Source organism: Felis catus, chromosome B2, assembly GCF_018350175.1.
Source record: "Felis catus isolate Fca126 chromosome B2, F.catus_Fca126_mat1.0, whole genome shotgun sequence".
Classification (NCBI taxonomy): Eukaryota; Metazoa; Chordata; class Mammalia; order Carnivora; family Felidae; genus Felis; species Felis catus.
In genome coordinates this window covers 14,743,343-14,814,438 of record NC_058372.1, presented here as the reverse complement: position 1 = coordinate 14,814,438, position 71,096 = coordinate 14,743,343, and the positions used below count along the sequence as shown (strand labels likewise).

The window sequence follows — 71,096 nt, the reverse complement described above, 5'->3', positions numbered from 1 at the left end:
GCTCAGCCTTCGAATGAAAGCATTGCCACGATTTTAACCTTTCAAACAATTTGCAGAAGACGTTAGGCGTGCTCCGAGGCCTCCGTCCCTCAGATTTGTAGTAGCCCTTTCAAAACCATTGGCATTTTCCCTGACCACAACCCAACTTCCGGTCTTATTTCCTGACAATCATTCACAGGGCCACTCGCTTGGGCCCACTTCCGGTACCTGTCCCCCCCCCCCCCCCCCCCCCCCCCCCCCCCCCCCCCCCCCCCCCCCCCCCCCCCCCCCCCCCCTTAACAGACTGGAAAAGGAAACTCAGAATATCTGGGTCTTGAGCGTACGAGCCACGTGACTCTAAGCTTCTCTGCACGTTGATAGTCTCATCCGTGGGTTTAATTCTCGTTCGCGGGACTACTGCCTATTACGGGCTGGATTGCGTCTTTCCCGCAAATACCTGTATTGAAGTTCTAACCTCGCGGTGTCTCAGGAAGCAAGTGTGTGCGGAGGCAAGGTCTTTAAAGGGGTAATGAAGTTAAAAGGAAGTTTTTAAGAGGGGCTCTAATCCAACGTACCTGGAATCCTTCTAAGAAGAGGCAACGTGGTTACAGATACGCAGGGAGGCAAGACCGTGTGAGGACCCCGGGAGAAGAAGACCATCTATACGCCAAGGAGAGAGAGGCCTCAGAGAAAACCACTCCTGCTGGCGCCTTGACCTTGGACCTCGAGCCTCCAGAGCTGGGCGGAAATATATTTCCATTATTTGAGCCACGAAGTCTGTGGTATTCTGTTACGGCAGCCCTGGTGATTTAATATGGATTTTGGTATTGGGGGCTGGGTACCTCTATGAAAAATGCCCCCCAGAATGTGGAAGTGGCTTTGGAACTGGCTAATGAGTAGAGGCTTGGGAGAGTTTTGAAGCACATGCTAGAAAAACCTAGATTGCCTCGAAGAGACTGTTGGTAGAAATACGGATGTTCAAGGTGATTCTGTTGAGGGCTCAGATGGAAATGAGGAATATGTTATTGGACACTGGGAAGGCCATCTTTGCCATAAAATGAACTTGGCTCACTTGGGTTCTGGGGTTTGGGGGAAGGTAGCAATTGTGTATAATACATTTGTATATTTAAGATGAGGAGATCTCTTTCTTTCTTTCTTCCTTTCTTTTTTATGTTTATTTATTTATTTTGGGAGGCATGGAAAGAGAGGGAGAAAGAATCCCAAGCAGGTTTCGCACCATCAGCTGACACGGGGCTGGAACTCACACCTTTGAGACCATGACTTGAGCCAAAACCAAGAGTCAGGGGCGTTACTGACTAAGCCACACCGATGCCCCCTGGCTGGGGAGATTTCTAAACAGGGTGTGGAGGGTGGGGCCTCAGTTCTCTTGACTGCTTATAGTAAAATGTGAGAAGAGAGGGAAATTAAAAAAATTTTTTTTGTAATGTTTATTTATTTATTTATTTATTTAATGTTACTTTTTAAATTTTTTTTTTCAATGTTTATTTATTTTTGGGACAGAGAGAGACAGAGCATGAACGGGGGAGGGGCAGAGAGAGAGGGAGACACAGAATCGGAAACAGGCTCCAGGCTCCGAGCCATCAGCCCAGAGCCTGACGCGGGGCTCGAACTCACGGAGCGCGAGATCGTGACCTGGCTGAAGTCGGACGCCTAACCGACTGCGCCACCCAGGCGCCCCGTGTAATGTTTATTTTTGAGAGACAGAGACAGAGCACAGGTGGGGGTGGGGGTGGGGTAGAGAGAGAGGAAGACACAGAATCCAAAGCAGGTCCCAGGCTCTGAGTTGTCTGCACAGAGCCCGACGCAGGGCTCAAACCCACTAACCGTGAGATCATGACCTGAGCCAAAGTCAGACGCTTAACCGACTAAGCCACGCAGGTGCCCCAAGAGAGGGAAATTTAAAAAGGAATTATATAGCAAAGAGGAACCGGGACTTGAAGATTTGGAAGGTTCTCATGCATTGCCTTCTACCCTATAGGTTGGCTATGGGGACGAATGTAGTAAGTACATTATAAATTGTAAACTATTATACAAAGACCGGATGCTATGATTTTATTATTATTATTATTATTGCCTTATGTATTTTTATAGCTTCCTCACAAGGTAGAGGGGGAGGAAAATGTCAGCACTGTTATTATTATTATTATTATTATTATTTTCATTTGGGATATTTGAAGTCTGGAGAGATAAAGTGATTTATACAATAATGTCATCAGGTCACAGAACCTGGATTAGGCTTGAATCTTCAAAGGCTCTGTCCAGCACTCTTTCTAATATCACCAAAGACTCGCGGACTTCCTGCAAATCAGATCAACAAGCGTTTAATGACATTCTGACCAGCCCACAGCTAGAACCCGTGAGGAATACAAAATAAGTAGGAGGTTTGTCTCCACATCACCCAGAAAGCAAAAAATAAATCTATATCTCAGCTAACAGACGACATAGGAATCTTAGCGTGATAAATTCCCAGCTTTCCACACTGGCTAATTGGTTAACCTATAGAGGCAGGTTGGCTATCTCCACAACATTTTTTGGAAAACTAATAAACACACGTTAGATTTAGAATTATAAAAGCTTTTATTGTTTTTTGTTAGTTTGCCAAAGATGCAATTTTTTCCCTTGTACCTTCTCCAATTGCCTTGGAATAGAGGTGTTAAAATGTTTTATTTTTAGTTTTTTATTATTTTTTTCAAAGAAATTAAATCCAAGCTAGTTAACATATAGTGTAATAGTGATTTCAGGAGTAGAATTTAGTGATTCATCACTTACACCCAAGTGAGCACTTGGGACACCCAGTGCTCATCCCAACAAGTGGCCGCCCGTCACCCATCTCGCCCATCCCCCACCCACCCTCCCTCCAGCAACCCTCAGTTTGTTCTTTGTATTTAAGAGTCTCTTATGGTTTGCCTTCCCCTCTGTTTTAGCTTATTTTTCCTTCCCTTCCCCTATGTTCATCTGTTTTGTTTCTTGAATTCCACATATGAGTGTAATCATATGATATTTGTCTTTCTCTGACGGATTTATTTCGCTTAGCATAATACACTCTAGTTCCACCCACGCCATTGCAAATGGCAAGATTTCACTCTTTTTTAAAAATGTTTATTTTTGAGAGAGAGAGTGAGAGAGAGAGAGAGACAGAGCATGAGTGGGGGACAGGCAGAGAGAGAGGGAGATACAGAATCTGAAGCAAGCTCCAGGCTCCGAGCTGTCAGCACAGAGCTCGATGTGGAGCTCGAACTCATGGACCATGAGATCATGACCTGAGCCGAAGCCGGACGCTTAACCAACTGAGACACCCAGGTATCCCTAGATTTCATTCTTTTTGGTTGCTGAGTAATATTCCATTGTGTGTGTGTGTGTGTGTGTGTGTATCACATCTTTATCCATTCATCAGTTGATGGACATTTGGGCTCTTGCCATACTTTGGCTGTTGTCGATAGTGCTGCTATAAACATTGGGTGCATGTGCCCCTTAGAATCAGCATTCCTATCCATTGGATAAATACCTAGTAGGGCAATTTCTGGGTCGTAGGGTAGTTCTATTTTGAGTTTTTGAGGAACTTCCATACTGTTTTCCAGTGGCTGCACCAGTTTGCTTTCCCATCAGCAGTGCAAAGGGTTTTAGAGGCATTAAAATTCTGCCTTCTACTTCTACACAGAGGTAAAAGCTTTTGCAAGATAATATCAATGATAATAATAATAATAATAGTAATAATAACAATAATTAGGAAGGGAAGACAAAGGAGGGGAGACTTGAAGGACACCCAGCAACCCTTCTCATCCTGTTGACAATTCACCGGCTGCACAAACACTTCCGTGACGATATCTGTGTGGCTTATGCCAACCAACTAATCTGAATGGAAACTAATGCTTTTTATAAACCCTTTTGCTTTATAATAAATCTGCTTTCAAGCAGGAGGTCCTCAGATCTGCTGACCCCCTAATACAGTTCTGAGAGGTGGTATGGAGATAGAATCCGAATCCTATCAGTGACTTAAAGCAGACCCATGGTGAATTATTTTGGGAAGTGCAGAATCTTTTTTTTTTTTGAAGACTCTCCCACTCACTTTTGACTTTTTTTTTTTTAACGTTTATTTATTTTTGAGACAGAGAGAGACAGAGCATGAACGGCAGAGGGGCAGAGAGAGAGGGAGACACAGAATTGGAAGCAGGCCCCAGGCTTTGAGCCATGAGCCCAGAGCCCGACGCGGGGCTCGAACTCCCGGACCGCAAGATCATGACCTGAGCTGAAGTCAGACGCTTAACCGACTGAGCCACCCAGGCGCCCCAACTTTTGACTTTTAAGTTTGGATTTCCATCTATTTGCCCCAAAGTAAGACACCTAAATCAACATGACCTCGAAGCCATATGTGAGCACTGGATGAGTCTCCCCCAGAGAGCAAATCTGTTGTGATCACACGGCCCATCTCCATTCATGATGCTCCCGCGGTCCGGGACAGGGGCGCGCACGTGTACATGTGTGCCTTTGAATGTGATGTGTGTGTGTTTCTCTGTTATCCGTTTCCCGTTCCTCCCCTAGGCGGCCATGCTGAGATCTCCTCCCTACTCCTACGGATAAAAAGCAAAGCCCTCGGCTAATACTAAAGGTGGTAGTAATGTTTACATGGAGCTCAGTGTGCGTCAGGCCACTCATTCTCTTTCTGGATTTTAACTCATTGAATCACCACCATAACCCTACCAAGTTGGAACTATTGGCCCCATTTTATATAGAAGGACACCGATACAGAAACTCTCGTAAGTAAATCCAAGGAAGTAAAAGAAGGTGTCCCGCAAATGCACACTCTCTTTAGGCTTACATGTTTCTCTGTGTGTCAGATGTGCATGTGACGTGCACGTGTGGGTAATGTGTGTGTGCTCTGTGTGTGTGTGTGTGTGTGTGTGTGTGTCTGATGTGTGTGTATGTGTTGGACCCTTCCAATGTCTTCAGGAGCCCGTGGTTTCCCTTGGTTCCCTCCTCCCACCCAGGCGGCCAGAAGAGACGAGCAAGCACAGGACGGCTCTGGCACCCAGTTATCACCTCTCAGTTTCCCTTCCCCTTTCTTCAGACTCAAGACTGGAGACACCGGGCAGGCGGTTGCCGAGCGAACCCCGGGTCTCCATGGTACGCGACCGCCACCTACAGCTCATAGGCTGAAACAGACCCTGGACGCGGCAAAACCGAGAACAAAGAAAGCCAAAAAGTAACCCCCAGCCCTGTCCTAAAGCAAGATGATTTGATCTGACGGGTTTTTTTTTTTTTTTCCGACAGTTTAATGCGCTTTCACATTAGATCCCCTTCCTCAAGATGCCACACTTCTGAATGCGCCATCGTCCAATAAAATTATTAAAGTGGAAAAACTCAAGTTTGGCAGTTCTCAAAATAAGAAAGAAGGGGAGACAGAGAGAGACAGAGACAGAGAGAGATACAGACACACACACACACCCACAGAGGGAGATGACAAGCTTCGAAAACTAAGCCTCTATGTTTGTATCCATCATCATCGTCGGACAGACAGGAAATTGAAGCTCCGAGAGGTAGTGGGTTTCTCATGGTTCCAGAGCTAGTCAGCGATGCTGGCAGGATTGGAATGCAGGGTTTGTCTGGGTTTTTTGGTTCCAAGATGAACTAGTCACATCAAATCAACGCAAAACTTAAGATTTCTTCTCAGTAAAGGGTGGGTGGCCTTTCAACGGCTACCCCCTCCCCCACGACCCCCACAGTCCCAGGAGGGAGATGCCAATGTGTTGTTCTGCTCAAAGACCACCGGTGTGGGGGACCTGGGTGGCTCAGTCAGTCAAGCATCTGACTTCGGCTCAGGTCATGATCACGTGGTTCATGCGTTCGAGCCCCGTGTCGGGCTCTCTGTGCTGACCGCTCGGAGCCTGGAGCCTCTTTCGGATTCCGTGTCTCCCTCTCTTCCTGCCCTTCTCCCGCTCGGGCTCTGTGTCTCTCTGTCTCCCAAAAATAAACGTATGACCACAAAAGAGGCCCCACTAACACCATGTTCTCACGTATCACTTCTCAAACTGGCGGGCAGGAGGGACCTGTCCTTCAGAAGCAGAAATGCGACCCAGTTGGAGCAGGGCCGACAGAAAGGGGGGGTGGAGTCTCCTCGGGCAGGGGGTCTGTGATGTGTCTTGTGCCATGGGCCCCTCTGGTGATGCATGTGGACCCATTCTTAGAATAACACTTTCAACTACATAAAAAAGAAATCCACCGGCTTATAAAGGAAACCAATTATGAGGAAATAAGTTATTAAATTCTTTCAACGTGTGGGAGAGCCTATTGTATGTGCGTCCTGGTCTGCTAGGGCCTCCAGGACAAAAGACCACAGGCTGACTTAACAAACAGACATTTACTTCTCAAAGTCTGGAGGCTCGAAGTCCAGGAGCAAGGCGACAGAAGATTCCGTTCTTGGCCAGGGCCTGCCTCCAGGCTGCAGATGGCTGCCTTTGCTATATCCTCGCATGGTGGAGAGAGAGCTTGGGTGTCTCTTCCTCTTCTCTTTTTCTTTTTTTAAGATGTTTATTTATCTATTTTGAGAAAGAGAGAGAGAATGAGTGGGGGAGAGGGGCAGAGAGAGAGAGAGAGAGAATCCCAAGCAGGCTCCGCCCTGTCAGCACAGAGCCCAGGGTGAGACTCGATCCCACCAACCGTGAGATCATGACCTGAGCTGAAATCAAGAGTCAGATGTTTAACCAAATGAACCACCCATGGCGCCCTGTCTCTTCCTCTTCTTATACGCACTGGTCTTATCGTGGAGCTCCAACCTTAGGACCTCACCTAAACCTAACTCCGTCCCCAAGGCCCCACCTTCTAATACCATCACGTTAGGGGTTAGAGCTTCAACATAGAAATGGGGGAGGGACAGAAACTGTCCATAACAGTGTGCTTCTTTATCGAGGCATTACACAGCCAGCTCCAGTGGCTGTCCTAATCACCACCACACTCGTCAAGAGGTAATGAACATAATCGCTACTTTGTCATGTGGTAGGAACATGTCGGTGCTCTCCATTGGTGACGGAGTCACAGGCACTTAGTAAAGATAACTATGCATTTTTTCCCCCATCCGTGGTCAAAGGCCCTTCAATGTCATCCACGGACCTCAGTTTCTACGCATCTACCTTCGCGTATCTCAGCAAATTCACGGGCTCGTATTCGCTGGATTGTGAGGGGTTGAGGAACACCCTGTAACTCACTGCATTAAATAGCCCTTTACAAGCGTGCCTGGTTGGGCAATTGTGATGGTGTAGACAGGGAGAATGCCTGAGCCACCACGAGACACTGCTGCCCTGAATATTCATCTTTCCCCGGCCCCATTATTCTTCTGAAATGGAGGACCTGGGGCTGTTGTAGAGTCTGACCTAAGTCCAGGGATCTTTTCTCACTGTCTGGTCTTGGGTGACCTGGGGAAAGAGAATATTAACAGGTCGAGTTGACCTTCTGGCTCCGCATCGCTGACCCTGGTAGGGAGTTCTTCTTTCTTTCATTTCCTTCCTGGAAATATTAGGGTATCCACCGATTGGTGTTCCTTGGGGGAAATGGCTTGTGTTTCTAGTGGTTAAGTCCCAAAGAACCCTTTTGTAAGTAAAGTAAAAATTAAAATGAAAAAGGAGGGAGAGGTGGAGTCAGTCAGAAGGTTGTCAGATCTCAATAGAAATATCTTAGGAAGCTAGAGGCAAATTTTAGTCAATATCTAAAAGAATTAAAGATGGACCAAAAGATCCTTTCTCCCCCTCAGGGAAAACTATTGGTCAGTTCTGAAGTCAATATCTGAAAGCCATTCCTTTTGTGTCTATCGTGTAATCACAACACCCAGGGAGATGGTTTAGTTGCACTTTCTAATCATAAAGAAAAATACTCCATGTTGCTTCTTCTTCCTCCCAGTGAATGGCATTATTGGTACTTGTTCAACACAGAGGAGTGTAGGCTCATGTAAGGCCTCCAGTCCGTGCAGATTTGAGGGCTCTGTGCTCAGATGTCCACACTGTGGCTTTTCTGCAACAGGTCGGGGGAGGACTCCGCCGGGGGGGGGTTGGTTGCAGGCCAACTCAGAAAGCTGGGTTCCCCCTGGTCAACACTCCAAAGCCAAGCCTGGTGGCCGTGGGGTGGGAAGGACCAGGCAGAACACGGAGCAAGCAGATGGTGGAAGGAAGAAGGAAGGGAGGGGTGGCTTATGGAATTCATTTGGAATTTAGTAAAAACAGTCATCCTGATGATTCTTTATGAAAAGGGAAATTCTCACTATGACCCAGACGCACCCACTCATCTCCCTAATTACATCTTTGTTACCAAAAAAAGCCAACAGGAGTTTTAAGAACAAATGGGCCACGGGCAGTGAACACCCTGGACGTGGGCTCAACTCTTTCCAGCATTAGACTCCTGTCACTAGACAGACTCTGAAATTCCCCGAGGGAAATAAGAGCACTGCCTGATGCCAAGACCCCCAGACCCCTTGCTTTTTAAGCGTCTTTATTTTTATTTAAAAAAAATTTTTTTTGAATGTCTATTTATTTTTGAGAGAGAGAGAGAGACGGAGACAGAGCATGAGCAGGGGTAGGGGAAGAGAGAGAGGGAGACACAGAATCCGAAGCAGGCTCCAGGCTCTGAGCCATCAGCACAGAGACCGACGCGGGGCTCGAACTCATGAGCCGTGAGATCACGACCTGAGCCGAAGCCGGAGGTTCATCGACTGAGCCACCCAGGTGCCCCTAAGTGCCTTTATTTTTAGATGGTGGACACAAAAGCAGTTTGAACCGAGTACATGAAGAGTAGATCCGAGGCTATAAAACTTTTTATAATTTCAACATTTAATTTTGACAAATACCCTTTTTGTGTGTGGACACAGGTATTTTTATGCTCATCTAAACATAGCACCTCTTATTATGTAATTCATATTGTTTCAGCATTACATTATGTGCATTGTCTCATGATGGCCTGCTGTCTTTGTAAGTCTCCATTCGTTGTGTATGGACATACTATACCATTTAAAAAAAATTTTTTTTAATGTTTATTTTTATTTTTGAGACAGAGAGAGACAGAGCATGAACGGGGGAGGGGCAGAGAGAGAGGGAGACACAGAATCGGAAGCAGGCTCCAGGCTCTGAGCCGTCAGCCCAGAGCCCGATGCAGGGCTCGAACTCATGGACTGCGAGATCGTGACCTGAGCCGAAGTCGGACGCTTAACTGACCGAGCCACCCAGGCGCCCCAGTATACCATTATTTTTTAATCATGCTATTATTTGCATATGTATCTCTTTTCCATTTTTTTTTTTGTGTTATTTTGAAATGTTTCCTTCGTAGGGTTTTATTTCTTCATTTGAATTAAGGATGAAGTTTTGGGATAAATCCTTAAGAATTGCACAACCAGATCATGGAATTTGAATATTTCGCCTAAAATCAACGTGTATTACCATTTTGCTTTGCGAAAGAGTTGTACAATTTGATGATGTCGCCAGCAATGAAAGATGTTCTAACTTGGTCACAAATTCACCAGCACAATGTTCTAACAAAGAAAGAAAGAAAGAAAGAAAGAAAGAAAGAAAGAAAGAAAGAAAAAGACAAAAGAAACACAAAACCAAAACAATAATTCTTTGCTATTTCAGAGGGTATGAAATAGCTCTTTTTTTAATTTACATCTGCGTCCGGATGAGATTGGACATTTTCTCAAATATCTGTTTCTTATTTGTGTTTTCTCTTTTGGGGAATTATCTGCCCCTACCTCCCCATTTTTTCTAGTGGGTACTTCATCTTTTCCCACTACATTGGAAGGACTTCTTTTTTATTTTATTTAGTTATTATGTATTTTTTTTAGGGGGGAACGGTGAGGCAGAGGGAGGGAAAGAAAGAGAATCTTAGGCAGGCTCCATGCTGAGCCAGCATGGGGCTTAGTCCCATGACCCTGGGATCATGACCTGAGCCGAAATCAAGCGTCAGATGCTCAACCGACTGAGCCACTCAGGTGCCCCTGGAAAGACTTAAGATATTAAGTCACTGCCTGTGACTCCTGTCGTGTGATTCCGTTTGGGTGACATTTCCAGGCTGGGCCAGGCCCGGACACACAGAAAGCAGGCCGATTTCGGGGTTGTGACGAGGGGGCACGGGGCGGGACTGCTCCTGGGCGCAGGTGTCTCTTTGGGGTGATAAGTGTCCTGGACACAGAAGGTGGTGACTATTGCACAGCTCTGTGAATACACTAAAAACGCCTGAACTGTATACTTTCAAAGGGTGGATTTTATGGTGTGTGAATTATATTTAAAAAAAAAAAAAAAGAATGGTGTCTTTTGAAAAAAAATTTTTTTTTTGGGACAGAGAGAGACAGAGCATGAACGGGGGAGGGGCAGAGAGAGAGGGAGACACAGAATCAGAAGCAGGCTCCAGGCTCTGAGCCGTCAGCCCAGAGCCCGACGCGAGGCTCGAACTCACGGACCTCAAGATCGTGACCTGGCTGAAGTCGGACGCTTAACCGACTGCGCCACCCAGGCGCCCCAAGAATGGTGTCTTTTGAAATGCATTTCCTAACCCTGACCCCGCCAAAGGAATAAGTCTGTCCAGCCCACGTTAGAAGGGACCTATGTTTTTGCTCCTTCTCTCTCTAGCCTCACTAGGCAGGGACCTGATGATGCCCGTTAATGTCCAGCCGCAGAAGGTGCAGACTGAATTTGACTCTTGAATCTTGGCTCTCTCTTTCTCTCTCTCAGTTGCCAAACGGATGGCCTTGGGCCAAGTGACCTAAGCCCCGCTGAGCCTCCGTTTCCTCATTTGTCAAGGAAGGATGACAAGCATATTTATGTCATATGTTAGTAAGAGGATTAAAATATGCTCGGAGTAGAGCCTGGCATGGGATCGATGCCATATAGGTGTGAGCAACTGTTCTCATTCACTCATTTGACACCAAAAACGCTTTGTCTGTTCCTGTGCCCCCTTGTCTGTAGGGATGGAAAGGTAAGGAGGACTCCGTCCCTGCCCTTGAGGTACCTGCTGTGGCACTGGGGCAAAACAGATCTTCCTTGCTCCCGAGGGCGGCCCGGAGACCGGACTTGAGGCCTCCTTTACCCGGAGGACTTGGGATGGGCTCACGTGGGTCATCTGGGTATTCAGTGGTATGTCGTGTGCATGAGGGGTAACCCTCTCCTTGGTAAAAGGGAGGCATTTCAATAGGATTCTGTGGCCTCTAGCCTACCAACCCCACAAACAACGATTTTGCAGATGAGAGGCCAAGGAAGAACAACTAAGGACTCTGCTTTTATTTCCTGGGGAGATTGCCAGGTCTGAAGGCCCTGAAGGGGCAACAGCCTGAATCCAAGGTTCCAGCATCACGGGGAGTCTCTGTGTCCCCAGAAGCCTCGAGAAGCAAGGAACCCAAGTGAGCAACCCTGTGGGAGCCCTCCTGGCTCGGTCCCGGGTCCCACTGACCACTGGCTTTGCATAGTAACATAAAATTTGCTGGAGTGATTTCCTCGAGGGGACGCAGCCTGCAGCAGACTACCAGAGTCCTGATGCGGGTTCTAGTAGGTTCTAGTCAGTTCTAGTGGGGTTCTAGAGGGACCAGAACCCTGCTTTCTGGTCCTCACCGCATCACTCAGGAATTCAGAATGGTGACTCACCCTGGGACTTTCTTAGGCCCTGAGACCGTCCCTTTCTTCCCTGAAGAAAACAAGTTTGCATAGGCTCAAGGCTCTGCAAATTGGTCTTTTCACAAACCCTGGGGGGCCAGGCAAGAAAGGCATAAGTCAACAAGCCACTTAACTTTACGAGGGCTTGTGTGGAAGCTTCCTTTCTTTTTTTGAGAGAGAGAGAGAGAGAAAGCTCAACCCACTGAGCCACCCAGGTGCCCTGGAAGCTTCCTTTTGAAGAAAGGAGTCCAGGCCTTAAAAGCAGGAGAAGCCACAGGAGTAGACCTCTCTGAGGTTCCAACCTGTGACTGTGAGAAAAGGGAAGGTGGCACAGTGCTTTTCATTCTGAGGGGTGTGTGTAGACAAGAGACTTGTCGCTCACTGTGTGTCCCCAGGACTCCCAGGTGCTCTGACCATTCCTACCAGTGCCTTTCCCCAGTGGCCCTTCAGAGAGCCTGGCCTGAGTCCAGCTGTGGGAGGTGCTGGGCCTGACGGGGAAGCCCAGCCCTGGCCCGCGGCCCCGGGGCCCTCCCGGAGGCCACAGGGGAGCTGGTGACCCTGTCAGTGGCAAGTGGGGATTTTCTGAGGTGGTGCTGCTTTTAGAACATTGGCATTTTAAAACCAGGAAGGCTGCTTCTAGCTCATGGGAGTGGCTTTCTTGGCACTGTTTCCTGCGGAGTCCTCTTTAAAGGACTGAAATCTGCAAACCCCTACAGGCTGGAATTTGCCAGATCGATTACCATTGTCTGAAGCCCCTGAGTTTGTGGGGGTTACAACAAAATGGAAAGTTCGTCTTTTTAGTGGACTTTTTGTCACCTCTATCTTCCCCTGCAATTTTATTTTTTTACGTAAAAATTTTTTTGATGTTTATTTCTGAGAGAGAGACAGAGACAGAGCATGAGCAAGGGAGAGGCAGAGAGAGGGGGAGATACAGAATCCGAAGCAGGCTCCAGACTCCAAGCTGTCAGCCCAGAGCCTGATGTGGGATTCGAACCTACGAACCGTGAGATCATGACCTGAGTAGAAGTCAGACACTTAACTGATTGAGGCACCCAGGTGCCTCTTTCCCTATAATTTTATTTTATTTTATTTATTTATTTATTTTTTTTTCCAACGTTTATTTATTTTTGGGACAGAGAGAGACAGAGCATGAACGGGGGAGGGGCAGAGAGAGAGGGAGCCACAGAATCGGAAACAGGCTCCAGGCTCCGAGCCATACAGCCCAGAGCCTGACGCGGGGCTCGAACTCACGGACCGCGAGATCATGACCTGGCTGAAGTCGGACGCTTAACCAACTGCGCCACCCAGGCGCCCCGATTCCCTATAATTTTAAACAAGCTGGCCAACTACATCAGTTCTTAATTCTGCTTACAGTTGCAACGCCCCCGGAACAGAGGCTAGAAAAATGCTGATGCCCAAGTGCCACCCCAGGGAGTCTGATTTTATTGGTCCAGCTTTTAGGGTCCTTCACTCCTGGCATTCTGCCATCCAGATGGGTTTGAGAACCAACAGACTAAAGGAAATATACTGAGAAAATGAGTGGGAAAGACACACACACACACACACACACACACACACACATCAGACTTAATGTCTTGAAATGCATCTGCTCAAAACTACCATTCGATAATTTCATCTCTCACTGTATAAAAGGTCAGGGGCAGAATATTTGCTTCAAAGGAAAATGACTTATCATGAGAATGATCAATTTAAAGGGATTAATTAGCTAAAAAGTCACCATCTAATTTGTAAGTGAGGTTTGTACTTCCACTCCCCCCCCCCGCCCCCCCATCCAGTTCCATCTTGCCCTTAAAATCACATAATAGATTGTCACAAATGCAATATTTTCTTCCAGGGACCCTGCTCTCATTGTCGATTGACTTTTTTTTTTATCATGGAAATTTGGAGTATTTGTGAGTTTTGCATGTATGTTTACACCGTCATTTTTTTTTAAGAAGAGAAAGAGTGCAAGAGTGGAGGTGAAGGGCACAGGGAGGGAGGGAGAGAATCTTAAGCAGGCTCCACACTAAGCACAGAGCCCAACGTGGGGCTTGATCCCATGACCCTGGGATCATGACCTGAGCCGAAAATCAAGAATGAGATGCTTAACCGATTGAACCACCCAGGTGCCCCTATACTATTCATTTTTTAAAAATTGAAGTATAGTCCACATATAATACTGTACTAGTTTCAAGTGTATAACATAGTAATTCAACGATTATATGTATGTTACAAAATGCTCACCACAGTAAGTGTAGTCACTGTGTGGATACACACACACACACACACACACACACTACATCTTCTTTGTCCATTGACCCTCGATGGACACGCAAAGGATACTTGGGTTGCTTCCGTATCTTGACTATTGGTTGACTCTTGATTAAGGATTAAGCAGCATATAAATTAATCTGAGACACAAGTAGTTGTCTATCAGAAAAGCAGGTGTTCATTAGCTAAATATCCTTACTTTATATAGTAAACTACCATTCAAGTCCAGTACACGGACAGAATGTGTTGTACACACAGAGTATATGAGAGGTACCCGAACATCCACTGAATGAAGAGTTGGGATATAAAAATACAACCCCACTGTGTTATAAATTTAACCTGAGGCTAAATAATGCCAACTATGAAAATTCCCTCAAAAGATGATTCCGAAAATCGAGGTGGGGTAATGTTTGTAAAAGAGCTCATTGGAAATAACCATTATAACCACTACATTCCACATGTTGACTAGCTGCCAGACCCGAGAATGTGCACCAAACAGATCCCATCTGTTCACGAGGCAGTGGCTCATCCCTCCTTCACGTCCACACTGCCAGGAAGCGGTGACACCAGGAACGTACCCAGGTTCGCCTCACCCACGCTTCCTTCCCAGAAACTCTGCTGTGCCCGAGTGCGCTCCAACTGGATGGTATTGTTATAAGACTGATAATGTCCTTCTAGAATTTAGAAAGTTACTCTCAGGCTTATTTGGGAGACCTCGATAACTTTAAGAAGTTGCCCAAGGAAGTATGCGCTGGTAGTTTCTTTCTCACTTATGAAAATCTTTGGACATCAATAGGGACATTCCATCTTTCTGTTAACCTTGGAGCTATTGTGATAAGAAAATGTTTTTGTGTTTCAGGATGAAGGTCATTAAAAGCAAGAGCTCAGTTTTCAACTCTTTCTACAGAGTGATCTCTAGGATATGTTAAGTAAAAAAAACACAAGGTTTTAGAGAAGATAGAATGCTAAACAATATGTGAGAAAGAAAGGGAACGCACGCACACACACACACACACACACACAGTCCTATTTGCTTAATTTTTTATATGGTAGGATAAAGCCAAAACTAATAAAAATGGTTTCTTGTTGGAAGGAGGGGCAGGTTGGAGAGGTAGGGACAGAAGCCAGGCTCTCTGAATTTACCTGGTTTTGATGATTGGACTTTGGACCTATGTAAATGTTTTATATAATTACAAAATACAATTAAATAAAATAGACAGGGGCGCCTGGGTGGCTCAGTCGGTTGAGCGTCAGGCTTTGGCTCGGGTCATGATCTCGCAGTCTGTGAGTTCGAGCCCTGCGTCGGGCTCTGTGCTGATGGCTCAGAGCCTGGAGCCCGCTTCGGATTCTGTGTCTCCCTCTCTCTCTGACCCTCCCCCGTTCATGCTCTGTCTCTCTCTGTCTCAGAAATAAACATTAAAAAATTTTTGAAAAAAAAAATAAAATAGACAGCAACTCTTAAAAACGAAAGCAAAGTGAAGCAAGTTAACAGGACTATGTATTGAGTAGCTGGCTTATCCACACCACGGGGACCTATTTCATGTGACTCTAAAGCACAGTGACTTAATTGTCACCCCTAGTGGGTTATATCTTAAGGTACTAGACAACTGCAAATATATTTCACATTGTATTAGTAATAACAGTTACTAATCATAAACTTATTTGGTAATAAATTGGTAATGTTTACCTGAAACACGTGTGTGTATGTATGTATGTGTGTGTGTGCACATATATGAAGATGGCTAATTAACAATAAAATCATTAGGAACAAAGCCTTTCAGTATAAAAAAGATGCAAATCTAAAATAAAAAAATAAGTACAAACCCTTGGCTTCTAAATTTTAGTTGAAAATACAGATATGAACTCCTATATACTTCCTCCTAAAAAAGAATTTCCTGGGGCTCCTGGGTGGCTCAGTCGGTTGAGCCTCTGGCTTCAGCTCAGGTCATGATCTCGAGGTCTGTGAGTTCGAGCCCCGCATTGGGCTCTGGGCTGACAGCTCAGAGCCTGGAGCCCGCTTCGGATTCTGTGTCTCCCTCTCTCTCTGCCCCTCCCCCACTCATGCTCTGTCTCTCTCTGTCTCAGAAATAAATAAACATTAAAAAAAATTTTTTTTTAAAGTATTTCCTACCACTGCCCACAGAAAAGTCTAGAAATAATCTAGAAGTGAGCATCCCTAGCACTCAAATATTTGTGTCTAAGTACCAATTTCCGATAAAAGGAATGAGTGTTCCTTGGAGAAAGGGCTGATTATAAGTTTGGGACAAGAATGTACAAGATGAACCTAGAACACATTGATGAACCAGAAAGCAAGGAGATCATAAAAACTTTTGGAGTTATGCCAAAAGAATTCAGAGCCAACTTGAAGGGGCTCTCACTGTGCAAAAATGGTACATTTTGAGCTCAAAAAGAAAATGAACGACAATGACATTAAAATGATGTTACATATATGTTAAGCTCTATGAGTTAACTATAATAGTAAAATAATAATCCTTATGGGTAGTTTTTGTTGTTTTTGAGGTTGCTCAGGAGCCAACTCATTATTTTGAAAGCCAATTAATAAAGGACATGAATAAAACATTGATTCCATCTTGCTTGAATGAACTGTACTTCAGGATAAGTAGCTGATGTCAGAAAGTTCTTTATATTGATAATTTATAATGATAACTTTTATCATTCCAGATATTAAATGCAGAAAAATGAAGAGAATTCAAGATTACATTTCTCGACCCCGAACAGAATAACGTCTCTAAACAATGGTCATCGATGTCTATTAAATCCATTGAATGAAAGGCCGGTAGATACCTTTCCACGGATGGATCAGGCTGCTATCCTTGAGCCTGTGGTCAGTCATAACATTACAAAAGAGAGACATGGCCATCAAGGGCCACCAGGTGTGTTCTCGCTAAAATAACTGTACTTGAATCTGGTCGTGGATTTAGGTCTGTCTCCCAGTTTACAGGAAGTAGGGCGGGATAGAGAAACATGTAGAGGATCATGAAGAAGAAATCAGCAAAATACAGAAGCAGCTGAACGATGTCCGGGCTTGTTCAACAAATAAATCACAAGGGAAAAAAAAGACATAAGGAAATTATTATTGGCTGAATTATGCCCCAACCCCTCTTCCCATCCATGTGTTGAAATCCTAACTCCTTTTACTTCAGAAAATGACCTTATTTGGAGACAGGGTCTTTATAATAAAGTTAAAATGAAGCCATTAGGGTCGGGTCCTATTTCCACTATGACCAGTGTCCTTATAAAAGGGGGGAAATTTGGATCCAGACATGCGCAAGAGAGAATGCATTGGGAAGATAAAGGTAGAGGTCAGGGACTGAGCGGGGGATGCTTCTACATGCCAAAGAACACAAAAGATTGCCACAAAGCAGCAGAAGCTAAGGGAGAGGCATGGGACACATTCTTCGTCACGGCTCTCCCAAGCAACCAACTCTGCCTGCAGACAAACACCTTTATCTCAGACTTGCAGCCTCCAGGACTGTGAGACAATGAATTTCTGTTGTTGAAGCCACTTACATTGTGGTACCTTCTCGCCGCAGCTGTCGCAAACTAAAATAGAAACCAATTGATTCAAAGAGACTCAAGACACATGTTAACAAAAACGACTGTGTGACTCCTGCCTGGATCCTGCTTCAAGCCAACCAACTGCATAAAAATATTCAGTTGGAAACTTGATGACGCTGAGATAGCATAGGGTCTTTGGGGGTATGGTAATGCTATTTTGGCGATATTTTAAAAGAGTCTTTATTATTTAGAAATATATATCAAAGTACCTGTATATGGAAACAGTAAGACGTCTGGGATTTGCATCAAGAGGAGCCATTAGGGATGCGAGAATGAGTAGAAGTGTAGATAAAGCCAGATTAACCAGTCGATGGTCAGTCTTGAAGCAGGGCAGGAGGGACAGGCAAGGATGTGTTAGCAAAGTGGCTGGGGAAGCAGGAAACCCTGATTCGAAGCATTTGCCAGTTTCTGGGATATTCCCATCATGGTGGATTCCAAGCTACCGATGGTTTCGCGGACAACTCGCAAAATTTCCGAACAACACTCAGACCGTGGGAGCTGGTCGTAGGAACCGGCTCCAGCCTATCACTGCACCACGGCTGTATTTTATTTATTTAATGTGAAATTTCCCATCATTTTTTTCTTGAAACAGGACCACAACCTGGCTAACATTTCTACTCTTCATTTCATCCTGGAGTTTGGTGTTAGAAAACAGGATCTGGTCTTGGAAGTCCCCAAACGAGTCTCAACTCTACAGCTTACTAGCTGTGTGACATCGGGTTGGTCGCTTGACTTCTCTGGGCCTGGTTCCTCAGAGAAAAATACTCTCTCATAAAGTTATTGTGAGGACTACCCGAAGTAGGACAAACGGCTTTTGGAAATGTCAAGTATTGGGGCACCCGGGGAGGGGGGCTCAATCGGTTAAGCGTCCGACTCTTGATTTCGGCTCAGGTCGCAATCTCACGGTTCGTGGGATCGAGCCCCGCGTTGGACCCTGCGCTGACAGGGTGAAGCCTGCTTGGGATTCTCTTTCTCCCTCTCTCTCTCTGCCCCACTTCGCTTGTGCTCTCTGTCTCTCTGGAAATAAATAAATAAATAAATAAACAAACAAACGTGTTTTTAATGTCAAGTATCGTTATTATGGTAATTATTGCTGTTGATTATCAGACACAGACTAAAAGGAAGTAAATGAGATGAAGCCTTGAGAGTAGACAGCAATTAGAATCTTCTACAATCCCTTGAAAGTCATAAAACCATTACGGAGTCATTAGCAAGAACTTTCTAAAGGGATCTTCCGACCCTCTTTCTGAATCCCTGATGACGGCTTTGGCTGTGTGGCAAGGACGTTTGGGACTGCGGGGCACATGGCGGTGACAGCAGGGAGCCTTGAGTAAGTGGAGCGTGAAAGGCCAAAAGATGGGGGCAACCTGGATGGAAAAGTACCGTCCGGGACCACAGAGTGGGGCAGGCAAAGAGGGCAGTATGGACGACTCCCGTCTACAACGCAACAGACCGAACACACACTCCAGTGCCTTTGAGTGCAATCAGGTTAGAATAAGAAGCGTGAGCATCCCTGCTGGGCAAAGGAGTCACTCTGAAGTCAGGTTGGGGGTGGGGGGTGGGGGTGGAGGATGGATGGGGAATGGAAGGAGGGGACCGCAAGCCAGGCATGTTGCCTGGGTGCTGCATGTCTAAGAAAGTTCTTTTCTCAGGGCGCCTGGGTGGCTCGGTTGGTTGAGTGACTGCTGATCTCAGCTCAGGTCATGAGCCCAGCCAGGGTGGTGGGATCGAGCCCCGTGTCAGGCTCCACACTGCGCACGGAGTCTGCTTAAGATTCTCTCTCTCTCTGCCCCTCTCCCCGCTCACGCTCTCTCTCTGTCTCTCAAAAAAAATGATAAAAGAGAAGAAGAAAGTCCTTTCTTCCTTTCCTCAGCTTGAAATCCCATCCTGTTCCCCGAGGAGAACCCCCATTCCGTGGCCCTGGAGATAGCCCTGACGAACCCTCCCCATCCGCACGGGTCTGCAGAGGGGTCATTGGGTGTGAAGCAGAGGGTGTGCGTGTGGATGGACACCACGGGGAACAGTCTGGAATTGGCATTCCTCCTCTCAAGACCCCTACCCAAAGGAAGGACCCTGTGAGTGGAAAGACGGCTCCCAGACCCCCAAAGTGGATGCTAGACAACTTTCTAGGGTGAGGAGCCACGAACCCCCGAAGCCCGGCCTCTCTCCTACCATGCACCTTCCCTGCAGAGAGCGGCGCCGGAAGGACCTCTGTGCGAGGCGCCACCTGCCACCACCACAGGGGGCGCTGTTTGCCGCGTGACTTCTAGCCCAAGGCGGGCGGATGGGAGTGAACGAATCAATCCCCAGCCTTGGGTGGCACCTAAGCCCTCCCCTCCCCTTAATAAGCGGCTTCTAAAGAAGGAAAAGGCTTCCGGGACAAACAAAAAACCCCAAACACCCACCTATAATGGCACAGCGCCAGGAGAGGGGCCTGATGGTTTGGGGCCCAGGCCCCTTTGCCGCCCCTTTCAGATCGCAACTTTGGGTAAGGCTGGCGAAGGGCCACCCGGAGGCTGTGGATGCCTTAGCAAAGGAGGCTCCGTTCATTCATTTGTTCATTCATTCATCCATTCATTCAATCAAAGAAAGACTTCATACACACCCGAGCTCACGAACACTGACACAGACACCAGCGATTCCGGGACACAGACCACGGCGCCCAACTGTAAGGGGCAGCATAGCATAGTGTCTAGAACCAGGCCGCTGTGCGGCCTTGGGCGTGTGAGTTGATGTCTCTGTGCATTGGTGGTTTTTTTTTGTTTGTTTTTGTTTTTGTTTTTTTCCCGATGAAATGAGGAATTTAATAGAATCTCCCTCCTGGAGATGGGAGGGCCAAATGAATAAATACATGAAAAAAAAAAAGCCACTTAAAACAGTATCAGCGGTACGCGTGGGTGGCTCAGTCGGTTAAGCGTCCACTTTCAGCTCAGGTCACGATCTAACGGGTCTGTGAGTTCGAGCCCGGCGTCAGGCTCTGGGCTGATGGCTCAGAGCCTGGAGCCTGCTTCGGATTCTGTGTCTCCCTCTCTCTCTGCTCCTCCCCTGTTCATGCTCTGTCTCCCTCTGTGTCTCAAAAATAAATAAACGTTAAAAAAAATTAAAAACAAAACAAAACAAAACAAAACAGTATCAGGCACTTAACATGCTCTCAGTAAATGTTCACGCTGTTATTATGATTGACACCTTAACAACAATTCTTTCGGATTCCCGGGGATCAGAGTAAAGTTTCAAAAGTACTCCCATCTGTAGGGGCACCTGGGTGGCTCAGTCGGTTAAGTGTCTGACTCGATTTCAGCTCAGGTCATGATATCACCGTTCGTGAGTTCGAGCCCTGGGTCCGGCTCTGGGCTGACATTGCCTGGAATTCTCCCTAGAGCTCGCTGCCCCTCCCCCGCTCACGCTCAAAATAAATAAACTTAAAAAAATACTCCATCGATATCAGTGGGGTTCTTTTGTTTGTGTGTTTTTCCCCCCAAAATCCACATACCGTCCCCTTGCAGAGGCGGGCATGGGGCCCCAGAGGTGACATCAGGACGGCCCCCCGCTGTAGCTGGGAGAGAACCAGGTTTCAGGTTGGGCATTTTCCATTCAAACAGCTCACTTTCCCAGCTTGCACTCACATGCCTGACACTTCTGTGGACACACAGAGCGGCCGCAGTGAGACAATGCTAGCCACGCTGCTCCGTCCATTTTTCAGGCTTGGCTTGTCCAGCACAGCCCCGCTTATCTCTGCGCTCAGCCCGGGACAGGTGTGTGTCCTCACTCATCGGGCACCCGTGCCCTTGTCCCGGTTTCCCGACAAAGAGACAGAGTGGCTCGGCCCGTCTTATCTTCTGCTCACAGTAGCCACGATTTTCCGCGCATCTGTCTTCCTAAAATCTCCGAAGCTCCCAACCGTGAGGATTTCAGCCGAGAAGGGGAGAGACCTCACTCCGTAACTGTGCCTCGTTCCAAGCTCTGTAGCAGAGGTGTGTGCAGAGTTTGAATGAGGAGAACCTCACGGACTGGGGGAGCAGGTAAGTGTCGCTGCGCTGGAAGCCTCTGGATTTCGCCAGATGCATGGGACGGGGGAGGTGTGAAGGGCTGGGCTGTCCAGAATGAAATGATATCTTCTCTTTAACCTCTGTTCCTCCCTTTGTGGCGAAATCACCGTCTAAGTTTGCTTCAGGAAGACCCAAACCCATTGTCTTTGGTTGGAAGCTCTTCGTAAACTAGCCCCTTCCTTCCTGCCTTGGCTCCCGTTCTCTCTCCGTTTGCCCATTTTATCTGATTTAATGGGAGATTTTACTTGTTTTAATCACCTCCTCTTTACTCCACTGGTGGAAGAGGGATTCCCACCCTCCGGTTACAGTGAGGGCAAAACATACACCACCAGACACGGGGTACGTGAGATACATAGCAGTTTATAAATCGCCTATACTCACAGCCTGGGTGAGGACATGGCACTCCACGCGGGATCACTGGTGGTTGCCCTTGGGAAGAGAATGAACAGCCAGGGGCTCTGGGGACAGGCTTTTTTTTTTTTTTTTAATATTTATTTCTTTACTTTGGAGAGAGAGTGTGCAAGCACACGCATATGTGTGTGCACATGCACACACACACACACACACACACACACACACATGCAAGTGGGGGAGGGGCAGAGAGCGAGGGAGAGAGACCCCCAAGCAGGCTCCGGGCTGTCAGTTCAGAGCCCGATGTGGGGCTCGAACCCACCACGGTGAAATCATGACCTGAGCCGAGATCAAGAGTCCGACACTTAAACTGAGTGAGCCACCCAGGCGCCCCCTACAGACTTTATAGTGGCGACAGGACAGAGTGCCCCCTGGTTGCCATGGGGGAATGTGATTGGCTTGTTCGCATAATTCCACAGGCTGGCAGTGCACTGAGGACCCCTACTCAAAGAACTGCACTGTTCCCCTTGAAAAGGAGGTTGTTGAGCTTGGGGAACTTCTACCCAGGAGCAGAGCAGAGAAGGAAACTTGCACCTAGAGCATTCGAGGTCCTCCCAAATTTTACGAGATGTCAAGGCAGCCCATAATAATTTTAGGCCTTACACCTGTTAAAAGCAAGACAACAGGCCCCAATGGGGTCACTTATGCTCAGCCCCGCATCAGCAAACTGAGACTTAGTCATAGTTCTGGCTTTCCCAGAAATAGAGTCTTAAACCGGTCAATCAGGAGTCACCTGATCAGCACGGCTTCGGTCACCTGCCTGGTAGACCCCTGCCGTCCCCTAAAGAAAGGTAATCTTGCAATAACCAGCCGTTTTTTTTTTTTTGCATGGTATAACTCCTTTCTGCCTATGAAAGTCATTTCTTCGTACGGCTTCTCAGAGCTCCCTTCTACCTGCTCGATGGGGTGCTGCTCCGTTCGTGAATCGCTGAACAAAGCCAGTGAGGTGTCCAGTCAGTTGAAGCTTGTTTTTTTTTTTTTTTAATTTTTTTTTTCAACGTTTATTTATTTTTGGGACAGAGAGAGACAGAGCACGAACAGGGGAGGGGCAGAGAGAGAGGGAGACACAGAATCGGAAACAGGCTCCAGGCTCTGAGCCATCAGCCCAGAGCCCGACGCGGGGCTCGAACTCACGGACCGCGAGATCGTGACCTGGCTGAAGCCGGACGCTTAACCGACTGCGCCACCTAGGCGCCCCAAAGCTTGTTTTTATAACCCACCGTACACACCGTCACCCGCTCAGTTGCACAACCCGGGGAGTGGGTCTCGTACTTGATCCCTCCTCTTTCTCCCGCACGCAATCAACCATTAAATCCTGTTACTTCTAGCTTTCCTGTATGGAAGCCACCACTTGTCACCGTCCCCACAGCCACCATGTGGCTTTCAGGCTCTTCTGTCATCCGTCATATGCCTTTCTTTACCCGTGCTTTCTTCTAGGACTTCACGCAATTTCTTTTTGCATCTAGATCTCGCGTTCATGTGTACCTTTCCTTGTGTATGGTGCAAGAAATAGGTCTGCGTTCACTCTGAGGCTTCCTCCCTGTGAGAGCGGCTGACTCCCAGGGACTTCTTCCTCGCCTGGCACCCAGCCTGCTGAGCACCACTGACTGTCCTGGCTTCCACCTCACTGTGGCACACCTTGCACAATCTGACAGCCCCTGGTCTTATTCTAATCCCGACTCCCCTCTCCAGCTGGAGAGCTTTGGAGGAAGGAAATAGGACAAAATCAGTGCTTATTTGCTTCGCGAAAATCCAGAGCCAGTGTCTTGGGTTTAAATTGGTCCCTTCCTTCCTGCTTTGGCTCCCATTCTCTCTCCTATTGTGCATTGTATCTGAGTCAACACTATAAGGTATTTCCGGTTCCTAGACGGGCGCCTCCCACCGCCGGGTCTTTGCACGTGCTGGCCCCTTTGCCAGGCTACTGTTCTCCTAACACGAACTCATCTTCCAGGTCTCGAGGGAGACCTCACTTCTTCCACCCATGCCCTTGGTCCTGGCCAAGCTTGGTTTGGCCACCTGCCATGCCCCCTTGGGTTAATCCTGTGGTAGGACTTCTGTGCCTTAGGATGTGCTGCTCTCCCCACTAGTCTGTCAGATACTCGAGGACAGGGGCTGGATCTTGTCCCCACCTTGGTCCCATCATCTCGTACAGTGCAAGGCACACGGGCAGCAGTCAGTAAATGTCTCTGTTGGCTAAGCGAGGGGCGTGGCCCTTAGGAATCAGTTGCTATCGCCCATTGGGGGTGTATCATGAACTGCTTTTGTGTTTCCTTGAAACAACTCTGTGAGATGATTACTATTATCATCCTCATTTTGGAGCTGATGGTAAGATGACAGAGCCAGTTCTTAAATCCAGGATATCCTGGTTTCAGACCCTTGCTCATAACCGCAACCCAGTCCTGCTTCTATGCAAACCCAGAGCTGAATTTAGAAAGGACGGGGGCACAGAAAGCGGCGTCTCAGTGACCACTCGTGTACTTCCTGCCTAAGGTGTATGCAGGAAGGGAGGGGCTGGGCTGTGGAAAAGGCAGCCTGAAGGGAGGTCCGGCCAACTGGCAACCATGGGTGACAATGAGGAAAGTAACTAAGCTGTCACCTGTGCCCTTAGAAAGATGGACGCAGAGAAGGGCCCAGTCCAGGGCTGCCTCTGGAGGAAGAGTAAGACGAAGCTGTAATGGAGAGAGTCCTGCTTGAGGTGGACCTCGTGCCAGAGGACATTCCAGAAGTTTCTCGAGGAGACTTTTGGATTTACACCTTAGCGAGCTTCAGGCTTTAATTGTGAAGTTTTGAAGCACGGCCCAAGAAAAAAGCTATTACTCGAAGCCCATGTTTTATGAAACACAGATGTAGTACTGATGCTTGGAGCCACTTAAGGAGTAATTTTGCGCAGGTTTCCCGAGCGATTTATTGGACGGGTCTGGAGAGTTGCAAAATGGATTTTATTCTGTTCATATTTTGGTTCTTAATCCCCTCTTATGCCAAATACCTCACATTTCAATTTGGAATTTCAGAACCTATTTAAATAAATCACGAGAGCTTAATGGAAAATCAAAAGCAAATTAAATGAACGGGTTAACTGTTCAGCTGCTAGGTTTTACTTCAGCCATTACAGGGTTCGGAAAAACCACAGCGCAATTTATAGCCAACTCGTCTGCTCAGGGAGAGACCTCTCTATCACCATACCCTCCTGGGCGTACTTAACCCATCTCAAATGACACATGGAGAAAACATCTGTTCTTTGACAAATACCTACACAGGAACAATTCAAATCACAAGCCCAAATCAATACCAAACGTACATCCTGCTGCATTTTAAATAGAAATAGGGGATCTAGCGATGTCGCATTCATTGCAACTCATTAAAGTTTATTTACCGAGCGTAAAGCTCAGAAGGGAGTTCAAATTCCCTGAAATGGAGAGGATGGTTTGTAATGCTGAGCAGAAAAGGAGGAGAGGCCTGAGAGGAAAGAAATGTATTTCCCTGAACGCATCCTTCCCCTTGGGGTCTCCAAGGCTCTCACACGTCTTCAGGACCTTTCATTCCCTCTCCCTCCCCACACCCCTCCGCTTTACCAGCCACACTGTGATCCACCCCATACAAAAATTTCTGGACAAGGTTCCTGAAAAGGCAAGGTGCCGCCCTTGTTTTCACTTATTCATCATCCTTGCCTTTGCTTCCATACGGTAGTCTCAGTCGGTAGGGTATTAGAGTTTTCTGCAGTAACAAACAACCCCAGCTTTTAATGGCGTATGAAAACAAACGTTAACTTCTCATCGCGGGATGGTGGTTCAGCTGAGGCTCAGCGTGTCTCGCTTGAACTTGGCTGGGCTCCACTGGGCTTCACTGGCAGGGAAAGAAGACAGACCGAAATACACCTAGTCAATAGGAATCATGGTAATGCTTAGAATTTACCGTGCAACCACGACGTGTGTGGGTACTTTATGTATATTCACGTAGTGAGCACTCATGTCAGGCTTGGCGAACAATGCAACGATGTTTATGTCTGTACTTAATTTCTATTTCAGGATCCGGTTCAGCGCTCCCATTCCAAAGAGTTGCAGAAACCTAATCTCCGTCACTTTGGGGGTGACGCAGGTGACGTGGGGGGGGGTGGGTTATCACCTATCGGCACTGGCACGCTCTCGAGGGTCTTCATTCCTACGTGGCCTCCAGTCAGTGACATGCATGGCATTATCACTTCATCAGTCTTACTCCGTGAGGCCTTTTACGGTGTGGCTCCCCTGCAGCCACTCCTCTGCCTTTTGGGGGAACATGGAAAAGAGTCCCTTGGTTCCTTGATAGCCACCTACCAATCTTGGCTTTCCTACTTCCCATTATGCTGAGCTCAGAGGACTTTGAGGTCTCATGGACCTCAAATTGTTTACACATGTTCTTGGGTCTTTGAGGCTATTGGGGTTTCCTTCGGTCATCCTCCTTCCCTGGGCATGGCCTGGGATGAGGTTGGGGTCAAGCAGGAGGAGGCAGGACTCCTTCTGGAACCATATCGCAATGTCCAACTCCCTGGGCTTCTACCAGTTTCTTTCTTCTCACAACCTGCAGGCTTTTGTCTAGGTCCAGTTGGGCTGACCCAACTTTAGAGAGTCTTCCCAAATGTAGCGTGTAGGGCATCATTTTATGCTCTGATTCCCTCACCTTTGTCGCAGGTAGAGAAATTGATTTTGAGGAAAATGAGGTCGCTTCCCAAAGTTAGCTAAGGAGGGTCCATGGGATTCAAAGGCTGCCACGCCTTCCCCCAGGCTAAACTGGTTCTACAAAGACACTTTTTAAGAAAAAAAAAAAAAAGAGCAAAATGGGGACCTTTTGGCATCTCAGTTCCAGTATAAAGATTGCAATGACATGGGCAGGACCAAATCAAACAGCATTTCTAACTCAGGATCTTCTATTGGGTGGCGGGAGATGCCTCAGGTGTTGGGGTAAAGTTCCAAAGTTTCAAAATGGCGCCGTTTCAGGGTCTGTTTCTAAGTCTACAGAACTCAGTCCAGAAGGAGAGAGTAAGAGGTAAAGATCACCTCTGCCTAGAAGTGATACTCAAGTGTCCAGGATAGTGGAGGGCCACGCTAAGTCAAAAACTGCTCGGGTTTGCGGTTTGGAAAACAGGCTTTTGAGAGACCACTGCTTACGCATGCACGATTTCCTCCCACTTTTGGAAAGGACCCGGTGAATGTAAACAGTCATTCCACCTTCTCTGATCTCTGCTACAAGTGCTGCTTTCTCCATTACAAGAGATTTTATTCCATTTCTGGGCACCAGAAAATAAATTTTTGTGACTTGTAATGAAAGCCATGTACACACACACACACACACACACACACACACATTATCTACACAATTGACTGACTTGGGCAAGACACCCCATTCTCTTTATTCTCTGTTAAAACCACATAATTTCCTTCTCTTTCACTCCTGGTTTCTCTCTTAGCTGTCATGCATTGTGGTGGTATACCCAAATAATATTCTTTTTTTAAAGTTTATTTATTTATTTTTGAGAGAGAGAGAGAGAGAGAGAGAGAGAGAGAGAGAATCCCAAGCAAGTCCCGCGCTCTCAGTACAGAGATGGATGTGGAGCTTGAACTCATGAACCATAAGATCATGACCTGTGCCCCAAGCTGAAATCAAGAGTCGGGATGCTTAACTGACTGAGCTACCCAGGTGCCCCTACCCAAATAATATTTTTGCAAGAAAACGTCACCAAGGAAAGAGAAAAATCAGACCAACATTCTAGTGGTATAACTGTTCAACTTTTTGAATATCTACCCATTTTGAAAGATGTTGGAAGTTAGGACACCCCTGTTTGCTTGTTACTTAGCTTTTCTGAACCTCATCAAATGGGAATAATAGGAACATTGACTGGAGATAAAAGGGGGGGATCCAAGCTGCCTATATGGCATACCCCGTGTGTGTTAAAATATATACATAAACAACTTACTTGAAAAAAAAATCCACCAACGTGTTGATGGTGGTTCTCTCTGGGTTGTGAGACTATGGGCACATTTGAATTTCTCCATTCCAACACTCAGCTTAATCTCATCTCTTTTTCACTAAACTTGCTTTGAAAGGCTTTTTCTGATTCCAAAATCACATGCATTCTCAAGGGACAGAGACTGCCTCCTTTAACAATGTATTTGGTAATGGAATTGTAGTTGATATACCAATTCTTAAAGGGTGCAGTAGACTGAAAGAAATCACAAAAAAGTTTATGGCTCACTTAAATTTTTTTTTTATTTTTTTATTTAAAAAATTTTTTTTGACGTTTTATTTATTTTTGAGACAGGGAGAGACACAGCATGAACAGGGGAGGGTCAGAGAGAGGGAGACACAGAATATGAAGCAGGCTCCAGGCTCTGAGCTGTCAGCACAGAGCCCGACGTGGGGCTGGAACTCACACACCGCGAGATCATGACCTGAGCCGAAGTCGGCCGCCTAACCGACTGAGCCACCCAGGCGCCCCTCACTTAAAAATTTTGAAAAATATTTTATTGATTTTGGAGAGAGCACAAGTGGGAGAGGGGCAGAGAAAGGGGGACAGAGGATCCAAAGTGGGCTCTGTGCTGACAGGCTGACAGCAGTGAGCCCGATGTGGGGCTCGGACTCACAAACCGAGAGATCATGACCTGAGCCAGAGTCGACCCTCATCGACTGAGCCACCCAGTCGTCCCTTCAGCACCCTTTTGGGCCCTGGAAATTCTTTGGAATAAGTGGATAAGGTGACCGATTTGAAGGAACAGCGTTCATTTTGTAGCGTAATTTCTGGAACATAGCAAAGTAAGCCACCGTACTTTGGCAGTTGTCCACAGATTGGAGGAAAACCTAGCTGATACCGTTGTTAAATTTTTTTCTTTTTTTTAACTCCAGATTAATGTACTAGGTGAATGTAACAATTTGACCAGTCACCTGGAAAGTTCCCGCACATGAAAAGTAAATACGTGTCTTAAAAGAAAAAAAAAAAACCAACCCCCGCCCCCGCCGGTTCATTGAATGCTTTATTATAAAACAACTCTTTCTGCTTACGTTAATAAAAAGAGGAACTAGATCGGATGTGAAAGTAAACCGTGGAAAAAAAATGTGATTCTGAAGAATTTTCTCTGCTCTCAAATATAGAATATGAAAATCAAAGATTATTGGTTTTCATACACAGAAGCTCATTTTTATTAACAAAACTAATAAATAATAGATATAAATCTAATATTAATAAATGAATAAAACTAATACATAATGTGAAAAATTATTAATAAAACTAATAAATAATATTAATTAATTGTAAATAAATAAATTATTAAGAAATTAATAAAACTAATACAATTCATCAATACAGAGCTGTCAAACTGGGAGTGAAGATCTGCTCTTCAGAGGGTTTTACTTCATACGGTGGGCCAAAGTTAAAGAACTTGACCCGTGTGAAGGACCTTCCCTGCTGGGGAGCTACAACACCGGCAGAAACTCCTGGACGAGGTGGAGTATCCGATGTTGGCCCTTCAGGGAGGGAGAGGGGGCCGCGTCTCGTCCTGCTGACGCGCCTGGACACGCTGACCCTTTCAAGTCTTTTTTCCAGTTCTGTGTTTCTGTGATGTCAGTGCTGCTTCCTCTCCCAAAACCCCCCGGCCGTGGCCGAATGTCAGAAGCCACAGCTCACAAAACCCGTGACGGTCTTGGCGTCGTGGCGAGTTCTTCTTTTGGTTTCCCTGCCTGGAGGCTGAAGGAGGAGGAGGAGCAGCTAGAGGCGTGCTTTGGGGCTGTGGTCGGGGGGGGGGGGGCTGGCGAATTGGTACCGAGATGGCACCCCTGGGTGCCAGCCTCTGGAGGCCTCCCTGTGCTGAAGAGGGTTGTGCCCGGGGAAGGACAGACGCCTGATCTGTGCGGGCGGGACTTCATCAAAGACCAGGTTCCACGTCCAAAGCTTTCCCACGGATCACAGGGCCCTCAGGTCCAAGTGGAACGCAAGTGTTATTGAAGCCTGCTTTGCATCAGCATTCCCAGTGTGCCCCAGGGGGCGGCACCAGCCCCTCACAGCCTTTTGCAGGTGAACCAAGAAAATATGTGTGAAGGTCCCAGCATAGTGTCCAGCACAGCGAAAATATCTATTGATGATAGCTCTTTTTTTTTAAATATGAAATTTATTGTCCAATTGGTTTCCATACAACACCCAGCGCTCATCCCAGCAGGTGCCCTCCTCCATGCCCATCACCCCCTTTCCCCTCCCTCCCACCCTCCATCCACCCTCAGTTTGTTCTCAGTTTTTAAGTGTCTCTTATGGTTTGCCTCCCTCCCTCTCTAACTTTTTTTTCCCCTTCCCCTCCCCCCTGGTCTTCTGTTAAGTTTCTCAGGATCCACCTAAGAGTGAAAACCTATGGTATCTGTCTTTCTCTGGTTGCCTTATTTCGCTTAGCATAACCCTCTCCAGTTCCATCCACGTTGCTTCCAAAGGCCAGATTTACCAAGGGATACAGGAGTGCTGATGCATAAGGGCACCTGTACCCCAATGTTTATAGCAGCACTCTCAACAATAGCCAACTTATGGAAAGAGCTTTTTTGTTTGTTTGTTTGTTTAAAGACAACACCAAGAGAATCCCATTATTCGAAAGCAGTTGGATGATTTTTTTTTTTTTTTTCTCTTTGAAACTCAGTTTGGTGTTTATACAGACACTGCTGGCCTTGGGCAATACCACCAGCTACAAGTTGAGGTCCTGGTTAAAAAAAAAAAAAAAAAAATCCTCAGATGCCCCCAGGGAGGGAAGTCTGGTTAAAAAAAAAAAAAAAAGTCCCTTACCAAGAATTGTTTATCAATAGGCAACATTATCTGGCCTTGGGCCACACTGCAGAAGTGTGGTAGGTGATTTGGGTGGGTCTCCCCTCCCCCCCCCCCCAGCGGTTTTCTGCCCCAGGCACACACTTGACCCCACGGGCTTGTAACCTGCTCCAGGGTGAAGGTGATGTCTTATCCGTTGTTGGGGGCTCCATAGGGGTAGGCGTCACGGAGTGTAAACTCCATGTACTCAGTTAATGAACGTTTGCTGAGTGAGTACATCCAGAGCCAACCGACATTCTCACATCAGCTGGGGCTTCACCGATTTTCAAATCATGGGCTAAAACTTAATCCAGTATACGATCACACCTTATGGTATAGGGGATGTTCTATCTCATGAGACTGTCCCAATGACCAAGTTGGAGAACCAAGACTTCGTGTTGAATGAGCTGCACAGTGAACGTTGGCCAGCTCATCGGCCATGGGCCTCTGGGTGAAATTTCATTAAGCTTTGATAGACCTCTCATGAAATTTACTGAGAACTTCTATTTCCTCTGTCAAAGCATAAAACTACATTCAGGGGAACTTCCTCATCAGTGTGTTAAGACTAAACCCAGACTCTTGTGGGTTCCACATGGGAACCCATGAGAATGTCACCCAGCCTTTTTTAAGTTTCTACCGGGTTTCCTGTCCCCCAGCCAGCTGTACCTGTTCCCACTACCAGGAGACCAGGCTTGATCTAGACAGCCACCAGTGTCACTGGTTCCCCTGCAGGTACCCGGAGGCTGGATTTCTTCTTAGCTCTGCACTTGCTTTTCTCTCTGTCCTTGACCCTGTTACTACACTGACATACCAAGTTCACCAATCCACCTGCCAATCACTCGCCGATCACCCTCTGGGTTCAGAGCCTAGATTTTCTATCACAACGAACAGAACTTGAACTTGGGTCCTTGGGGTGCCTGAGTGGCTCAGGAGATTAAGTGTCTGACTCGATTTCGGCTCAGGTTGTGATCTCATGGTTTGTGAGTTCCAGCCTTGCGTCAGGCTCTGCACTGAATGCTCAGAGCCTGCTTGGGATTCTCTGTCTCTCTCTTTCTCTGCCCCTCCCCCACTGACCCCCCCCCCCCCGTTTCTCTTAAAAATAAATAAACGTAAAAAAAGAACTTGAACTTGGGTCCTAATTCTCCTTTCCTTTCTTTAGTCTATGAACTTTCTATAGTGATTTTTATTCACAGCTCTGCCTGTAAACTCAAGATGCCTCCCAGAATTTCAGGTCACGAGTGGAGATAGTGGGCAGCATGTAAGTGGGGGTGGGGACGACAAGACCTTCAGTGACTTATACATTCCTTTCCCACTTTGGGGGACACATGGGTGCAGAGCAGTAGTTCTCTGCCATGAGACCAATAGCGGTGCGAGATGCTACATGGCCACTGGAGCCCAGCCTCAGGTTCCAATGGGGGTGGGTGATGGGGAGCTGGAGGGCCCATCAGCCTCGCATGCCTGGGTAAAGTGGGTATCTGTGTCACGGTTCTAGCCAGTGTTCTCAATCTTGTTTGCTCCTATCCAAGAAGACGGCCAAAAACCTGGATTGGTATGGAAGATACCAGAATTTTTCAATACTGGCTGGTTGGGTTTAAAAAAAGCTCTGTGCCGGCCAATTAAGACCACCCGTGGGCTATGTTCCAGGGTGCCAGCTACCGGGTTGAAGGACTCTGGCTCAATTCTCTGACCCATTGGGGCATTATTGGCACCTTCCTTTCACAGGTGGAAGGCCGCACGTCTGCACAAGTGAGTGGAAAAGCCAGGATCTGAACCCACATCTGCCAGCTGTGGGTCTTGCTGCCACAGTGGCCGACTGTTGTCCTGGCTGGTGAGTTTCTCAGCCCACACCCCGATGGGCTTATTGGAATAACAGAACCTTCATTCTACTCTCGTGGACGCTGTGTCTACTCGCCCCCAGAGGTCTGTCTGGGCTGAGACGTCAGCGTTCTCCAGTGAAGTGCGTCCCAGCGCGGCCGGAGACTTGGTGGCCATGCACAACGGCCTCAGAGCATCTCCTGTCTCCACTCAAAGGGAAGCAGAGGCCCCGGATCAAATCCACTGCCTGTGAGCAGTCAGGGGCAGGTGGACCGAACGCTGAAGGTGGTCTGGGGCATATTCGGCCACGGGTGGAGGAAGCCGACATTTTCTTCCTCTGGCCTCCCCTTCTACCTGGGATGTAGCCCCTTCCTCAGTTTCTCCCTCAGGTAAGCCTGCGGTAAAGCCCCTCTACCACACTGACTCCATCATCTGCACTTGGACCCTGGGGCGGGGGTGGGGTCTGAGTGCGAGCACCACCTTCCCTATAATCTTCCAGTGTGATTTTTGGACCTCTCCCTTCACCTCGTTGGGCGTCAGATTCCGCATCCACGAAAGATGCGGCTTGAACCAAGTGGGTCGGTTGAGACTGAATGCACGTGACCGAAAACCCAACTCAAGCAGGCAAAGGCTAACACTTGAAATGCAACCATTTCACGTAATTCGGTACAAATAGCAGGTGCCTAAACGGTATCTCCGTACATTGTTCACTCACCTCTCTCGGCTCTGCTCTCCTCCATTTTGGCTTCATTTCAAGGTGGCGAGAGGCTTGCCACTGACCCCAGGTCTACAGCTCCCTGGGTTCAAGCCCAGAGGAAAAGAGGAAGGTGGCCTTTGAACAGAGGCGGCTAAAGGCTTGTGGCGTATCACTGACTCACTAGCTTGTGTTGGGTGCCCTGCACCTGCCCCTATGGCCAAACTTGCACCACCTGAAACATCTGTGGGCTGGCGTGTGGGAGGAGCACTTCCCCAAGGACAATCAGGGCACGGCCACCCAAAGCAGGACGAAAGGGTACTGGGTGTTAAGCTCCATTAGTGATTGAATATGATTTTTTTTTTTCAACGTTTATTTATTTTTGGGACAGAGAGAGACAGAGCATGAACGGGGGAGGGGCAGAGAGAGAGGGAGACACAGAATCGGAAACAGGCTCCAGGCTCTGAGCCATCAGCCCAGAGCCCGACGCGGGGCTCGAACTCACGGACCGCGAGATCGTGACCTGGCTGAAGTCGGACGCTTAACCGACTGCGCCACCCAGGCGCCCCATATGATTTTTTTTTTAAATACGTAGAACATTGACAGTCTACCCAAAGTCAGAACTATACAGAAAGGTATATTCAGAGAAGCCTCACCCCTTTTCTCCCACACTCCTTTGTAGGAAACCAGCAACATATATATATTTTTTATTTGTTCATCCTGTGTTTCTTTTTGTAAAGAGAAACATGGATGCAAATCTCATCCCCCTTCTTTCTTACACAGAAGATAGCAGACTACAGATGCTCTTTTGCACGTCGCTTTTTCGCTCAACAGTCACTCCATATCGTATCCCAAACCGTATCCCAAAAGGGCCATAGAGCTCCTCTGTGTACTTTTTTATATCTCAGCACCTCATTATATGTACAAGCGTATTTTTTCCAACCGATCTCCTGTGCTTGGGCATTTAGGTGGTTTCCAGTGTTGTGCAATTTTAAATAATGCTACAATGAATAACCTCAGGTATCTACACTTATATCGTGAGAGGTATATATTTGGAGTATATTCTTGGAAAAGGGATTTCTGGGGGCGCCCGGGTGGCTCAGCCGGTTAAGCGTCCGACTCTTGATTTTCACGCAGGTCGTGATCTCACCGTTTTGTGAGTTTCGAGCCCCACATCAGGCTCTGTGCTGGCAGTGCGGAGCCTGCTTGAGATTCTCTCCCTGTCTCCCTCGCTCTCTGCCCCTCCCCCACTTGCACTGTCTCTGTCTCTTGCAAAATAAATAAACTTAAAAAAAAAAAGAGATGGGATTTCCGGGTAGAAGGATAAATGCATATGTGTTTTGTGAGATGTTGTTGAGCACCCCTCCACGGGTGTGGCACCATATCACATTCCTACCAACAATGGACCCAAGGGCTTTCTTGTTCAGCCTCACCAACAGTGGGTATTGTTAACCTTTGATTTTTTTCTTTTCTTTTTTTTTTTTTGCTAATCAGATGGGTAAACAAGGTTGCTCAATATGAATTCAATTTGCAGTTCTTTACTTGGAGTACAAATGGTCAGAGTTTTACATGTTTGGGACCCATTTCACATCCCTCAAGCCAATGGTCTGTTCCTGTCTTTCGCCCACTTTTCTATCGGATTTTTTATTTTTTCCCTTCAATTTTGAGAAGTTTTTACAATATGAGATGTTGGTTCTTAATGGTCCGTGATGCAAGTATTTTTTCTGTCAGTTTTTGTTTGTGTTTTGACTAGTCTGAAGCTTTACAAAGTTTTTGTTAACATTTTCTGTAGTCAGATTTATTGATCTCTCCTCCAAATTGTTAGTCATATATAAAAATCTTTTCCTCCACAGATTACATAAAAGCTCATCCTTGTTCACTTCTGGCACCCGTGCAATTACATTTCGCATCTAGATTTCTGCTTCCTTTGGCAATTATTCTTGTGAATAGTGCGAGACATAGATTGAATTTTATTTTATTATTATTATTTAAAAGAATTTTTAACGTTTATTTATTTTCGAGAGACAGAGCACAAGCAGGAGAGGGACAGAGAGAGAAGGAGACACAGAATCAGAAGCAGGCTCCAGGCTCTGAGCTGTCAACACAGAGCCCGACGCGGGGCTCGAACCCACACACCGTGTGATCAGGACCTGGGCTGAAGCAGGAGCTTCAACAACTGAGCTACCTGGGCGCCCCTATTTTATTATTTGTTTAAATGACTATCCGGTCAGCTCAATACAGTTAGCCCCAGTGATTTGGGGATATCACCTTTATCATAACCTAGACTGATTTGAACTGATTTCTTGACTTCTTATTTGATTCCAGTCATGTCTGTCTTTTTAGGTTCTGGTATTATACTATTGCGATGACAAAGGCTTCGTGGTGTGTATTAATATCTTATAGGACCACTCCTCTTTCACAGAAGATTTTTTTTGAAGGGAATAGTTATTACAGAATATTTGCAGGCTGATGGGAATGACCATGTAGACAGATGAGTCAGGAGAGAGAGGGAACAATTCTGATGTCCTTGAATGGGCATGAGTGGAGAATAGGAACCAGACAATACAGATTCTGGAAGTTGGTATCTGTTGGTGAGGAGAAGAATTCCCTTCTGATTTTGTTTTCTGGTGAAGCAAGGACCAAGGTCATCGGCCCGGACTGGGGAAGGGGACGAAGAAGAGAAGGAGTCGTCTTGCAGACGGAGGCTGCCGAGCGACTAGGGAATTACTCAGACGATGCAGAGGACCCACCTGAAGTTTGTGGTCACGAATACCAGGCAGAACGCAACAGCATAGTTATGTGTTGTTCTCTAGCCTCATACAATGGCTTGAGTTTGGGAGCTGGGTGGGCAAAGAGTTGAGTTTAAGCAAAGTTGGGATTTAGCCAACCAGATGTGACAAATGGAAACAGGGGGTTAAGTAGGAGGGGGAGCCTGGATGTAAGTGAGCCAAAGGCCCTGCCAGGGATCCAAGTGGGGTAAGAGGGAAGTGAGGACAGCGGGGGGTGGGAGAGGGACACAAGAAGACGGAAGTGGTCTAGGAAATGTTGGGGTATTTGGAAGGGCAGGCCATGATCCCAGGTAATGATCTACGCCATGATCTTGGGAGTGGGTGGATAAGTCAGGATAGAAGAAAAGATATCAACCAGGACATAACGAGGCTGGAAGGCCAGAACGTGGGGTAGGTTGTCTTTGCCGTCGTGATAGTGACAGAGAGACAGACAGTGAGCCAGATCTTGAAATGTTCATGAATAAGGGACGGTGGCTGGGAGGCTGGAGATGGCTGCAGGGAGAGGGGTAGCAGGTGGTGTTTCCATGAATCGTTCCTCAGGGACCCGCAGGACCGTAGCATGGGGAAGCTCTGGTCCCCGTCACCCCTAGAGAATCTCCTCAGGCTCCTCTTCAGTCTGCTCCCTCCCCTGGCCACCTTCCAGGGTTGGATTTAGCTGTGAAGTCAAAGAGGCTTGCCTGAGAGATTCATCTTCAAGTTTGTAGAGGCTGCCGTTTCTTGAAACTCAGAGGCAACCAGGGAGCCTTGGGGGAGATCATGGAGAGCCAAGTGGGCCATGTTCTGAAGGGTTGGCATGAGTTTCATCATGGGTCCTGGGGTTCCTCTGCAGTGTAGACCAGGTGAATGGAGATGCTACTTGTCATCCAGGAACTCAAGGGGGTGAGCTTAAATGCTCAAGGGGTCAAATAGGCCCTGGGAGTGCTGCCTACATGAGGGGGCATTGTACACCCTCAGGACAGCCAACCTGGGCTCCTTAGCTCATTCTTCGAGAGTTCCTAAGTGCCCAAACCACCCTCCTGCTCCAAGCTTCCTTTCCCATCCAGACTTCCTGAGAAAGCCCAAGCATCCGAAGTCATTCCTGAAAGACGACACGTCCCGGCCCAGTGCACTGGGCCTCAGCCACCTTCGAAAGGACCCAAGCTGTAATGATCCGTGGCCGAAGAGGTGGCCCCAGTGTAGCTTCGCTCATGTAGCTGAGGCTCACTCACTCTATCTGAAGCCTGTTGACAGGAAGGGCCTCGTTGTAATACAACCTCTGGGAGTCATTGTAAGGATTAAATGGTGTGATGTGTGCATGCGTGTGGTGAGTGCCACTTGGTAGAAGTGGTACTTTCTTTTCCCTTCCTAGTCCTAGTGACGTGTGCTTCCTGTGGCTCTGTTGCTCTGTGTTCTTGAACGTAAGAGCCTTAAGAAACCTTAGATGCTTTTGTGCACGAACACCTTGGCTGCCGTTACAATCTGACATTGCAGCTTTTCTTCGGGCGGCTGCTCCCAGGTCTGTTCCGGTGGGGGAGACTTTTCCTGGCCTTCCGCAGAACCATCATTTGTGCAAGCATCCCCAGGGCTCCGAACAGCAAGGAAATGAGGGAAAACAAGCAACATCTGGCACTGAACAAATACCATCATCTTACAAATGAGTTGTCTGTGGGATAATGATCCTTGCACATGTAGAGCAGAGGGAAGGCGACGCCAGGACCCGGTATTAGACGATAAACACCTGAAAGGCAGTCACAGGACCTACTGATCGCTCTGCTGGGTCTACAGCTAAGTTCCAGGAGAAGGAGTAGGTGCTGACGTTCATGGTTGTCAGTCACACCACGCGGGCAGCCCACCTCTCGCTCCCTGTTTGGAATAGCAGAATTCTGCAGACACGGAGGCATGAGAGTTGCTCAGTGTTTGCAGCGATGCCGAGTGGAGGGTGAGCTCGTGTGGGCCCCGTGAGCGTCTCCCGTCTTGCCCCCTCGCCCCGGCCGAGAACATTCCTGTCGTGCTGCCGCCTGGGTAGCTGGGAGCTACTGAATGTTGTCCAGCATCATAGGGAGTTAGGTAAGCAAAGGACTAAGACACATGCTTCGTGCCTTGTCTGGTGCTCACGTGATATGCCCCCAAAGAAGAAAAATGCTAATGAGTCATTCTGTAACATTTGAGGAACGCCAATCAAGCTGTGATGGGAACGGCCCTGGGCCACATGGCCATGGGGAACTTTGTCTTTGACCTCCAGTTGTTATGTCCTCTCTCCTCTTAGCGTGATTTTTTCCTCTCTCCACTGAAATCCCAGGCTCTCAAGGACCCTCTCTGTAAGGTCCCAGACAAGCCCACTGCCACCAGCTGTTGGACTCCGTGACATAAAGGAGACACGGCATGGTGACAGATGCATTCGGTTCATCTTGCGTGGTGTTTGGACAAAAATCTGTCATTTGCAGCATTTATGAGATTTCATAAATATCTAAATTCTTAGCCACACACACATACACACACACACCCTATCTGAAAGAATGAAAGATTTGGCAAGTGTGGGTTAATTTCGGATTAGCAGCAATTGACTGGAACTGAGTAGTGGCTGCTCCTTTTAGATGGGCTGCTGCTGTTCAGTTGACTGCAGTCCCCACTATTCCCTATTGCCTCCATTCTCACGTAGTTCAAATATATAGTCAGGCAACTGGCTCTTTTTATTCACTGACATTTACCTTGCCGGTCCTGTAGGTGTTTGCAGTCTCTGCTGTGGGTCTTCTTTTAATTTTTTTTAAGTTTATTTATTTATTTATTTATTTATTTATTGAGGGGGGGGGAGGGAGAGATAGGATGCATGGGGGAGGGACAGAAAGAGAGGGAAAGAGAATCCCAAGCAGACTCCATGCTGTCAGCACAGAGCCTGACGTGGGGCTCGATCTCACAGACCGTGAGATTACAACATGAGCCTCAATCAAGAGTTGGATGCTTGAGCTACTGAGCCACCCAGGTGCCCCATCTGGTCTGGATCTTCTAAGTGTTCTACCTCCTCACCTGTTTCCCTACAAACCTTGTCAACCTGTGCCCATTTCCACAAACCACCCTGTTTCAGTGACAATACAAAAAGCTCTAATTGGATCAGCAACCCCCCAGAACAGTATTAATGGTCCCCAATAGATTGATAACTTTATCAGCTAACTGTGTCCATGATAATATTGCTTAAAAACCAATCACAGATGGCATTTCCTTTGTTCAAGTGGTCTGCTCAGGGGATGAAGGTCAGCTGTTCCAGGCTGGGCTCAGCTGGAAGGGAAGGGGGGGAGTGGCTCTGTTCCACATTTCTCATCTTCCTGGGACTAGTGGGTTAGCTTGGCCATGTTCTTCTTATGGTGACAGCAGAGGTACGAGAGAGAGAGAGAGAGTGAAATTGGCACACTCTGATTTCTGCCTCATTCTACTGGCCAACAAGGTCATATGACCAAAATCAAAGTCAAGAGGTGGAGGAGTATTCCTGCCCACCTGTTCAAGGGTACAGCAAAGTTGCAAGGCATTTGTATGGTGAGCTGTTGATCTCACCCCTAAAGAGGTCTGGCTTTTGCCTTTGGCTGCTGGAAAGTGGTCACTAGGTCCTTAGAAGGCTCTGCTTGGTAGGATTATCCCTGTTAGCCTGGGGGCTTTGGCCACTGGATAGTTTAACAGTGTGATTTATGATGGTCACTTGTGGTGGGGTAGTGGTGGCAGTGCTGCCTCTAGAGCCATGCAGGTAGCATGTGATAGGACCCAGTAAAACCTCTGGACACTGAGGCTTGGGTGGGCTTCCCTGGATGGTAACATCCCACCCATATGGTCACACACCATGGCTGGGAGGGGGCGATGCTGTCCATGAGCACACAGGGAGAGGATGCCTACGAGCTCTATGTTTGGACGCCTCCCAGACTTTGCCCCGAACCTCTTCCTGATTTTAATCTACATCTTTTCCCTGGAATAAACCATCGCTGTGAGTGTAAAGGTTACCAGTGAGTTCTGTAAGTCCTTCCAGTGAATTATCAGAACTGAGTGATGGTGGTTTTGGGAAACCCCCTTGAAGTTGAATTGGTGCCAGAGGTGAGGGCAGCCATCTTGTGTGAGCTGTTCCCTAACTCTGCAGTTGACCTGAACTCCCACAACACAGAAACTTCTTAAGAAGGGATGAAGGTTGAAGCTGATGACACAAATTGCCACAATATCCCTCTCCAGCACATCTTTATTCACTTCTTCATCCATTCGGCAAACACTGATTGAGCACCTATGGTATACATGTCTCGTGCTATTCCAGCATCTGAGACTAAAAGAAGTTAATAACACACATCCTTAAATTCCAGAGGAGGAGACAAAATCTAAAAAGCAAACGAACATGTGAGGTAATGTCATATTGTGAGACATACTTAGAGGAAAACAAAGTAGGGTCCAGCAGGTGGCTCTATTTGTATAGGGTGGTCAAGAAGGACTCTTCTAGAAAGGTGACATGTGAATAGGCTTGGACGAAATGAAGGAGAAAGTTGGGTTACGGTTCAGGGCAAGAAGGTTCTAGAAGGAGGGATGAGCTGGCCCAAAAACCTAGGACGTAGGAGCATGTGAACAGGGCACTCCAGCCTAGGTGATAATGTAACACGAGGAACTCATCCTACACAAGATTTTCTTCATGTGTCCTTGGAGGACTGTTGTGTGCTTTTCTCCCCGAAGTGCCTCAAATCAAGCCTGAGGCCAGCCTCTCTGTGGTTTTGTTTGTTTGCCACTTGGCTTGGGTGGTATGGCTTCTTCCGCATGGTCGACACGGGGGATCATGTCACTTGCCTCTTTCCTCCCTCACGGAGCAGGAAGAGCAGTGTCTTCCAGATGCTTCTAGTTTCCCAGAGGGGGATAAAAAAGAAAGCCAGGAAAGTACAGGAATATGAGCTACTTCTGTTGGTTTTGTTCATGAAGTGAACAAATGAACACACAGCTGGAAAGTACAGGGTGACTAAGAAGTAGCCCAAAGGGAAAAACCTAATGGGGGAATTTTATTAAGAGATATAATTTACATAGCCACCCTTCGGGCTTCCCTCTCAGCCTCTCTGTGGTTCTTAAACCAATCCCTCCACCCAGTAGTGGGGAGAAGGGCACAGGTGCCCGTGTTGGGAGAAGCATGAGTCATGGAGGGTGAGCGCGAAGGTCCTTTCGGCTTGAGGGAAGGACTGTGGGAGGGACGTCGGGCCAGTGGCAAAGAGCTCTCCACATGGGGTGGCCTTGGGGGCTCGGGTTCAGAAGATGACTCTTGACCCTGACCCTTGATAGGACTCAACAATTGGTAGCTGCTGTGGTAAGTTTATTGGCAGAATTCTTTCCAGGGTATTCTTTTCTCTCAACAACCCTTCCCTGGAAAGGAGGTTCGGAAGGCACCCTTGGGGCAACGGGGAACCCCGTCTTCCCTTTTTGTAGGGCTTCCTCATCTACCAGGTCTGACAACCCGAGGGTGAGAGACTAGAGAGACAGATGGGTGCACAGGGTATGAAGCCGGGGTTTTGCCCCCCATCAACCAGCAGCAGTCACCGGAAGAGCTAATGGTGGTCAGTCTCCAGGCATCTTTTGCAAATTTGTGATGTGCTCAGCATTTGATACGTGCCTGAAGGCCATCCCCAAAATGTGTTCCCTGGCCCCTCCTGCAGGCCTTTTCCTTAAAGGGCAAGCCTTCTTTTCATTTCCCTTTTCTCCTTATCCAATCTCTGGTTTCCTGATGCACTCCTCACTGGCTCCTGCCCTCCCTGTAGAGCTGCCCTCGATCCCCTTACACCACACCCTGCCAGCCTCAGACTTTCAGAGAGAAACCGTGTAGAATCGAGAGACAAAGCAAGGTCCACTTGGAGAGGCAGTGTCCTCCCGCATGAGCCTCTCGAGAACAATCTTGCAGATGCACAACTTCCATCCTGCTTAGTAAATGTTCAGCAGGGAACTCAAGTTTCCTCCTCTCCAGGCCCTTCCCCGCTCCCGGGATCCCTGCCCTGGGAGCGGTAGGTGAGAAGAACTGATGGAACCTTCCAGAACTTTCTCCTCCCAGTCTCCAGTCCCCGAAGAGGAGCTCCAAAGGTGTGACGTGCTTTTCCTGGCATGCTCTCTGAGAAAGGTAAAATAACAGGGTAATTGGGACGGAATCCCCTGACGTAAGCCCTAATAAGAAAGGAGGGCCTGAGGGTCAGCAGGAGTGACAAGGGCACTGGTTATTCCGGGTCTTCGCCCGAGGTTAACAGATGTCTGCCAAGGGCAGCGAGCGTGTGTAACCACAGCGTTTTCTAGTGATCTAGGGGTTTTCTCTTTTTGAAAGTACAGAACAGAAGGATGTCCGGGTGGCCGCCAGGGGTTTCAGGGCGACAGTAAGCACGTTGCATTCACTGTTCGTTTCTCCTTCCAGTCAGAGTGGAGCTCAACCCGCTTGTGAACGTCTCCCGTTGGCTCAGAGAAGACCCCAAGCTAGCGCTTGGAGAGGTTGCTTTTCCCACAGCCGTGTCACTTCAGAGACCCGCTGGGGGACACGCCAGGTTTTAATCGCGACGCGGCCGGTAGTTAGCCCGAGAACGTTGCATAAGGAACGGCCTTCTCAGAAATGTGTTCGTACCTCAGTGTGAGGGGGGCTGTTTAGAAGAGGAGGAAGAGGAAGTGAGGAAGTATACTTGGGTTCTCCAGGGGGTTGAGAGGTGGTCGCTGGGCAGTCACATCTGTCGACTATTAAATGATAGATCGGGTACTTCTGGTTTGAGCAATATGGGTTTCTGTGTAATTAAAAATTTCTTTTGCAAATTTCTAGAACCTAGGAGTAAAGTCTCGCTGACGTCTAACTACCCGCGAGAGAGCAAAGGCCAGCTGGAGGGTCAGAATGAAGAAAGCTATGAACTCCCATGAGCTGACTCAGGGGCAGGGGTGCGGGGTGGAGGACAAGGCGGGGGGTGCAGGTGGGGAAGAACAGTTGTCCAGACTTGGGAATTGGCTGTCTAGTCAAGGAGCTTAGGCTCTAACGACCACCAGGCACACAAGAGGCCCCCGGGCCCTAGGAGAGTAAGAAAGTTAATCCTGAGAACACCCCCACCCCCAAAATAAGGATGAACTGAAAATAACTGTCCACTCATACAGCAAAATGACAAGGAAGCTTGTAGCTTTTGTTTTTTGTTTTTTAAACAAAAGCCTCTCCTTAAAATTCATAGTCATAGAGGTGTCCTCACGGGAATATGATATTTAAAGTTATCATACTAGTAGAGTGGTCTAGCAGACACCCCACCAAAAAATTAATCTAAAATTCTGGGGTGCCTGGGCGGCTCAGCCAGTTAAGCAGCTGACTCTTGGTTTCAGCTCAGGTCATGATCTCACCGTTCCTGGGATTGAGTCCCACCTCGGGCTGTGCGCTGACAGCATGGAGCCTGCTTGGGATTCTCTCTCTTCCTCTCTCTGCCCCTTTCTTGCTCACACAAACATGCTCTCTCTCAAAATAAATAAACCTAAAAAAATTCACGTAAAACTTGAAATCATTGTTGCACTATATGCTAACTAATTTGGATGTACATGTGAAAAAGTAAAAAAATTAAAAAAAATTAACATAAAATGCTGTCATAGCTGGTAGCACCTTTAGGGCACCTGGTTAAAACAAACATAAAATCTCTCTAGGAGTCCTCACCTTCCTCACAGACCCTCTAGCATTCCCCTGTGTGAAGTCTCGACTAGAGACTGATTTACCGCTAAAAATCACAAAAGGTACGGAAAAAAAAAAAATCCATACAAAATCAGGAGTCGGCTCTCCAAAACAGATACCAATATGAAAGAACTTCGGAAAATACAATTATCAGGTAGATTATAAAATAAACATGTCTAAAATCATGAGAGGCACAAAAGAAGTAAGAGAACACACAAAAAAGGATAAGACACCATCAAAGAAGACCAGACTAGAGTTAACCAGAAATCAACTCTAACTTCAGAAGTTTTTAAAAAATTATAATTTAAAACTTAATACGTTAAACTGATAATTACATATCACTGAATAAATAACTAGCAGGTGGGAAGATCAATTTGAGGAAGAGTCAGAGGTCTGCACGAAGAAACGTGGGCGGGCAGCATGTGGGGGAGGAGCTTACTGTGGGGGGTGGGGGGAGGGGTTCGGGGGTGGGGTGGATGGGTAATGGGAGGGGCTAGTACACACTTATCACCTGTTCCAGAAGGAAATAGAGCAAATGGGAGTCAGGCAATATTCCAAGAGAGTAACAGAGAACTTTCCAGAACTAATGAAAGCTGCAAACCTAGTAGGTTGAATAATGCCACATTCTCGAGTACATACAACATTGTATAATGAAAACACCACCAAATAGGAAGGGAAGATTTTAGACGCATTTGTAGATAAAAGAACCCTTGCCTACAAAGGAATGAGTATCAGATTGTCCAGAAAGTTGCAACAGAAGCCGGAGGACAAAGGACAACGGAAGAATATATTCAAAGCCCCAAGAGAAAATAACAGTCCACTTACATTATAACTAAATTAGCACTTAGGAATATGGGCGAAAGAAGTATTTTGAGACAGATGAAAATGAAGGGTGTTTACCAATAACAGGTTTCCGCTGCAAGAATTGCTCAAGAATAGGGGCGCCTGGGTGGCGCAGTCGGTTGAGCGTCCGACTTCAGCCAGGTCACGATCTCGCGGTCCGTGAGTTCGAGCCCCGCGTCAGGCTCTGGGCTGATGGCTCGGAGCCTGGAGCCTGTTTCCGATTCTGTGTCTCCCTCTCTCTCTGCCCCTCCCCCGTTCATGCTCTGTCTCTCTCTGTCCCAAAAATAAATAAAAAACGTTGAAAAAAAATTAAAAAAAAAAAAAGAATTGCTCAAGAATATACTTCAGAAGAAAATGACTCTAAAAAGCAGCAGTGAGATGTATGATATCAGATTTGAACGAATATTTAATATATAAAAAAGACTGGGGCGTAGAAAAACAGGATGGAATGAAGGTACTGGTCACAGGCAGTGAACGGGCAGAGGTCGGGCATTTAGGCATTTGGGGGAGAAGTGTGGCAGTATTGGTTAACTTTAGACTTCATTTACAAGAAATTTGGTCAATGTTAAATATATGCAACTAAGAAAAAAAGAATCAGATGGAAAGCAGGTTAAGTCTAAAGCATGAAACAAGATGACTGAACTAAATTCAAATATAGCAGAATTCAGAAAAAACTAAAATTACACTCTCAAATAGAAAAACAGATTGTCAGTTGTCCTGGATTAGAAACATCTAACTATATGCGTTAAGAAAGACATTAAGAAGGTAAAGACAAAGAAATATTGAACTTAAAAGTATAAAAAAATACCAGCAAGATACCAGCCCAAAGAAAGTGGTTTGGTTCTAATAAGAGGAGGCAAAATTCTTTGAAGCAAAAAAGGGATATTAGGGGTAAAAACGTCACTAAATAAAGCTAAAAAGGAACCATCCACTGAGAAGAAATAATTATAACTTGCCGTCACCTAAAACAGCATCAAGTTATTATATGAGGCAAAAAGAACAATAAATGAACCATTTCATCATCACAGGCGGGATTTTAACACACCTCTTTCAATAACTGATAAGTTAAGACGACAAAAAATGAGGATGGATGTAGATAGACCCATCACACAACGAGCAAGCTTGATTAAAGAGACCCACAGGGAGAATGCACATTATTTCCAAGAACATATGACACATTTACCAAAAGCCCACATATTAAGCCACAAAAATTTCTTGAGAGGCTTCCAAGAATCATACAGACCACATTCTTGAGCATACTCGACTGCTAGACATCAGTAGCAACAATTAAAACCAAACTACATATTTGGGATTTGGGGAGGAAAAAAAAAAAACCTCTAAATTCACGACCAGAAAAAGTGTCTTCATGCGGAATCTAAGAACAGATTGTAAACAGTAACCAGAAAGTTCAACAAGATTGCTGGCTGTACAAAAGTAAGTTTTTATTCACTTGTAATGAGCAATTAAAAAAAGTTTTAGTTTAGGGGCGCCTGGGTGGCTCAGTCGGTTAAGCGTCCGACTTCAGCTCAGGTCACGATCTCGCGGTCCGTGGGTTCGAGCCCCGCGTCGGGCTCTGGGCTGATGGCTCGGAGCCTGGAGCCTGCTTCTGATTCTGTGTCTCCCTCTCTCTGCCCCTCCCCCATTCATGCTCTGTCTCTCTCTGTCTCAAAAATAAATAAAAGTTAAAAAAAAAATTAAAAAAAAAAGTTTTAGTTTAGAAAATAGCAACCAAAAATATAAAGGTACCTAGGAATAAATCTACCAAAAATGGAGAAGACTTGTATGCATTAAATTTAAAAAATTCTTAAAGACCTAAATGAACAGAAAGATAAACAATATTGATGGATTTGTAGAATTGCTTTCTAAAGATGTCATTTTTCTGCAGTACATAATTTGAATGTGTTCCTTTTAAAATTCAAAAGAGGGGGCGTCTGGGTGGCTCAATCAGCCACTTTGGCTCAGGTCATGATCTCACTGTCCGTGAGTTCAAGCCCTGCGTTGGGCTCTGTGTTAACCGCTTGGAGCCAGGAGCCTGTTTCAGATTCTGTGTCTCCCTCTCCCTTTGCCCCTCCCCCACTCATGCTCTCTCTCTCTCTCTCTCTCTCTCTCCCTGTCAAAAATAAATAAACATTAAAAAAAATTTTTTTTAATTCAAAAGAGAATTGAGATTCACAAGTCGATTATAATTTGTATAAGGCAGAGCAAAGAACCAAGAATTCCAGGGCAATTACGAAGAGGAAGATTAAGGTAGGAGGGCTTCCTTACTCCACCACCATAGCGAGACTTAACTATAGTTTAAGTAATTAGAAAGTGACAGTAGTCCAGAAAGAGACAGAATATAGAAGCACATATGGAAATGTGTATATAACAGAGATGCTATTTCAAATCAACGGGCAAATAAGGAATTTTACCAAGCAGCACTGAACAACCAGGTCTCCATATGGAAAAAATAAGTTAAATCTCTACATCAAGCCATATTTAAGTGGATTAAAGACCTGCTTACGAAAAAGCACGACTTGAAAAGTTTTGAAAGAAAATGAAGGAGAATGTGTTTATGTTCTCAGGGTAGGAAGAGATTTCTTCAACACAGCACCGGAAGCACAAACCGTAAATGAAAAGCCCAATAACTTTGACTACATGGACATATTTTTTTAAAAATCCCTCTTGTACATTAAAGACATCATAAACAAAGTAAAAAAAAACAAAAAAAACAAACCTTTGGCTTGGAAAAAATATTTGGCATACACGTAACCAAGAAAGGATTTGGCCCAGAGTTTATAAGCAGCTCAAATGGAAAAGGCCAAATGATGTATGACCAGCAAACCCCAAGACGACACAATGGCTTCAAAATGTAACAAAAGCTGTTCCTCCCTCCTCTAATCAGTGCCATGTAAATTAAAGAGGAACTGATATTTCACACTCATCAGATTGGTGAAAATGTAAAAAAAAAAAAAAAAATCTGATGATTTACTAAGTCTTGCTGAGGAGAGTGTAACTGGACACACGTATTTTGCAGGACAAGACCCGATGGGATTGCTAGGCCAGAGGATTTGACCATCCCCAGCTTCATGCAACATTGTTTGTACCGGAGAAAAATTGGAAAACAGCTTAAATGCCCAGGTATGGGGTCTAGCAAGGGATAGATGTTTTACTAAGAATACATTGCATACAGATGTGCTCGATTCTTTTATTTTCTGTACTTGTCTGCCTAACAATGTCTCAATTAAAAAAAAAATAGCGTGATGATGGTTATGGAGAAAAGGCACTTAGGAACAGCTTGGTGTGACTGTCAATTGATTTAACCACTATCAAGGGCAAAATAAGGCGTCAGGGGATGCTGTTCTTTTTAACCCCTCGGGTGGACCAAGGTGGGAGTCTGATGACCATTTATGCTGGCAAGAGTGTTGGAAACAGGCACTCTCATACGCTGCGGGTGAGAATGTAGACCGAGAACACCTCAGTGGAGGTAACTTTGGCACTATTTAACAAAACTGTAAATGCTGACTTAGCCCAATTTCTTCCAGGTATTCATTCAAAGAAAAGAAGCAATATTAGGGCAAAGAATTACCTCCACGGAAGTTCATCACAGCAATCATAACACCGTTTGTAATAATAATAAAGAAACAACGTACCATCACCAGCGATAGTCTAAGTGGTTAGACTAATCATGTCTAACACGATCTCATGGATTCTAATTTATGACAGAACTGTGTGATAGACTCTTCCGTAGCCACCAACACAATGCTGTTGGAGCTCTTTAATGTTATGGGAAGTCTCGCAAAATATTAAGCTAAAAGAGAGTAGGTTACAAAATCACAGGTGTCCCACTAAAAATACCTATGCAGGCATTGACGCGAAGACACCTCAACATTAACAGAAGCTACTTCTGGATGAATCATAGGTGATTTCTATATTCTTCTGGCTTGTCTTTTTTTTGGGGGGGGGGTGCTTTGCCCCAAAACTCCGTGTGTGTGTGTGTGTGTGTGTGTGTGTGTGTGTGATTTTTAACAGGAGAGGTTCTCCTTTGGCTGAAATAATTTCGATGGGCTGGCTCCATAACCCATGTCCGAAGGCAGGGAGCCGCGTACCAGACTCCGGCAGTTCCACGGGAGGCCCGAGGAGTCTTTGGTTACAACAGAATCTGGGGGAGAGCGAGGTCCTGAGTTCACCTCTGGCGTCACCACCCACACGCTGCGCGCCCTGGGGAAGCGGCGCCACCTCTCCGGATCTGGTTTCGTGTCCGTGCACAGAACGGAACACCCCGGGGCTGGGCTCCAGCCGGCCGAGGTGGGGGGGGTGGGGGGTGGTCAGCGGCGCGGTGTCACGCGCGCCCGCGCCGTCTGCAAAGCCCCAGCGCGCCGCGTTCCGCGCGGGTTGCGATCGCCGCGGCTCCGCGGCTGCCGCAGCCACGCGGGGTCCGGGCGCGCGGGGCGGGGCGGGGCGCGGGGGCGGGGGCGGGGCGGGGCGGCCCGCGGGTGGCCGGCGCCGGAGGGTGGCGCGCGGGGGGAGCCGCGCCGTCCGCTTCCGCCGCCCCGCCGGGGATTCCCCCAGCCCAGCGCCCGGGGAAGTCCCGGTGCGCGCGGGTACAAAGAGAGCGGCGCCGCGGAGCGCGCCACAGGCCGGCCGTCCCCAACCATGTCGCGCGGCCTCCGGCTCCTGCTCCTGAGCTGCGGTAGGGCTCCAGACGCCTGTCGCCTCCCCACCGGGTCCTGGCGACCTCCCCCCCACCCCAACCCCCTTCTCTCGCTGGCTCACGCCGCTCTCTCTGTCCCTCTTGCAGCCTGCAGCCTGGCGCCCGCGGCGCGGGTGGTGAAGGTGGCTTGTTCCGAGGACGTGGACTTGCCGTGCACCGCCCACTGGGACCCGCAGGTCCCCTACACGGTCTTCTGGACCAAGGTAAGCGCGGCGATGCCCGCGGGCTAGGGCTCGGCCAGCCCCGTTGGAGGCTGCGGGGACCGCCTCCCTTGGGCTGGCGACCCTCTGTAACCGCGGCTAGCCTCCGAATACCGCGCCTTCCCACACGCCTTCCTCACCCCCACCCCGCGCCACCCGCATCTAGCGACAAGGCGACTTAGATTATGTTCCCCAAGGACCTAATTCCCTCCCTGCCCCTAAAGGTGGCCTGAGATGAATGATCCAAGTAAGACGCTTTGGAAGCGCAGAGACTCGCTGATTTGGATGAATTCTGGACGCCACCTGTGGTTGTGGCCACGAGAAAGCAGCCAGGGCAGATTTGGATATCGGACAGTAGGAATGCCCCCCAGATTTCTGATTTCTGGGGTTTGGGGGGCTGTGGTGTCCCTAATTTAGGGGCGGGGAGGGGAGGAATAGGCACGTTGAGAGGAAGGCCACTAAGAGATAGTCCAATGTGCTCTAGGCTTGTGTCCCAGATGGGAGTTGTCTGGCATCCGCTTTCTGGGTTACCCTGTCCCCTAGCTTGTCCATGCTGCTTGGCGCTCCGACCGTCCTGAGGGGCCCAGCCTGGGGGCGTGGGCGTCTGGGAGGGGGCGTGAGCAGCACCCACCAAGTAAGAACCAGCGTCACTGTGCCCCCCCCCCCCTTCCCCCATAGGGGAATTGAGTTGCACCGCGGCTTCTTTAAAGAGTTCCTCCACTGGAACATTTTCAGAGGCTAGCACCGCGGTTCCAGCGGCTTCGCACAGCCCCGCAGTCACTGGTCTTTTGTCCACCTCCCCTAATGAGGTTCTGCCACAACAGCACCTCCAGGTTCAGCCGAGGGCGCGTGATATCCTAGCCTTACTCCGCGGCTCTGATTTAGCATCCGAGAAGAAATCTCTGTGTGTTCGTTGCTTTCTGCAGAATGCAGGCCTTTGTTCTGCCCTCCAAAAGAAAGATGCTTTACGAACCTGCACGTGTATCTGGCCATTTAGCAAGGCAGTATAGGACAGGTGTGTGTGTGTGTGTGTGTGTGTGTGTGTGTGTGTCCTCTCCGGACCAGATGGCCTCTTTCCCTGGGACGGTGCTGCACCCCTGTTTTTGTGAATTCCACGCAGCACCCAGTGTTTGCCCGGCCAGTTGGGAAGGTGCTCCGTGAATTCAGGCTGGCACTTGGTGAGGTATGTGCACTGGATATACTTTTGCTGCCTTGGAGCACTGTATCGTGTAGGGAAGCACGTCTGTTATTATTCCTACCTGGCTTCCACTTCATTCACTGTGGGATCAGAGAACATAACACTTCCAAGATTGTTCTGGTTAAAACAACAGCATTGAGGCAAAAATATTGTGAAGACATTATTATTTGAGTGCTCACTATGTGCCAGCCTCCGGGGTAAATATTTACATCCAGTATCTGTGTCAGTCCTTCCAATGGACTTAAGAGATCTATACTGCTACTGCTGTTCCCATTTTCCAGATGAGGAAACTGAGCCTTAGGGAGTGAAGGAAGCCACTCACTGTCATACAGCTTGGCTAAATGAGAAAGGGGGATTCGAACCAAGTAGTCTGATTCCTTAGCCTGAGTTCTCTGGTTTCCACCTCCGTTACTTAGGGTAAAGAATAGAAAAGTCTCCTTGGTCTAGCCAGGCAGGGACTTAGCTACCTTAAAGAAGGGGCAAAACATGAAACCATGATCCCTTCCAGAGAGGAATAAAAAAAAAAAAAAAAAAAAAAAGACTATCCCCAGGGGAGTAATTAAAAAGTACTTGTGAAACAAGTAGATGGAATTTCAGACTGTAAAGTTCAAATAGTTGTCAAGGTAAATCTTGCACAAGGTCATTTGGAATGATGCAGTAAACCGTAGCCATTAACCTTTAGCTCCTCCTTGGATGTCAGCTGATGATGTAACTCTATAATGCATGAGCTTGTTTATTGAACACGGTTCTTGCATGATTTACCCTGAAGGTCTCTCAAAACTGATTTTTTTTTTTAAATGACAACAGTCTCTTGGCATTTTCTTTTTTCTTTTGGTTCATGGAATAGGGTCATTGAAAGATCATGCCATAGTTATTTTTTTCTTTTTAAAGAGGGAAACAGTGATCGAGTCGCGGGGGGAATAGGAAAGCTGTGTTCTGCCCATAAACTATTCAGCTACCTTGAAAATGAAATGCATTGTTCCTTCAAGTACTTTTTAACAGGCCTCAGCATGTTCTGTAGATATTTATTATTTTCCAGCCCAGTAATTACACTTTCGCATCGATTGTGTTTGTACAACACAAATGGATAGAGTATTCTGGAAATAAGGTCAGTGGTGGGAGACGGAAGTACTTGGTTCTCCAGAAGATTAAGCATCTGGTTATTGTTTTTCTTCCCCCCCCCCACAACTTGTTTTTTGTAAAATGTTTCAGCGCGGAGGTGGCTGTAAAAGGAGAAATTTAAACCCGGTGACCGTGACCCGCCTTGCTCGTGTCACCTGTCTAACCATCACTAGTGTGGTTCGTCAAACCGCTTTGCCCAGTTGTGGGCTACGCGCTGGGCGAGTGAAGCAGAGTCCCTTAGCGTGTTGTTTTTGTTTTTGTTTTTACCGTCCACCAGATTGAATCACATTCTCTCAGGACTCCTGCGTGTCACAATTGCGGTTATAATGAGTCACAATGTAAAATTCCATGTGCCACTTGGTTCTCCCACAACCATAGGGCATCCTGCCACTGTCCAACTGGAGCGATTACTTGTGATTACCAGAGGACCCATGGAAACCGTGTGTTTCTTATCATGTGCCTTTTACCAAAAGACGCAACGCGGAGGGCGTCCAATTAGCGTTTGTCACATTAGGGCGAGTGAGGAAGAAACAGTGTGCGTTTTATCCTCTCTGGATAAAGAGAGGTACAGTGAGGGGCGGGGGTGAGGAGGCTTAATATAACACAGGGGGCTGTAGGTGGAGCAAAGAGTGGGCTGAGATAGCCCACTTCCTGTGAACCCAGCTTTTATTTCCCAGGGACCAGTGCCCTTCTAACTGGGATCCAACAGTGGGCCCTCCTCTTGTCCTTTCCTGTATTGTACCTGTTAAGGCAAAGTAGATGGTTAGGAAGAAAGAGAAACATGAATACACATACCCATCAAGCTACTAGCTGAATTTAGCTTTGAAAGTCGTGAACTGACTGTTTGTTTAGGGAGGGATTTTGAGAAAATATGCAGACAGACTTGGTCCAGCACTCTCTCCCTCTGGCTGTTGAGTGTCTTGTGTAAGAGGGCGTGGCACCATCCCATGTCTTCCCGGAGTAAGAGCATCCGTGAAAGGGCTACCTCTGTGCTTCACGCCGAGCACATGTGGATTCACACTCTCTTTAATGAGGCTGCACTAGGTTTGCAGGGAGGGGATGCCCCTGGACGCAGTGTTTGGGCTTGGTGATGTTCGCAACTGATAATAGCGAGCGGTTATTTACCAGGGAGATGTAGTACCATCTGGAGTCATGCCGGGAGCCCTGACGACCTACGCTGATGCATAACGAAAGAGGATATATCGTGTCGACCTTGGGTGACGCTGCGGGGGTGAAGACAAGAGATGTGTCACAAGACACATGCCCTTTTCAGATGATTTCCAAAGGAAGGGAGAAAGGGGAAGTAAGACGGATTTCAGAAGCCAGTCTTGGGTTTGTAAGAGTGAGAAGGGTTCATGGGTTATCCCCTGAACCAAGGGAGCTGTCAGAGAGCAGGGGCATGGCTTGTGTGAGGCTACTTCCAAAGTTCCAGGCTAGTCACCACGCACATCTTGCTTGTCCTTGTTTTGTGATGAAGCTGCCGTCCGCGTAGGTTGCTGACTTCCCATTCAGTGTATTTGTATTTTGTGTCTCTGCCGGCTTGTGTGATAGTGAACCACAAAGCCAGGAGGCGCTGAGGAAACCGGGGTCCCTTGGTGGGGGCTGGAGCGGATGAGTGGTCTGGGCGGATGTAACCCGTGCAGCCAACAAATGCGGATGGACCCGTGAAGGAGCCGGGGTGTGCCACTCACTACAGTTCCTTGATTCTAGAATTTTATCTGCTGTAAGATGAGATTTAAGGGCGTGTCTTTGGGAGGCGAAGGAAACATTCCTATAGTAAACACAGAAGCACTGAAACGTTGAAACGTGAAAGCAGTGTGTCAGGGTCACAGAAAAATCACGCTGCCCACATGGGCACCTACACTGCTTGACCTGGCTGACTCACTTCGATGGCCTTTACCCTCGGCCAAACCGTGAAAGGCCTAAAGTTAGTTTTCAGACGGCCCTTACATTTACAGTTTCATTAGTAAAGATTTCTGGGTCCCAAGTGCGTTCCAAGTCCTGGGCCTCATGCTGGCCCATCCTAATCAACACGGGACTTTGGCCAAAGGACCGTCTTGAGCAAAGGCATGGAAAAGGAATCCACAAGCATTTTGGGGGAGCCAGTGGGGTGACCAGTGATCTGGAAGGGAGAGTTATATAGAAGAGGGCTGGCAGATGTTACAGAGAAGGCTTGGAACTGATGGTGAAGGACCTTGAATGCCCAGTTACAATGCCTTGAACTCCTTTCAGCAGCAAGGCGTCACTGAAAGTTTTTAAGCAAAGAGGGTGATGTAATGGCACGCGTTTGTAGAGAAAAGATTATTTCTTGTGGGGAAACACAGGCTGTGATTCACCCTCGAAGATGGGTCTCCGAGGGAGGCGTTTTCTCGCTCGATTGCAAAAGACAATCAGGGTAACTCAGCCGAGACTTCAACACATTTCTGAGATGTCCCTTCCCTTCATTCGTGGTCACCAGTCGTGTCCCTGTGGTTCTACAGAGGACTGGGCAGCCCAGCACGTGGCCACCTCATAGGGGCCATAGAAGCCTCAGCCCACTGGGATTGGCTCCTCATCGAGACTTTGGGACAATCATGAATCAGAGAGAAGTTGCTCAAATCTTTCAGGGTGCGGGAGAGTAGAGAGGAAGAAGGCAGCTGGGAGTGGAATGGAATGAAATCAAACACTTGTTTTCCATGAATAAAAGGGGGATTTAGGTCATGTGAGAACCGCATTATCTTAGTTCTGTATTTGGTTATGTCACTACGCAAAAAAGAGGAAGTGAGGAGAAGGTCGCAGTGATGTAAGGGAAGGTCTTAGCGAAAAGGGGAGGCAGAGCTAAAAAGAGATTCTACCTAAAAAAGGGTTTCTCCGTCTAAAATTGTTTGCATAATCTTTTCCTGGCTACTCCAGTGATAACCGCGGATTTTCTACCAAAAGCCCTAGCTCAAACCAGAGCTAGACATGAGGACTTCCCTGAGATGGAAAGAACACCCACAAACCTACCTTGGGTTTTTGTTCTTGCACTGGGATGCCGTTGGCTAACGTTCCTGTGGGGTCCTGTAGGAGTGGTACAGGATTGGAAGCCCAAGGCTTTTAATAAGCTTCATGTTTTTGTGGAGCATCACCCAGTCTGTTCTGGTCCCAATTCTCTAAGAGATGAGAGATTCCAGAAGAGCGGGTAGTTGGTTAGGATTATAGGTCCAGGTGGGGAACACCTACGGGGAAAGAGGGAGGCCAGTTGCCATAAACAATTCGTAATCATGTTGGATCACGCTGGGTCAGTTCTGGGGCACAAAGACTCTGAATCAGATTAGTCCTGGATGTCTCATTCCCGGGGCGTGGGGAGGATCTGAGCCCAAGAGGCAAGCAGGACTGGTCTACAGCCTGGAGCCGTGTGGAGGCAGTGCCCTCCCTGCCACATTTATTTATGGGGTGGTTCACAGTGCCCCTACCAGGCCGGACTCTTTACTTGCAAAGCATTGTAATCCCGTCAAAGGTAGCTTCAAGTAGCCACCTGGGTGGCTCAGTTGGTTGAGCACCTGACTCTGGATGTCGACTCAGGTCACGATCTCACGGTTCGTGAGTTCGAGCCCCGCGCCGGGCTCCTTGCTGACCCCAAAGAGTCTGCTTGGAATTCTCTCTCTTCCTTTCTCTCTGTTCCTCCCTGACTCATGCTGTCTGAGTCACTCTCTCAAAATAAACAAATAAAAATAAACGATATTAAAAAATCTAGCTTCATATAAAGGGAATATATTGGTTTATATAATTGAAATGGGAAAAAGCTTTAAAATGGTAATTCACACTCCAGTTACGTCTGGTGCTGTGGGTAGAATTGCGTCCCACAGAAAGATTATCCCTGGTATTTGTGAAGGTGACCTTATATGGAACTAGGGTCTTTGCAGATGCCAGCAATTTAAAGTGAGGTCACACTGGAAAGTGACTGGTGTCACTAATCCAGTGACTGGTGTCCTTAGAAGAAGAGAAAACGGATGGACAGATAGAGACACCCAGGGAGGACCCCATGTGAGGGTGCAGGCAGAAACGAGTGCATGTGTCCACAAGCCAAGGAATGACAAGGATGGCCAGCAATGTCAGAAGCATCAGGAACGAGGCATGAAACAGATTCCTCCCTAGAGCCTTCAGAGGGAGCACAGCCCTGTCAGCATCCTTGCTTGTCGGCTTTTGGCCTCGAGAACTGTGAGAGAATACAGTTGTTTATTTTTATAATTTTATTAAAAAATTTCCAATTCCCGTCTAGTTATCCTACAGTGTCATATCAATTTCAGGTGTGTAATAGAATGACTCAACAGTTCTATACATGACTCAGTGCTCCTCATGATGAGGGTACCCTTAATCCCCTTCCCCTATGTTACCCATTTTACCCCCCCCCCCCCGGTAACCATCCATTTGTTCTCTATGGTTAAGAGTCGGCTCTTTTGTCTGTCTCTTTTTTTCTTTGTTCGTTCATGTTGTTTCCTAAACTCCACATAGGAGTGAAATCACATGGTATTTTGTCTTTCTGACTTATTTCACTTGGCATTATACCCTCCAGATCCATCCGTGTTGCTGCAAGTGGCAAGATCTCCTTCTTCTTTATGGCCGATAATATTCCATGGTGTATCTATATCCTATCTGCTTTATCCATGCATCTATCGAGGGATACTTGGGCTGCGCCTGTCATTTGGCTGCTGTAAATAATGGTGCAGTAAACACGGGGGCGCATCAATCTCTTCCAGTTGGCATTGTGGTATTCTCCGCGTAAATACCCAGCAGTAGAATTACTGGAGCATGTGATCTTTCTATTTTTAACTTTTGGAGGCACCGCCACACTGTTTTCCACAGTGGCTGCACCAGTTTGCATTCCCACCAGCAGTGCAGGAGGGTTCCGAAAAGGTCCTGTTACCTTAAGTCCCTCGGTTTGGGGTGCTTTGTTTCGGCAGCATAAGAAGCAAAGACAGCTGGATTTAGGGGTCCTTAAATATCCCCGGGACCTGGTGTCTTTCTGTCCCTCAACTCTTCCTTTCTTCATACTGGGTTTCTCGTCAGCCTCCCCACGGCAGTGAGATAGTAGCCAGTAACGGCAGTCCTGTGTACCCTCGCAGGGTCATGGGCGAAGGACAAGATTGTGCCTCTCTTCTAACAGCTCAACGAATGTCTGGTTATATTTAAGTGGCTTTGGTGGGGTCATGTGGTCGTCAGAACCAGTCTCTGTGGTCACGGGCGTCACGCCTGAGTCACGCGTGCCTCCTGTAGAACCAGATGCCATCCCTGTGTACGATGTGAGTCAGAGCTCCTAAGAGGGTCTCTTCCAGGTCCAGCCGGACCCACAGGACGCAGGTGGATGAAGGACGCTCGGCACGGACACTGGTCAAATCCCAGTGCCGAAGGGTGTGGCCGCATTGATTGTCACAGTGCTGGAGACAGTTCAGAGTGTTGTGGATATTTTGTGGACACACGGGGGCTAGAAAAATAATTCCTCTCTAGAGCAGATGTTGGGACTCCTAGAACAACTTTGCCAGGGAGGAGACGGGACGTATCAGCGGTAAAGAATGAGAGAGCATGGACGAGTGGAAAGTTCTCAGGTATAATAACAACTTCCGTTACCCACACTACCATTTGTAAAGCCCTTTCATGTATTCTCTCCTTTGGCACTTTAAATCGCTCCACGGAGCAAGTGAGAAAGTTACAGGTGTGGAAACAAGACCCAGAGAGCGGGTGGCTTACCACGGGTGACCCGGCTAATGGACCACAAATTGAAGGACTTTACGCCTTTGATTCCAAAGCCAGTGCCCTTATAACTCGCTTTTTTTTTTTTTTTTTTTTTTAATTCACTCATTCACTCAGCAAATGCTTTTTGAATAATCCCAGTGTGCTGGGAACTCTTTAGAAGCTGAGTGAAACCTGGGCTGGGAACATGAGAGAGAAGAGTAAGACATTTAGGGCTCTCTGTGCGATCGACAGACACTGTTTTGTGCTATCCACTCCCCTCATCACGTGTGTCTTCTCACCCGCCTTGGGGGATGCGATTCCCCCCACTCCCACCCCCACCCCGTGTCTGTGGAGCAGACGGAAGCCCGAGAGCTGTTCGGTCAGTTGGCCAAGAGCAGATCTTAGCCGTGGTGAGGCTGGGGTTTGCTTCCAGGTCTGATCGACTCCAAAGCCTGTGCTCTTAATTATGTTGCCTCTGCCATACTCATAACTCTCTTAGCAGCCATAAATTCAACTCTGTCTGTTAGACCCAGTAAATTTCAAAGTGGAAAATCATTTTTCCAATAAAACTACACTTAGAAAAAAACGATGTTAATGCGCATACATTCTACCCTCATTATGACATCAACCTCCGAGCCAAACTATTTTGCACGTTATAAAGAGCTGTTTTTATGATGAATGGGGATTATATTGGCACTTTAATTGAGTTAGAAACCAAGGTACATGAAAGTTAGTGCATGAGAAATGCAATAAAGCAAAAGCTGTTCAATGTGATTGGAATATATCAGATTACTTTCATACCACCTTTAAATACATAAGGTCCATACCTTTAAATATGTTTAATCAAACTGTTGGATTAAATATATATATATATATGCGTATATACACACATACATTTTGCCCCTCAAGAAAATCTCTTCCTTTTTAAAAACTTTTTTTTTTTAATTTTATTTTAGAGTGAGTGCATGCGTATGAGCTGGGGAGAGGGGTAGAGGGAGAGAGGGAGGAGAGAAAGAGGGGGAGAGAGGGAGAGAGAATCTCAAGCAGGCTCCACACTGTCAGCATAGAGCCCGATGCGGGGCTCGAACTCACAAACTATGAGATCATGACCCGAGCCGACATCAAGAGTCGGATGCTTGACCAACTGAGCCACCCAGGCACCCCCGGAAGTGTTGCTCTCTTATATTCAAATATGGCAATCTAGAAGGTGAGCATATATTTGGATCGAATTATTTAAATTAAAAAACATCATTTTCCACAGTAGGGTTTTTGACAGAAATATCAGTTCAATTTCAAACATATTATTTCATTTCTTTTGTTCTAGTTCCAATTTGTCCGTCATTTAAAAACAACAACAACAAACTTTAATTCACATGCCCTTAAAATTAGTACATACTTGTATTTGCTTGCTTTAGTATTCAGCAAATTAAAGAGTTTATTTAATTTGGGGCTTGTGGTTTTCTTAAGGTCAAATCTCCATTTTAGAGAAAGAATAGGTTACTTAAATTGTTTAGTCACATTGAAGGCCTTGAGGCAAATCAAAAGTCCCTAGGTTTTCTGAAAATGAGATGTCCTATATTTTACCCTTCTCTAATCCAATCAAAACTATAGAATTGTCCGCATCAGAGTTAATGCACGGAGCGTGGATTTTTAAAACATAATTGGGATGACTCTTTTGAGGAATTAATTTGCGCAAATCGTGTTGTGGTTTAGCACACTACAATATTAGCTTTGGAAAGTGCGCATTAAATAGTTCCCATCAATTATGCTTGGCTGTGAATGAATCCGAGGGTTCCTTTTGTTATAAATTACTATTTCCTAAAATGCCTTCGCAGAGAGGCAATGAAACACTTTCAGCTTTGGAATGTTTAAAGAGCTGTTCTTTGCCAGTGGTTGATTTCCAGCCAGCTCAAATGCTTACAAGAACTCATGAAACACAGTTGAGGATGGCCCATTTGCTGGCTGGTCAGTTTACCTCTTTCTGGAATTCTCCTTTGGTTCTTGCACGGTGCTGCTTTTGCCACAAGGGACTCCCCTTGATCCCGCGGTGTGCTAGCTGCTGCGCCCCAGAACTGAAGTTAATGATTTGAACTTTTGCATAAGAAGTCTCTTGGTACTGCTAATGCCTGCTTGCATTTTGAGCATGCTACATTAACATAAAAACTACCACTATTTTTGCAGCTGGAGGCAAATCCCACACTGCCCAGATGGAGTCACATGACAAGATCTATCTTGAAATGGCATAGAGAAGGGGGAATAGGCATTGTGTCTGCATCTACAACCTGAAGCCAGGAGGGAGCGTTCTGAAATATTTCCGGGTGCATTGTGTGAATTCACAGAAGGTTCCTTTTGCTATAGTTAGTCATCGGCAAAGGCCGTGCTCATTACTTAGGCAAGAGTTCCCAAGTTCAGCGAGTAGTTCTCCCAGTGTTCTGGGTCTTTCAGGAAGACCCAGGAAGAGGCCATTGGAAGATGGCCCCACGACATTTGAGGTATTTTGCCATGATCCCGCTGATGGCTGTGATGGGTCAGTAAATCACAATTCTGCAGGTTGCTTTGGGGTCCTTTGTTTTGCCTTTCCTTCCCCTACTTCTATCTTCTGTCTTTCTCATGACCTCGCTCTGCCTTTGTTTTTCTATTTGAAAAGTAACTGGAGACCCACTGGAGGTTTTGCCAGAGGCCCACGGAAATCTGACCGCCAAATAAACTACTTCTCGCTGTTACTACTGATTTTTAAAAAAAAAAAATGTTTATTTATTTTTCAGAAAGAGAGAGGGAGACAGAATCATGAGCAGGCTTGGAGCTATCAGTGCGGGGCTCGAACTCACGAACTGTGAGATCACGGCCTGAGCCACCTAGGCGCTCCTTACCACTGAATGTTAAAGTGAAATTCTTTTCGGCAAAAAGACAGGCGGCCACCGCCCGCCGGTTCTGATCACCTGCACGCTGGCTTCGGCCAGCTTGGCAGCCAGTAGGATAACGGGATCACAGGTTCTGTTCCCACCCCCTCCGGAAGGGTCTGCGGTTTTGATCTTGACTTCCGAGTTGAGGGAGGGATCGCTGAACTGGACCAGAGGCCCCCAAGGAGAAAACCGGAGATAGGTAATCTCAGAATGATTGCGGCCACCAAGTTTCTGCGCTTTCGGACGCAGGAGTTCTAGCAAGACAGAGTCCGGTGAACTGTGTTAGAAATAACTCTGCAATTGACATATTTAGAGGTTAATTCTGAAAAGAAAGGCTGGAGGAGTGGCCTCGTGGCGGGGTGAGGGCCCAGCGGGCGCCCCGAGGGTCCCGGCCGCCCGCCCCCCACCAGCCCCGGTAGGGGGAGCCCAACCGCCCCGGCCAGCGGAGGGGAGGGGAGGAGAGGGGCGGGAGCGCGCGCCGGGAGGCTGCAGTTCGCGGTGTAATTAGGCCTGAAGGGGGAACCCCGGGGCAAAAGGAGATGCGTTCTGGCGCCCATTGGATGCCTCTAGCTCTTTCTCGGCCTCCTCGGCCGCTCCTCTTTTCTCTGCTCCATTTTTGAAGCCCTGAAGCCCCGAGGCTGTAGATCCTTGATTATTTAGGAAAGGACCTTTCGACACCAGAAGAACCGTCCAGCAATGGGCTCCACTCTCCTAGGCGGTGCGGGAGAAAAGCCGCTCGCCGGGGCGCCGTGTGGCGGCGGGGACGGAGCGGGGCTCGTGCGGGAGCGGTGGTGGCTCCGCCGCCAGGTGTCTCTGCAGCCCGTCCGTCCGTCCTTCCGCCGAGTCCGCGAGCGCCCGGGGCCCAGCCGGCCTGCTGTGGGCTCCGCGCTTCCCTCGCGTAGTAAATGAAGGGGAAGCCACGGAGTGTGCGTGTAGCGTGTTGTGTGTGTATAGCGCTTGTGTGCAGTGTGTGTGCGCGTGCACAATACACGTGCGGTGTGTGTGCGTGTGTGCACGCCCCTGCCTGAGCTGCCTCGGCCTCCCTGGGCGTCCCCTGCCCTGATTCGCCTGGAAAGTGGGAGAGGAGCTGGCGGCTCCCAGGACAGGAGATGACATTCTGCAGCGACAGGGAATCCTGCTGATCGCTGGGTCATTCCCTGAGGTGGCTTCTTGGCGCCCTGACATTCTAGGGGCAGGTGAGGGATGCCGCCGGGTCCCAGGCTCCCCGGCGGTCCCGGCCATCCAGCAAAGGGCGAGGGCTGAGCGCCGAGAACGAGAACGAACGGTGATTTGCCTTCCTTTTGTGTCAATCCGGTTTGGACGCTTGAAAACATTTCGGTGGAGGATGCACGGGCGAGCTAATTAGGCAGATTAAAAATATATCTGGGGGAAAAAAAACTGATGGGGAATGCGGTGTGGCCTAATCTGTCAAGTAAGAGGTGAGGGACAGACCCCACCGACGTCACAAGAAGATAGTTCAGGCAGAGAACCCCCGCCGGGTGCTGTTGGCTGAATTGGGCATCTGCCCCAGTCGGGCTGGTCTGTCCCGGGTCCAAAGATTTAAGCGGTCGCGGTCCTTCTGTGTGCATCTTGGTGTGACTGCCGCGTGATGTGGCCCAAAAAGTCTCCCCGGGGCACCACCGTCGGCTGTCTTCTCGCCCTGCTAGGGCGTCAGTGTGGTGCACCCTGTGACATCATGGGTGGCCCCACTTCACCCAGTTTTTTAAGAGCAAGGTGACCGTTTACAGGAGGCATTTGCTCATGCGTGTTTGTGCTTTTCGCTGAGCCGTCTGCCAGTGGTCTTCGAGTTGGGAGGCTGAGACACAAAACTAAGAATCATTCAGGGGGTGAGTGGGTATCTGCAGAAAACAAGAGGACATTTAATACAGAACAACCAGCAGCAACATGTGACTCAAAGTGATTCGCGCAAATCCTCATCGACGCATCATTATTGTCAGCAGCAACAACACTCTGTCCTTTATAAGGGGGTGGAAGCTGGGATACGCCGAATCGTAAAGTGCAGGCCTGATCTTATGCCAGAAAAGGTACAGCCTTACAGAATTTTCATACATTTTCTCCTCCTCCCCTGAAGGTCACACATACACATACTGTTTTGTTTAAAAAAAAAAAATAGTTGAGGACGGATGTTATGAAAGCAAGAGGCAGAACCTTGATCCGGGTGAGGACGGTGTTTCCAAGTCCTGTTAGTGGAACCTGATGCAGCGTGATGCTTTTTCAACAGCTTACAGGCGACGGCGAGCAAAGGATAGAGATGCCCCCGGAGGGTCTGTGGTACCACCAGCAGAAGGATGGCTCCTTAGAAGCCTCCAGTGAAAGGCTGTACTCCCTGAAGATTGAAAACACTACCAGTGTCGACTCAGGGACATACAGGTGCATCCTGGAGGAGCCAGAAGGGCGGAGAAACCAAAGCGGCACTGTGACCTTGAAAGTGACAGGTGAGGTGATCTGCTGCACCTGTTTCCTTCTTGCAAGATGCGTGTGCACTTGCATAGGCTCTAAGCTCCGTCCTCTCGATTGGAGTCCAACTGGAAGCTTAGGATTGTGTGGCTAAAAGCTAAATTCTCCTATAAGAATGTCATAACTTTTTCTGCTCCCTCCCTCCTTCCTTCCTTCCTTCCTTCCTTCCTTCCTTCCTTCCTTCCTTCCTTTCTTCCTTCCCTCCCTTCCTTCCTTCCTTCCCTCCTCCCTCCCTCCCTCTTCCTTACTCCCTTCCTTCCTTCCTCCCTTCCTCGGCATGCACCTCCTTCCTTCCTCGGCATGCACCTCCCAGACCTGGCATCTGTTTTATTCTTCGCTCTATCAGGCACACAGCAGGCTGTCAATCAGCATCCGCATCGAGGTGATTGACAAACGAGAGCAACCTTGCAGGGAAGAGCAGAGAGGAGAGGAACAGAGAATGGCTGGTTTCCTTTCCTCTGCTGAGGACAAGGTTGCCTACAAGTTCAGTGGTTAGACTCCTCCAGAGTCCCCTGGATCTGGTTCACTTAAGAGCTCTGCGGCTCATTCGTGTGTGCCCTTGGGCACATCTCTCACAGCCTCTAAACCTCAGTTCTGTCATCTCTAAAATGGGGGGCGATAACCTCTCCAGCATGGGCTCGCGTGAAGGCTAAATGGGATATTGCACTGAAATGCTTAGTTCGGTGCCTGAGGTACACGGAGCGCTGGATAAATGTTAGGCTCTCAACCTTCCCTTTCTCGAGTCACAGACCCTACTGAGAACCCATCCCTATACTACTTGTGAAATGTTGAATCAAGCTTTAGAGGTTTCCAGCTCTCTCAAGGACTATTCGTGGCCCCAGGGGATCGTCCCCCCCCACCCCAGTCACCTGCACTCCACCCGCCCCTGCCTGGGCCTTCAAGCAGGCTTGGCAGTCTGGCTATCCCAGACAACGCACGTCGGATGTCATGTCTGAGTGAGAAGAGGCTGTCCCCTTCCATGTCTCTTCCTGCCTTTGCGTCCCCAAGGGCTGCAGCCACAGCCTTCGACGGCCCCTTGGGGACCCCCTTAGCCCACCTTTGCCGCCAGCCTTGGTGGAGATTTCACGATTCTACAAAAACGTGTTGACTCATTCAGTAATAGCCGGGCGGCTCACCTGCCCGGTTCCTTCGTCCCCCCAGTCCTCCTGAGGTGAGAACACCTAGCATTCTACACAGCACGGATGAAGCAGGCTCACGCTTCAACAAATGGCGTGTCATCTGACGCGAAGGCACCAGAAAAGCCAGGAAATAGAGCCTGAGCGAGCTGCCGTATGCCGGGCCCATCGCACACAGCCAGGCTCAGGTGCGAGTGAGCACCGGCCACCGCCGTCACCGCTGTCACTAGCGTTGTTCTTCCCGAATGCACAGACGTGTGCGGTTAGGCATGGGAGACAAGAAGGACTTGGGGAAAAAAAAAAAAGAAAAGCCAGAGCAAAGCATTCTTAGCTTTTTATCACGGTAGGAAAGTTCTGTTAAACAGCTTCACATTTTTACTCTCTCTCTCTCTTTTTTTTAAGGATGCCCTAAGGAACGCAAAGAAGACACTTTTCAGAAATACAGAGCCGAGATTGTACTGCTGTTGGCTCTGGTAGTTTTCTACTTAACACTCATTATTTTCACTTGTGTAAGTATCTTCGTAAAAAAACACGTATTATGATTAAAAGATCGCCCGGGGGCGCCAATCCGAATATACTTGGTAGATAGCGTGAATCCGTAATGCTGGCGAGAGATGTTCTTCTGTGAACCGGGCACCTGCTGAGGCGTCCGCGCTGTGAGAATCGGTGCGGGAAGCGCCCGGCTTGTTTTGAATCCGGTTGCCCTGCACAGAGAGCTGCCGAGAGAGGACGAAGTAGGGTGTGTGAAGGAAGTTCGAGACCTGCCACAGGATCCTTCCGGGGCGCCAGAGGCCCTGGTGGTGACAGTGGTGGCAAGTGTGGCTCTGACTTGCCATCATCCTGGGGCAGAGGCACGACTCTGCCTGTAGGCGAGTGATGCAGCCCCACCACACGGTGGTGGATCAGTCTCCTTCTCTTGACCTTGAACCCTTTCCTCCTGGGGGGTCTCCTCTAAGAGTTTTGGCGCTTGCCTCCACTCCCTGGGAATTAGCCCTGGGAAGCCAGAGGAGTGGGGTATACAGGCAGCATCGTAGGGTGGAAGATGGCCGTCCGGTGCTGAAGTGGCCTTGACCTTGAACTGTTGGTAGCAGGCTGCAGCTTACAAACCCTGAGCCTCTTTGTGCATGGCTGCTTACCTGGGTAGACCAAAGTTATAGGGAGCGAGGCCAGCTTTGGGCCTGACCCCCTAGGAAGTGATCTGTCCCATATGTCTCAATACTATCAGGAAGGACTGGCTACTTAGGGGCCAGGACAGATCTCACCCAAGAGCTATCCCGGGGCCTTGTCACTCACTGGCCCCCTGTATTCGCTTCCTTGCCTCTCTGGCCATGGACTCATCTCTCTAGTTGCTGTTTTGGACGCCAGTCAAAAAGACTCCCGTGAGCACCTACTGGGTACAGGCATTAAGCTAGGCACAGTGGAGGACATAAGCCATCCGCTTACGATTTGGGGTCATTAGGGTCATTTGCACACAAGATGATTAGAGTTACTGGCGGGTAAATTTAAAAAATGAATGACTTGAGTTTCTTGCTGGCAAATGCCTGTTTCAGGGGGCACTGATTTTCCATGCAGGTAGCTAACAGTAGGGGCTGGAAATGGCCCCAGTCTGTAGTCCGTGCGTCTCCTGGTCACACTTTGGGGCTGCCGGTGAAATAGTACAAGCCCACTTGTCGAGCGAGCGAAGCTACTAGGCTAACAAGGGCTTCCCGAACGAGCTGTGCAGCCCGCTGTTAGCGAGTGGAGCTTAAATTGAGGCGCCCACTGTTGCATTTTGCCGATTGTTCATGTCTCAACTTCTTTTATTTTTCAGAAGTTTGCACAACAACAGAGTATTTTTCCAGATTTTTCTAAACCGGGCACGCAGCGAGCTTTCCTCCCAGTCGTCTCCCCAAATAAGCATTTGGAGCCAGCGACCCTTCACAAGACGGAACTGGTATGAGCAGGATTTCTGCAGGTTGTTTTCTCTAAAGTCGAAGAAAGCTCAGCGGTGTGCCCGGATGTCACGCCGGACAAAAGCGGAGTGAGCCCCGCACCGAAGAGGGCGTCCTTCCCGGGAGGTCCTTCCGGAAACTGCAGGTCACAGCCCGCTCTTTGTGAGCAGGACTTTGGGAACCGGTACAGGACCACGAAGCATGGGGCCGCCCGCAGGGAAGCTCTCTGCTTTTTCACAGCTAACTTCTTAGCATTTTATTCAGCTATCTGGTCAACCCCCCGGAGCTCTTTTCAGTCCCACACAAGCTATGGCGAGCCGCAGCTGGAAGAGGGTTTTGGGAAATACGGACGCCCAGAGCCGGCCCTGTGACAGACTCTTGAGGACCGTGGTCTTCTTCACATCTGGGAAACATCTCTCTTTGAGTTTGCCGTGTTGTCTTGTGCTAGCCCAGATGTTTTATGTCTGGGAGAAGTTGACGGGCCAAACTGTGAGACAGCGGGGGATATTTAGCGAATCATGTCCCGGTGTGAAGGCCCTGCTATTACTAAGGAGTATCGTGTGTACCTAGAAGTAACAAGTTGATGAGCTGTTCCCCACTGGAGCCTTTTCATCCAGAAAGACCCACATAAAGGAGCAATAAAGAAGACGCCACATTTGTTTTGATATCCGTAGATTCCTGCCAAAGAAGGACTGGGTTTTTTTCTCTCCTTTTGAAATCTGTGTCTACGGTTAGATATCAAGGCTCACAGCACAAGTAACCTCAGTATGGAGAGAACGAAGTCAGAGAGGATGACCCCAGGATCGTGAGCTATTTGATGCCCTGACGAAAATGCCGGACAAATCATGCCGTCTGGGTTCCGACCCCAGGTGTCCCACTGCCAAGCTGTATGATCTTGAGCAGGGTCTTTGTGATTTCTCTTTTCTCAGTCGTAAACCAGAAGGTGGTTGTATGAGTTGATTGTGACAGTGTATGTGAAAATGCTTTGAAAAAGCATAAAGCACCCTAAAAATTTGAAGCTCCGTTGGGTCACTATCCTTATTCTTACAGAGGTGTTCTGGGCATGAGAGAATGCTTTTCATTCATTCTCATGTCTACCATTATTCCAAACAAAGAAGGCCAGACATAAGACCTTTCCGTAGTCTTCTAGGAGTTCTTTTGGGGAAGTGAGGAGACCAGGTCAGCGAAGCACCAAGCCAAAAGTACTCCAAGCTATGGACACACAGGAATCACGGGGCCCTGGGGAGAAGAGAGTCCACAGGATGTTCCACTGACATTTTGACAGTTGTTGGGTAACTCTTCTCAAACTGGGCCCTTTCCCTACTTGTTTTCTAAAGCGATTTTATCCCGTTGGTAGTGTGTGCATGGTCCACACTGATACTAGAGAGGGAAAGAAAGGGCAAGATGCTTCAGTGTTCTTGCTTTTTTGTCATAGCCTTCATGCCATTAAGGGGCTGGATGCGAATAGGGGTGTTTTTCTTTTTTATATTTAAAACTACTCATAGAACTTTGGGATAAGCGCTAGGATGTCTGTAAAGTAGTTTGAGAACCAGAACCCAAGGTGAAGTTTTAGAGGTGTAACATTGGCTGAGTCCTTCCTCTGAGAGGGAGAGCATTTATGGCAGGTAGACCTCTATGAAACAGCGCCCCCTTCTGCCCAAGGATGCCCCTGCATCTTGCCACTGGGTAGTGCATGATTAGCTTGGCCACATGTATGACTGCCGGTCACTGGGGTGGAGAAGGGGGTGGAAAGAGGGAGGGTTGTGACTTCAGAAGGATGTGTACAATCAGGGTCCCTGTACCTGGGATTCGTGGGGTTTCACTCAAGATTCTCAAATAGGTCCATTAGCCTCAAAATGATAAGAACAATCCAGGACAAGTGGTTATAATAGTTACAAAAGTATCATAGATCCTTTTTTTCATCATAGATGAATCCTCTTTGGAAAATGGCTCTTTATGAAGATGAATGCTTATAAAATTTCTGTAAAAGCTGTAGATTCCCCTTCAGTGGAATTAACTCCGTTCTCAAATGCTTTACCAGAAGTGCTGGGGAGACCATTGGCATGGCCATTAAGAGCTCAGAGTTCATACTCAGCCAGGTTTGAAGCCTAGATTCATCACTCAAGTTTTTGCCACTCTGGGCAGGAGACAGACCTCTCTAAGCCTCAGTTGGCAGATGTTTAGAATAAGAATAAGGACAGTATCTGCCTAATAGGTTTGTTGTGAAGATTAAATGAGATAATATATCTAGAGGCTGAGCCTGATATCTGGCAAATAGTAAGCCGTTGAATAATCTTGGAACAAGAAAGAGCCAAGGGGCAACACAGAAGGTGCCAGTGACCACGAATCTTGAACAGACAAAGTGGTTTTGTTAACAGGAAGGAATTGAATGGGTGGGGGAGTTATGTGGCTTTCAAAGGATTAATACCCAATGAAACCAAATTTTTCATGGCCATTAAGGTTATAGTTCAGGAAAGACCAGGGAGGGGGCCGCCTTTCATTAGCTTGAACTGACTCAAGTTAAAAACATAATGCAGATTTGAAATCCAACTTGACATTTCGCACCTAGTCTTTGGCATGAGAAAAGGGGTGTGTGTGTGTGTGTGTGTGTGTGTGTGTGTGTGTGTGTGTGAAAAAGAGAGAGAAGGGTAAGGTGGGTAGGGCAGAATTCATCAAGGAGAGTGAACTGCCTTCGTTGAAGAAAGTAGATGATCATGGACCATATTTGTTCTTTTTCACCACTGCCGTGGAAACCTTTATTCTCAGGGCCCTCCTTTGTCTATGGAGTTAGCTCCGCAGTTAAAGCAATTTCATCTTCAGGGGCGCCTGGGTGGCTTAATTGGTTAAGTGGCCGACTCTTGATTTCAGCTCAGGTCCTGATCTCACGGTTGGTGAGTTTGAGCCCCCCGTTGGGCTCCGTGCTAATAGTGAGAAGAAGCCTACTTGGGATTCTTTCTCTCCCTCTCTCTCTGCCCCTCCCCCAGTTATGCGCGCGCTCTCTCTCTCTCTCTCTCCCTCCCTCCGTCTCTCTCTCTCTCTCTCTCTCTCAAAATAAATAAATAAACTTAAAAAAATTTTACCTTGGGATACCCCAAGACACAAATACAGACATGAATATCAGCTCCACATCTCTCCAAAAGAAGGCCGATGGTTTTTGTTTTCATAAAAATTCTTAGCGGGTTTCATCATAGAAAACATAAAAAAAGTTGTGCTCACAGAACCCAACAAAGTCTGATTATTTGCTGGAGTTGCAGGAGGAGGGATCCAGTAACAGCCTGTGGACATTGAGTATGTGAGTCTTATGTGTTTGACCCCACAGCTGAAAGACAGTGGGAGTCTCAGAATCATTCCGTGTGGTTCCCCTGCCCTTTCCTCATTGGCAACGTTCTTTGGCTGGATTAAACGGCTGATTGTTTGATATTCCATCTTTCCTTTGTAAAATAGCCCACACCCTAAAACGCCTAGAACAGGAACTGTTTGCTTAATTCAACAGCAATTATCCCTCATAGTTTTACAACTGAGCGTTTGCAGAGCCGGATGTGATCTGCTTGATTGGTAAAATATCCATCAGTTCTTTGGTCGGAGCCTTTTTTAATTTTTTTTATTTTTTTAATGTTTATTTTTTGGGGAGAGAGAGACAGAATGAGCGGGGAAGGGGCAGAGAGAGAGAGGGAGACACAGAATCCGAAGCAGGCTCTGGGCTCTGAGCTGTCAGCACGGAGTCTGATGGCGGGGCTCGAACTCACAGACCACGAGATCATGACCTGAGCTGAAGTTGATCGCTCAACTGAGCCAGCCAGGTGCCCCTGTACATATTTCTTTTGGAATCAGATCTGCTTTCCTTGTTTTAAAATAGCAGAATGGGAAAAAGAAGCTATCCCTTTGATCACTCTGTAACAGCTTGAACTTTAGTCATCTTAGAGCGCAGAAAAGGCCCTCGTGTGTCCCAGCCGTTGAGGTAGCTAAGAGGACTCTGGTTCTGCCTCAGTGCTAGATGCTGCACGGGCAAAGCTGGTTTCATGCATCTCTGTTCTGACTCCTGCCTCAGTTTCCCTGTCCCAGCCGAATATTCCTGGGTTTTTCCCTTATCGAATCTGGTACAACATTTGGTCCACGGTTGGTTGATTCAGGAGACATGGAGGGCATCATCCGAGCTCCCTGTGTTTATGTTTTCCTGCGTTTACAGCCACACAACGAACATTTGCTTCTTTCATTGGTTCTGAGCCCTTAGCCTTTGGTCCGGCTGATGACAGGTGACGTAATTGCTCCTCGGCAAATTTTAAAAATACAGTCTTCCGGCCGTTGGGTGACTAACAGACCCTGCCAACAAAGCGTTATGATGAACCAAAGGATACCTTTGAGGGAGCCTCACAGGTTGTGTGTGGCTAGCGTGGGATGGGAAGGAGTGACCCTGTCTCGGGGAAAAGGAAAATGGTGCCCCGGAACATTGTTGCCCCAGAGCTTGATAAATTACACACGAGCCCCATCCTGTTTTCAGAGACCAGGCATTTCATTGCAGACATACTTTTTCTTTTCCACTTCTTCCTTTCATTCTCCCCATGGGATCCCAGGCAGGCGCACGGTTAGGTAACAAAGGACTATCAGGGAAACATCATCTAGGAGGGGTGTATTTGTTTCCATGGTTCCTGAGAAGTTAGGGTGAAGGGAGGAGGCCAAACTTGGCCCCTGCAAGCAAGTCTTCCGTTCCTTTCTCCTTTCGATGCATAAACACGTACAGAATCCCTCTGGGCAAGGGAGACAGACCTCACTTAGTGGTTCATTTAGATGCTGCATGAGAAGAAGATATTGTTTCATTCTTCATTGCAAGAGGGGCTATTTCTTCAAATTGACCGTTTCCCCCCCCACACTCTTTTCCGAAGTAGCCTGTTTATGAGCTACTCTTGCAGAGTCTGGTACTTAGGAGAGACAAGGAGAGAGAAATTCAGGCACTGAAAAGCTTCGAGACATCCCACAGGGCTGGAATGCTTTTTTTAAAGGGGGAAAAAAAAATCTGCAAACGCGTACGTATTTGCCTACGTACCCGAAAAGAGCCGGCTGGGCAGCCCAGAAACGGCTCCTACTCAGGAGCAACAAAAGCCCGTGTCAGAAGTCAAGGGACAGGAGGCTGAGAACTAATAATAATTTTGCTCTTACACAGCGGTTTTCATCCGAAGACCTCAGAGTGCTTGGGAGACATTAATTAAATTGCCCCGCGGCCCCGTGAGATGGTCGCGTA

General features: G+C 47.6%; 1 protein-coding gene and 1 long non-coding RNA gene across 3 annotated transcripts; both read left to right on the top strand.

Moving 5' to 3' along the window:
* The first annotated feature begins 41,786 nt into the window (after positions 1 to 41,786).
* LOC123385686 lies at positions 41,787 to 42,795 on the top strand. Its single transcript, XR_006598646.1, has 2 exons — positions 41,787 to 42,111; positions 42,397 to 42,795. It is a non-coding gene; the product is annotated as an uncharacterized LOC123385686 (long non-coding RNA).
* A 6,204-nt stretch (positions 42,796 to 48,999) lies between these two features.
* Positions 49,000 to 66,878, top strand: CD83 (CD83 molecule). Of its 2 annotated transcripts, none has more exons than XM_045057093.1 (5): positions 49,000 to 49,180; positions 49,289 to 49,404; positions 62,558 to 62,771; positions 64,332 to 64,438; positions 65,743 to 66,878. In XM_045057093.1, the coding sequence occupies exons 1-5, from the start codon at positions 49,144 to 49,146 to the stop codon at positions 65,866 to 65,868; spliced, it is 600 nt and encodes a 199-aa protein (XP_044913028.1). In that variant the 5' UTR covers positions 49,000 to 49,143; the 3' UTR covers positions 65,869 to 66,878. The 2 variants fall into 2 exon arrangements, with proteins under 2 accessions (XP_044913028.1, XP_044913027.1); XM_045057092.1 differs by having other exon boundaries at positions 49,005 to 49,180; positions 65,740 to 66,878.
* Positions 66,879 to 71,096: the final 4,218 nt, after the last annotated feature.

Excerpts from the sequence above, each read along its gene's own strand:
- CD83 (XM_045057092.1), top strand. The coding sequence starts at position 49,144 with ATGTCGCGCGGCCTCCGGCTCCTGCTCCTGAGCTGCG. Across the intron at positions 49,181-49,288 it reads GCTCCTGCTCCTGAGCTGCG|CCTGCAGCCTGGCGCCCGCG; the intron begins GTAGGGCTCCAG and ends TCCCTCTTGCAG. Across the intron at positions 62,772-64,331 it reads TGTGACCTTGAAAGTGACAG|GATGCCCTAAGGAACGCAAA; the intron begins GTGAGGTGATCT and ends CTTTTTTTTAAG.